This window comes from Rhinichthys klamathensis, unplaced genomic scaffold, assembly GCF_029890125.1.
Source record: "Rhinichthys klamathensis goyatoka isolate OS25496 unplaced genomic scaffold, OSU_Roscu_1.1 h1tg000048l_1, whole genome shotgun sequence".
Lineage (NCBI taxonomy): Eukaryota > Metazoa > Chordata > Actinopteri > Cypriniformes > Leuciscidae > Rhinichthys > Rhinichthys klamathensis.
The window spans coordinates 2,086,613-2,158,701 of NW_026606594.1; the positions used below are offsets into that span (position 1 = coordinate 2,086,613).

Consider the following 72,089-nt stretch of genomic DNA (forward strand, 5'->3'; position numbering starts at 1 on the left):
ATGCACCGTTTGCCCACGTTAACAAACAATTTAAAACATTTTTCTTGATGTAAGTAATCAACTCAGTAATTTTATATGATAATATGATAAAAGATTAATTTTTTTACCCTATTCACGTGAGAAAAAGAATGAATAGGCTATATTTGGGTTTATTTCGAAACGTTCCCCTAATGGGATTCTTCTGGGCTTTTTTTCCCTTACTCAGGATACTGACATATTGAGGATACAAAATCAGTTGAGTTTGCTTCTGTTGCAATTTGTTCTAGGTTGACCCCCATTTTGAAAAGACAGGAAATGTAAATGTGTGTAATGTCATTATATATTAGAAATATTGGTAACTTTACAATAAGGTTCATTACATTAGTTAATGTATCAACTAACAATGAGCAATAGTTGTTATAGTATTTATTAAATCTTTTTTAAAGGGATAGTTCATTTTGAAATTAATTTTTGATATGTTTTAGCTTACCTCAAGTGCATCCAAGATGTAGGTGTCTTTGTTTCCGCAGTAGTTTCAATTTTGATATTTTTAGGTCAAACCGTTCTTGTCTGTCAGTCATATAATGCAGGTCTATGGTCACCACCTCAAAGAGCATGCACAGAGAAGTCCAAATTAAACATGATTTAATGACTCGTAAATGTAAGTACACATTGATGGCCTAAGACACGAAACGAGCGGTTTGTGTGAGAAAACGAACAGTATTTATATCGTTTTTACCTCTTGTAAACACAGCCACGTCCAAGTGATCTGAGGGCGCGGGCGCTTCGGTCTTTTCCGGAAAGCGATATCTCGCGTGTACGTCACTCATACAATTTTTTTTGTTTGTTTTTTTGTTTTCTTTTACGACGGTTTAAACATCCCGGATAAGTGCAAATTAGTACCATTTTAATTAGCCGTCTTACCTACAATCTCTGCTCTGTGTAAACAATCAGTGACGTACACGCGCGAGAGATCAATTCTGGCGCTTTCCGGAAAAGACCGAAGCGCCCGCGACCTCAGATCACTTGGACGTGGCTGTGTTTACAAGAGGTAAAAACGATATAAATAATGTTCGTTTTCTCACACAAACCGCTCGTTTCATGTCTTAGGCCATCAATGTGTACTTACATTTACGAGTCATTAAATCATGTTTAATTTGGACTTCTCTGTGCATGCTCTTTGAGGTGGACCCCATAGACCTGCATTATATGACTGACAGACAAGAACGGTTTGACCTAAAAATATCAAAATTGAAACTACTGCGGAAACAAAGACACCTACATCTTGGATGCCATTGAGGTAAGCTAAAACATATCAAAGATTAATTTCAAAGTGAACTATCCCTTTAATAAAATACAACGGTTCATTGTTTGTTAGTTCACAGTGCATTGACTAATGTTAACATTAATATTAACTAATGAACCTTGTTTTAAAGTGTTACCGAAATACTTGTTGGCATTTTTTTTTATATTACCTGACTAGGGTCCCCCCCCCCCCCCCCCCAGTGAACATGCAAAGCAGTGTTGGGCTCCTTTCAAAAGTAAGATTCTTACTTTCTGTCAACAGTATTTCATTACACTTCGTTCTCATTTTAAGACTCATTATTAGTGCTGTCAGATTGATTAATCGCGCTTTCCATAAGTTTTTGTTTATATAATTATGTACACATATACTCTCATTTGTTAGGTGCGATTAATTGATTTTACAGCACTACTCATGTTTTAAATACAGTATCTTACATGTGAAAAAGCAGACACTGGATCCTGTGTATGATGTTTATTGAAGGCACTGCCAGTCTTCGTAAAGTAAGACTGAGTGAGGTAGAAAGAGCACCAGTTTTTTTTGGCTTGGTTGTCTTCATGTTACACAGATGCAAAGACACATTAATATGCAAAAGGTTATGATAATTTTCCTGACAAACTATCTGCAGCATCTTCAAATAAAAACAATCATGACTGGTAAGGTTCTCCAAGAATTAAAAATCGTACACATATCCTTCAACTTTTATCAATCTTCATATGTCAGTATTGTAGCAACTGGTCTTCCAATATTAAAAGCAGATATGCAGGCATCTTAAATTTGACAGCATTATAAAGCATTATCTGAGACACAGGAAAACGTTTCACGTTTACCTGTACTGTTTCAAAACGTTGCGCTGCGGATCAAGTCTTTACATGCTACTATTGAATGTTTGACAATGCTAGATATGGATGGCATCATGATTTAGTACAGAATTAAAAAATATGAATGTGCAAGAAAGGCAGTTCAGTTTGTCCTTAATGTTTAAAAGAGTCTTTGCTCCCTCTCAGGACAGCAGTCTTTGTAGGATGAATAAGGTAAGTGTTGTGATTGCGTTGGTGCAGGACTGGGGTTGTGCTGTTCCTGTTGTGCTGTTGTCACTCTGCTGAAGGAGGAAGTTGTGTGTCAGGGCAGAGAACGAGTCGGGACCATATGGCACTTTAATGCTCTGTGTGAGGGTCTTGTGTCCTGGGTGTGTCACCTGTAGACAAAGCAACAATGAGTAACCTCTGTAGTCAAAACTATGTATAAATGTCTATTTGAATAGCTTTATTGGCATGTCTGTATTCCAAATATAAATGGATTTGATGTGAGGATGGTAAAATGTAGTGATGTTGTTTTCATATTGTGTTTCCTTCTTTCAGAATGTCATTTGGAACCTCTTGCACCCTTACAGGTGAGAGGCAGTCACAACAACCTGGAGCAGAACAGTGGAAATGATAGTGGACTTCAGGAAGAACACCCCAACACTCCCCTCCCTAATCATCATGGACAGCACTGTGGCGTCATTCAAGTTCCAGGGCCTGAAGTGGGACAGTCACATTGACTCCATTGTGAAAAAAGCCCAGCAGAGGTTGTAGTTCCTTCATCAGCTGAAGTGCAACCTGCTTACCCAGTTTTACTCCGCTACATAAGACTACTCCGGTATGAAGGTAAAAAGAGTAGCAATCATTTTTCATACTTGTACGCTAAAATTTACAGACAGAAACTTGTTGTACATATTTGCATTACAACATCACTTAGGCTTTTGATACTATTTTCAAGATATATCAAATGCGTAACTCAGCGACAAGAGAGAAAGGCGGTGTAGGGCACAAAGGAGTCGGTTTATTGGTTGGCGCCTAACCAATGAAATGGTATTACTTTTGTACGTGATGAAGTCACAAAACGCTAATGTGGCTTAATGCATTAGACAGTGATATTAAAAGAAATAAATGATCAAACTTAGTAAACACCAAACTAATTAAGCATAAGCCTACTATGTACAGAATAGAATAATGGTTTTCGTCCCATTTTCTATGGGAGGAAAACAGTTGACATGTAATTAAATGTGTTGGGCTCATCTGTATTTCTTTTAAAATCACTGTCTAATGCATTTAGCCACATTAGCGTTTCAGAGCATCCCCGAGGCGTGGGTTTTGTGACATCATCGCATACAAAAGTATGCGTTAGGCGCCAACCAATAAAATTGCCTTTCTCTCTCAGCGCCACTGAGTTGCAAGTGCACAATTAAGATTGTACTGTGAATGGCATTTTACACATTTGTGACTATCTCTGCGAGTGTAAATTTCAGTGTACAAGTTCTCAATTATACAGGTCCTTCTAAAAAAATTAGCATATTGTGATAAAGTTCATTATTTTCCATAATGTAATGATAAAACTTTCATATATTTTCGATTCATTGCACAGCAACTGAAATATTTCAGGTCTTTTATTGTTTTAATACTGATGATTTTGGCATACAGCTCATGAAAACCCAAAATCAGTGTTTTTTTGCCACACTTTTTCCTTCCCACAGACTTCAGATGATTAGGTTAATAGCTCGTTTAGAGACCCTTTTCATGATATGCTATTTTTTTGAGACAGGAATTTTGGGTTTTCATGAGCTGTGTGCAATGAATCTAAAATATATGAAAGTTAAATTTTTATCATTGCATTATGGAAAATAATGAACTTTATCACAAGATGCTAATTTTTTGAGAAGGACCTGTATATCTACATATGCTCCATAGGTTTGCTAATCTTTTACCTTCATAGTTCAGGACTGCTGAGAGGATTATTGGTGCTCACCCTGGTCACAACCTATTTGAACTGTTGCCTTCTGGCCGGCGATTCAATACACTGGGCACTAGATCATCCAGGAACACAATCATTAGTGCAATGTCTTGTTAATTAACTTTATTATCCATAATACTGTAAAGTGTTCATATGTATATACTTACATTGTATTATTATGTGTCTTGTATTTATACATGTGCACTGGAAGCTTCATTTACCTAGGAAAATTCCTAGTGTGTGCAATAAAGCTCTTACTGATGTTTCTCCAAAGGCCTGCATTGCAAGCATATTCTAATAATTTTCTGTTTATATAGCCTATGCATAAGATATCATTAATGCTTCATGTGTATGGAAGTAAAATAATGCCAAATGTTTTTGAAACAAAAAAGCCTGTTGTATTGCACTTTTATGGGCTGTGAAATTTTTCATTATTAAAAATTCAATAATCCATATTCATATTTCTATTCAAACTGTTTAAAAATACAACCTATAATATTCAACAGGCAATTTTCGGTCCATTTTGCTTTGTGGTTCAAATTCCATGTTGACATCCAGGAAAAGCAGTAGATTACCGAGCATAATCTCTATCTGCTGTTAGTCGATCTCACCAGCAGGAGGTGCAAGTGCGTGTTGTTGACGAGGAAGCCATTCATTCATAAAAACTCAGCAATTTAAGTGTATATTTTATCGTCATTATTAGGATGGCTGTTTTATGTTAAATTCAGTGTCTTCACGAGTTACTTTCCCTGTGCAGCCTACATGCATCTTTCTCTACCGTGAACGAGATTATAATGTTATTCCGCGGATGTAGGCCTACAGATCCAAGGTTACATTTGAGGTAGACCTATATTTCTCTTGGTTGTTTAGTTAACTTTATATTGCAGAGATGTGCTGCATGCAGTAGGCTAGGGTTTCCCTCAATACTTCAGGATTCCCCTGCTGGACATATAAAACACTTAACGTAGCTTAATGGACTAATACAGTGATATAAAACACCAAACTCGCAGACTCAGCATTAAACTTTGCACGTTAAGTTCATATTCTGAGCGTTTCCCAGTGATTTATATACTGGCATAAAGTTGGCTTGACATTGGCACAATTCTAACTTCAATAGCATTTGAAAAGAAAGACTTCAAGTCATAAAACCAACTGTAAAGTGGTGGGTATAATGCGCACCTTTTAGATTTTTGATCTAGATTATTTAGATTATTTATTTAAATAAATTGAAGTAAGAGACAGTCCCTAAATGTGCGAATGTCAAGCCAATTTTACATTTAGTCATTTAGCAGATGCTTTTATCCAAAGCGACTACAGTTAGGATAGACGGGATAGCGACTACAGTTATAATAGGACAACAAATATTTGCAAGTGCTATGACCCTTCCCAGTTTAATCTAATGTAGTGTAATGTACATGTAGGCATACTTATAGAATAGAAGAGAAAGTGTTAGTATGAATTGATCAAGTGTTGATTTTATGCCAGTAGCACTGGGAAACGCTCAGCATGAAACTGCGTATTTAGTTCATATTCTGAGTCTGCTTGCCTGTAGCCAATATTAGTACAGCCTACATCCCCAATATGGTGTGAGTTAGTCTTTTTTATCACTGTATTAGTCCATTAAGCTACGATATCCTTGAGGATGATGAGGTATTGAGGGAAACCGATTATAATCCCGTTCATGGTAGAGAAAGCTGATAACATGTAGACTACACAGGGAAAGTAACAAGGAAAGCTATTGAATTAAACAAACATAGCTTTTGTGTCTTTATCATCTTTTCCACATAATACTAACCCAGATAATCATCACAAAAACTTAATGCATGCTCAATTGCTATGAATGAATGGCTTGCTCTGGTCTTCGCCAACGCGCTTGCACCTCCTGCTGGTGAGATCGACTAACAGCAGATGGAGATTATGCTCGGTAATCGACTGCTTTTCCTGCAGTTCCTGGACGTCAATGTTGAATTTACTGTCGAATTTGAACCACTGAATTTGTGGAAGCGAATTTGCAAAGCGAAATAAAATGGAACGAAACCCGCCTGTTCAATATTATAGGTTGTATTTTTAAACAGTTTGAATATTTTGGAAGTGAAATATGAAGGTGAATATGGATTATTGAATTTTTAATAATGAAAATGTGTTTTAAATGTTTTGATTAGAAATATTCACAGCTTAAATATTCAACCACGCTAAATTTCACAGCCCATAAAAATGCAAGCCCTAAAAATACAATGTATTCAAATGCAAGCATGGTTAATGCAGTGCATATTTTTTTCAAGTAGTGCAATTCAACAGGCTTTTTTTGTTTCAAAACCATTCGGCATTATTTTACTTCCATACATGTACACCAAACAATGAGGATTTTTTTAAATTACCATGTTAGTTCATTCAGCATGAGCTAATTTGCATAAACTGAGAACAAATACTTTTAACCGTATAATTTTAAAAATATATTAATAAATGTAACCATATAGTAAAAAAAAACCCTGCTCTTTTAAATAATTAATTGCATATATTTTTCTTGAAATTACCAAACTTAAATTACTGTTAACAGCAGACAATTATTCTGATTATATTCAGAATAATTGGTATCGGCGGAAAAATGTACCAATAATAAATTAATTTTCAAGCTCATTTCTTTTAAAAGTATGGACTCATTGTTTGATTTGGCATAACTCTGTTTGACTACAGAATTGTTTTAGTGATCAGTTTAAAACTATCATCAGTTCATCCTGATGTATGTTAACAGGTTAAATAACTGATCCTGCAACAAGGCCACAATCTTTTTTTGTTTTAACTGCTTATTGTTTTTTCAAATCTCAACCTTGTATTTAGTCTGAGTGAATTGACCTTGATCTGTGACCATTTAGCCCCAACTTTACAGTTAAGTGTAATTTATTACTTCACAATGAATTTTTGGGGGACACCAAAGCCGTGCGTTTATAAGAGGTGGATACTGTGCTCCGTCTTTATTTGCTCAATAAATCCCTGGCGAACTCAAACCCCGAGGTGCCGCATTCTGAAGGTGTTTTGTAACTGCCGGAGAGTCTCAACTTTTACAACTCAAATAGCGCTTTTAAATGTGATTGCTTATCACTCTTGCCCTGAATATGGAAGCATATGCGTAGCAATACTCTATTTGAAATGTAATATGTAAAATGTCAATGCATTTCTGTATTTAAATTAAATTCAACGTTGGTGCAAAATGAAAATACAGTTATTTAATTTACATTTGCCATTTCATACACTGGTTTTAATATGTAAATTGAACACAAATGTTAACGCTTTATAAGTTGCACAATTAAAATAAAAATGTATTACAGAAATGAATATGTCTAACATGTCCAAGCAAAAACTGTAGCAAAATGATCATTTAAATGTTATTTTTCTTAATTGCATTTACACTCACAGTTAAGACACTTGCGATTGCATTTTCATTAAATGTCCCGCAATGAATGTAGCAAAATTCAATGTGCAAATTGAAAATGCATTTCGAGCTGATCACATCCCCGCCCCCTCCCACCCTGTCAATCACTGCGTGAAAGTTGGCCCCGCCCCCTTCTCGGCAACAGGCAAACATTGGCTATGTGTGGCATGTTTTGAGGTGTTGGAATGAAGATTATTACACGTCTGCAGGTGATAGAACCAGTGCGATGTTGGAACGTCTGGGATCACGTTCTGCCTTATCAGGCGTATCACCCGTTTGGTGTCAACATTACTATGCTCCGCTGTTGTTGTCTGATGCTGGACTGTGTTAATGATGGTTTCGTTTTGTATTAAATATTCTCATTGTCTGATACACATATGCTTATCTTTATTCTTATTAGCTACTATTAGCTACTACTATACTAACCCTAACATTTAATGAAAATGCAAGTGTCTTAACCGAATCTAAATGCAATTTAGAAAAATAACATTTAAATGATCATTTTGCTACAGTTTTTGCTTGAACATATTAAACATATCTAATCATTTCTGTAATACATTTTCATTTTGCAACTTAATATATAACGTTAAAATATGTATTCAATTTACATCTTAAAACTAGTGTATGAAATGGAAAATGTAAATTATATAATTGTATTATCATTTTCATTTTGCACCAAACATTGCACAAATGTAATGGAAAATGTAAATTTAAATACAGAAAGGCATTGACATTTTACATATTGCATTGTCATTTTGCATTACATTTCAAATTGAATATTGCTACCCATATGCTTCCATATATGGAGTTTTTTTTTTTTGTGTGCTGTCTTATCTGCAAAGCTTTCAGAGAAATGAGATTGAAGTCGACCACACGGGGGCGGTGTCTCACCGTGATGGTGTAGCTGCCGGGCAGCAGCAGTCTGAAGTACTCCCCGTTACGATCGCTACTGAATGGACACAGGTTTCTTCTTCCCAACACCTCGACTACAGCGTTTTGCACAGGCTTCCCGTCTGAGTCCATCACTACTCCTTTCACTCCTGTGCAAAATAAAATAAAAACTCTTTGACTTGATTTTTGTTTGCAAAATATCACACTGGACCTGATATATAAGAAAGGTAGATTCTTCACTTGGGCCAGTAAGCGGCCACCTATCAATCAGCCACCATTTTAGTAAAATGAAAAATATTGCTTCTCCTGGTTTACAGTACACCTGCATGACCTCCATCAAGTATGGAGTCGCATGTAAACACTCTAGTTGCAGGTCTGTGTACTTCTATGAGTTTTAAAAGGGGACATCATGAAAATCTGACTTGTTCTGTGTTTAAAGAACTATAATCGGGTCCCCGGTGAATCTACCAACCCAGAAAAGGTGAAAAGTGACAACCTTGTAACTGTTTTGGTAAGTCTTTCTCTGCAAGCATGTCAAAACATAAAATAAAAAATAAGCTCCCCTTCTGACGTAAGAAGGCGATCTTATTGTAATATTACCACCCCTTAATCTGCACGTTTGTGACGGTTAGACTGTACAACTTACACCCATGGCGCCACAATTTTGTTTTGGCAAACGACAAAACCAATGGCAAAAGTATTGTCTTGTTAGCACAAATCATGCAAACTGTTCTGTCGTTGGCTGCACAGACAAACACATAACATTATTTGACCAAAAAATGTCACAGCTGTCTTATAAAGACCACAGGGTCAACTTGTGTAAAAGTTAAACAATACGGTACATGCTGCAAATATATGAAATGAATCAATGCAACGTTAACTCCACAACAACTACATACATATATCCACTAACCATTCACAAACGTCCAGGTGCAGTCTAAAAGTTGCAACCTCTTCCTGGGTCTCTCTGTAAGGCTGCAATCCGCTACTTATTTATGAAATCTGACTGAAATTCGCGTGTTTTGTTACTGACTATCACACCCTCGTGTACAGGATCGGCCATCTTCTGAACGGAGGTGGGGGGAACAGCAGCTCATTTGCATTTAAAGGGACATACACAAAAACGTTTTTGCTCATACACACAGAGGCAAATTTGACAAGCTATAATTAATGATCTGGGGGTATTTTGAGCAAAAAATGTCACAGACACATTGGCCCTCATTTATCATTCTTGCGTAGAAACGGGCGTATATGTTGGCGTTAGATTATGCTTACACTCCTCTCACCGCCTGATTTATGAAGCTGTGCGTACCTTTGAAATCCAGGTGTACGCAATACCTGCCCTTGATAAATCCCGCGGCTGAAAACGATCGTCATTAGAATAGCACGCCCCTATATATTCAAGTCTCCGCTTCCCCCACGCCCTCATTTTACGCCATGTACACACGGAAGACGGCATAGAAGAGAAACTTCTCCGACGTGGAGCCGAAATGTCCTATCACAATGCATTATTTTACGGCACGTCTTTTGAAACAATTAGCATTCAATTTCGAATCGCGTCACATGTATTGGGGTGTACAATAATGACGATGATGATGTGATGTGGAGTACCATTCATTCACATTAATAATTGCATGACAATTTGTAATATTCTTATTATTATTATGATTTTTATTATTAATGACGCTTGTTGTTATTTAGAAGAAGAACGTCGTTATTATTATTTATTTGTATTATTATTATTATTATTTAAAAGAAGAAGAATGTATTTTTTATTATTTTGTCAGTCTGAATTATTTTTTGGTCATTGAAAGCCTTTCGTTACCGAACCCAGTCCGTGCGCACCTGCCGGCCTAACCATGAAACGTCAGGGTAAAGCGCACAGGCTCGCAACTGAAGGAATACATATGGCTTCAAATCAAATGCTTTGGTAAAGTCACACAAATTAAACATTGAAGTCCATGTTGCACAAAAATAAACACTGAAGTTTATAATTACTATGTTGTTGTTGTTGGTCATAATATATCATATCTTTTAGTTTGTCAGTGCGTTTTGTGGTGTTAGGAATTGTTTTTCTGCGCATTTCTGCACTAACACAAAACGTGCGTACACCACCTCCTGAGCTGGCGTAGGATTTGAGCGTTCCGTACACCAACGTCCATATTGATAAATCTCAAAGTCACCGTGGGTTTGGGTGTACGCTGGAAATTTGGTGTACGCACTTTTGATAAATGAGGGCCATTATGAGGACACCATATTACATCTTGTGAAAAGGGGCATAATATGTCACCTTTAAAGGTGCACAGCACCATCTTACAAGCAGAAAAGGCGAATAACTTGACATTAAAAAAATGTAGTCGTGTCTACGTGGTATTACACACGTAGTTGGTTAGCCATTTCTTTCACACCGTTGTTTAAGAGGTGTGGTAGTGTATGTCGGGATGTTTTGCTTGTGGTTGGGTTACAGGGACAGTTGTGTCAATGCTGGGTGTGGACGGCGGCTTTGTCCCTGTGGGACAATCACGGTCAGGATAGTGCTGTGTGTGTGTAATTTGATTGCGACTGTAACAGAATATGTTTACTGTGTGCTGTAATAATACAGTACCCTATACCGCATGATATTTAGCTCATTATTTGATGGCTACAATTATATGGCTTGGCAAAACTTCTTTTTTTTAAATGTTTACTTAGCTTGTTTGTTTATTTAGGGGCCATTTAAGTGTGGGTGGGACGTTTCACTGGTAAAATCTCAAATGAAAGAGCTAAAGGTGTTGTCACATCTACCGTTACTTGGAGAAATACACTTATTGCAACAGGACAATCGGGAGTTTCACGTGAGGCCAAAAAAGTTCTCTGCATAGTTTTGATTGTGTTCAAATTCACAGCGTTGACCAACACAACGTCGAGTGATTAGAAAGTGACTTTTGTGTGAGCATTGATTCATGCATCACTATGCTACTGACAATGGAGCTTTTTACTGCTATTTTTTTCTTCTTTATATTGTGTTTATCATAAACAGTATTGTGTATATGAACAAACAGTTACACTATTAATTACATGACTGGCTGTAATTTGCAAGTGAGTTTAGCCAGTCTAGCTTGATAATAAACAATTGTGTTATCATAAAAACGTACTAACGATGCCTAGTAATCTATCAAATTACATATAGCAGTCAACAAGACAACTAACATTAGCAATTTCATGTCGATACAGGACAACTTAGTGGAGCTTCAGACACAGACGATAGAGTCTGCGTCGTCATTGTCTGAGGGCGACACGCACTGGCCAAATGCTACAGCCCAGAAATGTCCCGAGCACAGCGAAACAAGAAAATAAGAATTTACAGGCACACGGCAGTGCGTCTAAACACAAACACCAGCACACACTTCTAGTGGATCATGAGTTATGATTAAGAGGGATTTTTTATTTATTTGTATGACTCCATATTTTTTTGGAATACCATGCATAATGCTCCTTTAAGTGGACAAGTGTGTCTAAGCAGTACCTACCTAGGTGTACTTGCTGCATGTAAGCCAGTAGTGCAGGTCTGTTGGCCTCCCATAGGCCAGGAAGCTGTGACTCTAGAGGAAACTTGCAGCAAGAGATTTCCAGTGTGAGCTCTAAACACTGTGCCCTCACATAGTTATAGTCTTGCATTCCCCCTAAGAGAAAAACACATTCAATTAGTACAGAACCATCGATTGGTACTAACAGTATAACATTATATTAGATCTGTGCGGTACTGTAGGTCTTAATATATAGGCTGTCTGTTTTCATTCATATTAATCAAACAATTGTGGTATACTGGTAAAAAAAGTTGGATATATATATTTTTTCTATAGATATTTAGTTTTGACTTGGTGTGTTCCAAATTTGGTGGCATTACCAGGGATTTTAAGGTATGGTTGCTAGGTGATTTTGTTTTGGAACCTTCAGAAAACTTAATAGATTTTTCTCAAAACTTACTTTGCTGACTCTATTTTTTGCCCGATTCATACATCATTTTCAAGATTTCTTAATAGAGCAGTTAGCACAGGTCACAAATATTCAAATGCTGCATTGAACACTTTTACCTTTTAGAGGATACCAGTAGTATCCGTTAGTGATGCCGTTGACAAAGCCCGTCAAATCGAAACAACTGTTTGCGTTGTGCATTTCAGTGTGGTTGTAGGAGTAGGTCCTTGCCAAGTGGACAAACACGTCATCGTCGGGGGAGATGCTCTGGCCTCCTTGCAGCTCGCTTCCTGAAAGACAGCGAATAACATTCCTGTTAATCTCATGATCACGGCATGTTTGCAGTCCCAGCGATGAGCCGTGCAGATTCAGATGCTGGACTCGAGGCAATTCCAACTGAATTGCTGTTCTGGTAAAACTTTTCTTTTATAACATTATACCATTCTGCTTTGAGATTCCACTGGCCTGCTTGCCCAATGAATCTAGTTTTATGTGGCTTTTAAGAGCTAACAATATATATATTTTTTTCATTTAACTTCATGACCTTATGCTTTAAAAAAAAAAAAAAACTGGGGGTACCCACTGAAAAAGGGTTCATTAACTCTCTGGGGTCGGCGGTCTCGCCGGCGATACCAGCTCACTTTTTTCCTTATCAGTGCAAAAGAGACTCAAATTACTCTGTTAATTTTGATCTTACATATAAGTGTTGTACATCATTCGATCCTGTTAAGTTTGTATTTTTTTGTGGAACCTCATAATAAAAACAAAGTGTTGTGCTTTTCGCCTAATAAAGAAAAATAAACATGATACGCGTTCTGCGTTCTCTCTGTCAGTGAAGTCCATTCTGAAACGCGTCCGAAAAATCATCTGTAACTCTGCAAATACTCAGTCAAACAGGTATACAGGCACACAGGCATGAAGCCTGAATTATCTTCTTTTAAATGAAGTAATTTATATAAAAATTTTTTTTTTCTCATTTTATGTAATCTGTACGAAAAGAGAGAGATGATAGTCGTTCTCGTCTCAGCTCATTAAAGTTAATTTGACCACGCCCACGGAGCGCGCGCTCTATTCTCCAATAGTATCCAGCTGCAGACCCGCAGCACCACCAGTTTCAGAACCCCAGCGCCAGAACCGGAAGTAAGGGGCGGAGCTTACGTTCTAACACCAGCGCCAGGACCGGAAGTGAGGGGCGGAGCTTACGTTCTAAACCGAGTAACGCCACCTAACGTTTAGGAGCGTAATTTGCTTAGACACGAAACGGCATTATTACACACTATGTAATAATATATATTATTATAATTAATATATAATTACAATATGTTGAAATAAAATATTTTTGTATAAGCAACGTATTAAACTGCAAATTAACATTTATATGTCCTAATCATAAAAACGATATGTTACATATGAAAGACAAGATGTCGTTTTTACTGTAAAATACTGCCACATCAAATAAGCTTGTTTGCTAAGATGTTATTATAGTGTTTGTTCGATTGTAGGCTATATTCAAACTAATTAATCCGCAACTGTGAAATATGTATGATAAAATGTATACTTTAGTATATAATACAAAGAAAGATTACATTTGAAATATAGTTAAAATTTTAATTGTTGTTGTAATTGTAACCTTTTTATTAAAATAGCAAAAATATATGTAGGCTACATATAAATAAATCTTAGGTAAATCTTAAAAGCTCAATATAAGCCTCCTCTTTAAATTATTTGTATTGTGTTTTATTAGTGACACATTTGGGATACATTCCCAAACTTTCTGTAAAAACAGTATGATCATTAACTGCACAATTACTAGAAATTTTTACATTTGATATTATACAATTTGCAAGCACAATTTGAAAAATAAATAAATAATTGGAACTGTGAACCAATTTTGTATTATATAGGCATATATATATATATATATATTGTCATTGCATTCTTGTGGCTCAGTAACACACCTGAATGAAAGGGTCATTAGTATGCAGCCCCATTATGCGCTCATTATGCGGGCCTATTGTCTTCTCAGGTGTGAATCACAGCAGGTCACACCCCTGCGCATATTGCCTTTCCAAACAAAAAGTGTCATTTTTAAATTTAAACCAATCTATTGTTTTATGTGAATGATAAGGCAGGATGATTTTCAGATCATTTTGAAGAAAAAAACTCTAGGCGACAACATCCACTAGTCAAAAGTCTTGTGGACACATATTTAGTATGTGTTTTGTGGCCTTATTTCAGAAACTTTAAGTTTTAGTTTTTTCAATAATTAACCACGCATAAACAATATTCTCTCAAAAATACAAAAATGTACATACATGTTGATAACACATTATGGTAGCCCTGTTTGTGCTAAATAGAGTGTAATTACACCTTTGCCAGTAATATGTTTATAAGCAACTGAAAAAAGCACAAATGTCAGAGTATGTCAAAACATCTCAAGGACCCCAAAAACACCTTGGACCCCAGAGGGTTAATGCGTACAAGCAACTGACCTCTGTTGCTGTTGTCGTAGGGGTAGCTGGCCACCACCGCACCTCCGTGGAGATTGGCCGACAGGACGAAAGTCTCCGTCTTCAGCCAGTCCATCACTGCCATGACTTCTTTCTCACTTACCTGCTCGGTATTACTCTCAAATGCATCCGGAAAATTACGATTCAGGTCCACGCCGTTCTTATTATTCCTGGAGGGGAGGAGGAACTTGTTACTCAAGGAAACTATGGCCTATAAATGTGTTTTTCTGGAATAATTGCAAATATTTCTTTGACACATTCACAACAAATAACCTGACTCTTTTGTGGACATATTGAACAGCAGACCTGACTGTGTCAGCTGCAGCCTGCATCTGTGCTGCTGACACCAACATCTTCAAGGATGAAGAACATCAAACGACTAACTAGCAAACTAACAGGCCAGTGACAGCCCTCTGGATTAGTTTGCACTGGCAGGTCTAAATTTGTGCGGGTGGATTAGTGTGTTTTGCCGTGACACCGTCGGGTGGAGCGATCCTTCTTAATCCCGAACACGGAGCGCCTGCTCTACTACGCCATACAGAAGTGCTTCCCTCAGGGATTCCTATCTGCTTACTGTTGCAATGCTTTGAAGTGCTTTTAAACAGCCTCTCTCAGTCAACAAATGCTGCTCAGCTAAAGCTAAAGCATGCCTGGATGCCGGCACAACAGAATTATTACATACAACCATAGAGTATGGTAAAAAGAACAAATATATATATATTTTGTACAGAGGTTTAGAGGTTTAAAAATCAAGCCTTCCTGGGTGGTCAACGTCAAATGCATATGAAACCAACCTAGACGCAATAAACAGGATGTGTGTGTGCCACAATTCGCTGGCGTTTGAACACAGAGCTGTTTCTTCCTGCTTTCACAATACAATAATAATAAAAAAAAAGTTGGCCTGCACTCTCAGCCTCGATTGCCTTTTGTAGTTTAATGGCAGAGATGAGCTTGTTTATGCCAGGTTCTCTCGCAAATATTGGAGCTCTTCAACTTGTTTGAAAGCTTTTTGAAAACTGATTAAGCACCTCATAAATCCACTCAGATTCTCTAGTGTCTCTGGCTCGGTTTGGACTTGGGTTGTTTTCTTTCGCTGATTGCCGGCCTCATCCAGACACCTGATTTCTCTCTTAAGACCCTAGAATCTAAATCACGCCAGACACTTCAGCTGATCGATGTGGCAAACCACATTTTGTCGTTAAAATGGTTGATTAACTGCTTTCAGCTCTATAAACTATTTGTCTAAAAGAGCTCTTGAGGTTTCCATTAGTGGTGAGCTGTTAGTTTGATGGGGCAGAACAGATAGTTGACGGCCTTCATCTTGTCTGACGCTTTCTGCATTTGTGCTCAGATCAATGTATACCATTTATTTTATCAGGCTCAGGATATGGTTTTGTTAGGGTAACTGATCCTGGGTCAGACTAAGACACATTGCTCCATCTGTGATATCTAGAATGATAAAATCACATCACTATATATCAGAGATGGAGCAACACCCGGTGTGGTTTACTTTCCTTTAACCATTGTTTGTATGTAATGACAGCTTAGATCATGGTGTTTTTCGGATGACTTGTATCAGTACAATTTTACACACACGCCATGCCACACACTTAGATCTCTATGCATGCGCACAGCCATAAAATCTCTGCCAGCTTGCACTCTAGGTCTGTCAGTTTAATTTGGAGGAGTATCAGGGCTGTCACGGGGCGCCAGGATATGTGAGAGCCATTAATCCCTGAGTGAAAAGCATTAAATAGTGTTTATGTTGTGCTTTGTGGCTGTGGAGTGATCAGTGCAGAATGGAAATTTTTCGGGTGTGTTTCACTGATCTGTAAAGGAATAATTTACCAAAACTTCTGTCATTGTTTATTCACTCTCATGGTGTTACAAACCATCAACAGAACACAAAAGTGTTTGTTAAGCAGAATGCGCAAGCTGCTCTTTGCTATACAATGAAACTAAACGGGGACTGGTTCTGTCAAACGCCAAAAATTACAATAAGTCACCAGAAGCATTTAAAAACAATTGTGTACATTGAAAAGTGAAAATATATTTGATGAATGTAGAGAAATGTATCTAAAAAAGCAAAATAATGCTTTATATTTTCAAGATACCACTTGCATGCAGCGTGGTGAGGTCCATTCTTGAACAATACTTACAGGTTCACTTTCTAGATACACAGTATATACGCTGTGTGCAGGATTCACTAATTAGTGTAATTGTATTCGATTCCAAACATAGCCGGATTTCCCGAATCCTCCTTCCACCCCGCCCTGTATCTGCCATTGTTCAGAGCCAGAGGTTGACATGTCCGACCGCTCAAACAAACGCAAATGTTTTGAAAGAACCGCAGTGTTTACACTACTCAGGAAGTCGACCTAGGAATGGCTTACTTCTAATTAGTTCTGTACGTTAAAACGAGACAGAAATTATTGCAGGTTGCCCTTTCAAGGAAAATACCCTCTATGTTTATGGTGTGTGAGATATATATAAGATGAAGATATAGTGGCCACGTTCCACTGCAGACTCTCAAACTCGACCTAATGGAAAATTCCTGCAGTCCAGCTGTGCTTTCAAATTATAGTACTTTCACTGAAACCTCAGATGACTTCAATTTGCGCCAATGACAAACTGACCAGTCATATGCGTATTTGCCTCTTTCCGCTGAGAAAACTACGAATGCCAGGCCAAAACATCTGTGGACCTTTTGATCGAGTCAAGTCGCCCTAAATGTCTAAAACCTCAAGAGTTGTCTTTTCTTAAATTGGAAGGTCAAATTATTGCCATATTGGACATAAATCTGACAACAGAGCGGATTTCATTAGCTACCAAATATAGACCGTTTCCCAAATGAATTTATCAGAACATCCTTTTCCTGTCAATTAGTCCTTTGAGAATGACACATTTCCTCTGAATCTTAAGGGTGGCCACATGATATTGCTAATTATATCTGTAATTCCTATCTGCAAATGACTAATATAACCTTTTCCCACAAACTAATATCTGAGATTATACTAGATCCCAAGGGTGATTTGATTTAGTCGACTAGTTTTTTGTGACTTTAAGGGGATCGGAGCAAATAATCCCCAAAAATAAAATGAAAATAATTGTTCCTTATTAGGGCTTTGAATTGACAACCGGTTAAAGCTTCACAGCTTGCTCCATATGCTGTCCTTTTGAACTATTAACTGTTTTCAACATTGATAAGAAATAGTGCTAAATTAGATTTTTACAATGATTTCTGAAGGATCATGTGACAATTTTCACTGATGAAAATTCAGCTTTGCCATCACAGGAATAAATTGCATTTCCAAAAATAAATAAATTGAAAACAGTTCAGTTCTGTTAGCAGTTCTGGCGCCGTATTCACAAAGAATTTTATCTTACCACTAGGAGTACTCCTAAATCGCACTAAAATATTTTAGCTAGGAGTTTTCTCTTAAAAGTTATTCACAACGCCTTTCAGACCTACTCTTAGTAAGGAAAAATGACAACTCCTAAACTAAGAGTGAGTCTTCGTATCTATGGATGACGTCAATTCTCATGCACGAGCTTCCTCGCAATGCTCACGGTGATTGGTTGTTAGATGACAGGGCCATCATGCGGAACCATAACACAGACGCAACAAATCATGGAATTACGACATCTAAATGGCCCTGTCCCAAATGGCGCACTTCATGCGGACTTTCGGTCTCGTGGACTTAAATTGCATGTGCTCGCCGAGTCTACGAGTCCATAGGCCGTCCCATTTAGCATTTTAACGCTCTGAAGTGTGCTCAGCAGCGCCCCCTTTGTACCCTTGAAGCGGTCTTCCACGAAGCCCGCATAGATGCAGGCTCCACGCACTTTCACTACCCAGGAATCCTTGCGAAAGGCCAATCAGACAACGGATGGGAGGAGATTTCGCTCACGGACAATTGTTAACATGGCTGAGAAGAAAATATTTAAGTGTAATTATCATTACGGTTTTTATGACAAGTTTATACAAACATTATGATCATTGACCAGTGGTTGATGTCTCAAACATAGGCTAATAATAGCGAGCTGAATAATACGATCGCATTATGATTCATTAAATAAATAGAACAGAATGTCAGGGCTTTACTGAGTCATATGTAAACACAACAACAATAGGCATCATATTTCCCCGAACCTGTAGCTCCTGTCCATAACAACAATCAGACCGTCTTCCTGTTTCCGGCGTGACGATCGAGTCTGTCCCAAAAATACCTCTCAATGCGCCCTCGCGGACTCGCGCTAAGGGCCCTATAGGTCTGCACTACATGACGTCACCGAAGTGTGGACTCTAAGGAAGTCCACAAGTCCGGAGTGTGCCATTTGGGACAGGGCCAATATGTCCTACACAAAATAATAATAGTAATGTCATCGAAATGCATATATAATGACATGTTTGTTCAGGCCCCAGTGATGTGTAGGCTAATTCTAAAAAGGCAGAGAGAGAGAAAAGTCGTGAATTAAATTAAATCAAGGTAGCCTAATACCCTAATGAAAACCGCCACTTGCCTAATAATGAAAAAACAACACTTGCATTAACACTTGCTTGGTTAATTGACATCCTATTAGCCTAAATGAACTACTTAAAGCAAGGAAATGTTGCTTCTATTGAAGTAATGTAGTAGTTGAATGACGGTGGATTATGAACTCGCCAAAACAGAAAAGAAAGCCCAACTGGACGCAGGATCAGTTACTGCTGCTGGCCCAGTTGGTGCTGAAAAAAAAAAAACATAATAAAAGGGAAATTCGGACCTGGGATATCAAGCAAAACTAAGCGTGAGAATGGGAGAGGATTTGTTTGCAGATCAATGCAGCATTCCCGCTTGTGTCGCGGACCCGGACGACTGCGAGAGGCGGTGGTATGCGCTACAATCATTTGTGAATAGGTCTTAGTGAGTTAGGAGTCCTCTCGACTTCTTTTAAGCTGTCCCAGACTTAGGTGCTACTTTTAGGGCTAAAATGCTTCGTGAATTACTCTTAGTGAAAAAAATGAGTCGTCCTAAAATTAGGAGTGACACGCCCATTATTTTTTAGGAGTTGCTCCTAAATTCGCCAGTTAGGAGCTACTTTTAGCCTTAAAATTCTTTGTGAATACGGCCCCTGGAACACACTTGTTGCACATTTTTGTATCAGACTGTAAAAGTGTCTTTTATTGTGCCCCTTGTAGCAACACTGAGAATTCAACATGTTTTGTTGCATTGTTTCAAGAACTACATTATACACAAACATGTACTTGCATATAGTACCTTTCAGGCCTTAAACTCAGGCCATTTTTACAGCAATCGGCTTGTGTATTTTTGTGTCAAACTTACAAGTGTTGATTCATTGTTTCCTGTGAAATGTATAAACGCTTTTCCGTGGTATGTATATTATTTTTCTTTGCAGACTTGGCACATACAAAAATCTAAGGTATGGGTCTACAAGAAATACATGAAGTGGTGGTATAGCAGGGTAAGAAAATGATTTAAATGTATAAACTTTACTACAAAGCAACAACTTTTCCTGAGTATTTCATGGCATTACTACCGACAAAGTTACTGAATAAGTTCTGGTTCTTGCTCAGTTAGTAAAAGGATTAATGTAAGTATTAAGTCAAATTTAGTCAAGTCACCTTAACTTATACAGCCCTTTTATAACTTATCTGGTCAAATGAAAAACCATAATGTGATTATGCTTCTAGGCTGCATCATAAATCAGATTGTGGATTGGCATCATTCAGAATATTTCTTCTAGCTCCTGCTCACACCGGCAAAGTAGCCTAATTCAATCAGAACTGGAATCAGAGTGATGCATTTGCTTGTGATTCCCATCACTTTTCCTTACAATGTGAACTGTCACAGGTTAAGCATGATCCGTTGGATTGAAATAAGAGACCGTGGCAGTGGCTGACAGGGTTGTGTGTTTGTTTCACTTGGTTGAGAGTGGTGCCAAACCCCACAGGAAGCTCATAGCGAGAGCCATGGCAATACGGGCGAACCACACCGTGTAAAAATACAATCATCGTCCTCAATGTGCACAGCTGCATGGCTGAGGTTGTAGTGTGCTCTCTCGCTTTGACTCTTGCTCAATCTCTTTCTCTCCGAGTTTACCCACCATATCATCAAATCCAGATCAGATCTGTTTCCAATTGCATCCCCATCTGAGCAGGAGCGCTTATGTGATCTCAGACTGCAGGAGCAGGATGGTTTGTATTCAAGGATGTGGCTTCTATGGTATTAGATGAGGTCTGGTGTGTCTCCAAAGTTTTGGAGCTGGACATATGGTTGACACTGGTCTCACGTAGCCTTTCAAAAAACTAGGGAGTGGCTTCACTGTCTACAGCCTTTTGCAGGCAGCTATTTGTATAATGTTGAGCTCATGTTTTTCACTTCACTAATAGTCTGTGTGGCTTACATCATAATGCAAACTCACTGAGAATGAATAACGCAGATATATGTGTGTGCACTGTGACCGTACCACAGGCCCAAGGGGTCTGCTGAAAGTCTGAGAATAAAAAGATTTTACAAAATGTATTTTTTTAGGGTTGCTCGCATATTAAATATTAAAAAATGTAACACATTCACCAATATTTGTATAATGATTCTGCGATCTGAACACCTGTCAGAAATCATGAGGAATTAACTGATAACTATAAGGCAATATTGTTTGTAAAGCTGCTTTGGAACGATCTTTATGTTTATTTATGCATTATAAAAGTAAATGTGAATTGAAACACTTTTAATAATGAGAAAAACTACTGAACATCTTTATACATTATTTTTCAAGACCGAAAGATAGGCTTGGTGGCTGTGATGTTCCCTTTTACCAAAACCTTCAACACCCATAATGCACTTCTGATAGTGCAACCTAACGACCTGATTGTCTGTGGGCAGGAATACAAAAATGTGGAAGTTTGATCTGTAGTTTTAACAAAATCCCCAGAGCTGTCAAAAGTCCGCCGTATAACTTTTGAAAAGTCATACATATACCCTTCCCCTTGACATGAATGGCATCCAACTATTCATCTCTATTTGAGCTTGGCTAATTCAATTTACTTTATTGCTTATCATATAGAGCGATTCTAGATTGAGGTCACCCAGTGGGAGCTTTCACAGATACGATCCATCTACATCATCTAGTTCCTCTGTACAAAAACGGACAACGTGAGGTGCTGACTTGTCTTTGATTGGTATCGTTGAAAACAGCAGACTTTTACAGCATTGTGGACACGGTCTGATCAAAAGCTGCATTGTTACATCCACAGGATGAATGAAACTTAGCCATCCAGATAGGGGTTTTCATATCTTCTGATTACAGATTACAGATTTCCACTCGGGTAGATTTTTTTTGTCAGCATGTTGTGGCAACAAACCAAAGAAGTTATTTTCCATTGCTTCAGGCTTTTGACACCCCTTTACTCCGGCAAAACTATGTCCCGCTGTTTGGGAGCCTGTGGACCAAATAGTTTGAGTCTGCTATAATGGATGTTTATCTTTGTGTGTGTGTGTGTATGTGTGAGTAAGATCCCTCGTGCCAGATAAGATGTGTGTTTTGAGTCTTTGTATCCTGCTTATCAGCAAAGTTTGGGATGATTTGTGGGAAAAGTAGGCTCTATCTCTAAACGTCTCATCTGAGCCATGGTTTCTCTGGGCAGATAGTTACAGACTCTGACAACTTGGAAATAAACTGTTCTGAATTCCTTGCAGCAAAATAAATTCAGCTTTTGAAAGGCATAAATTGTTCAATTGGATGTTAAAGGGTCACTTCATGGGAAAAAAGATTTCCCCTGCTTTTTCCGACATACTAAAGAGCGTAAACCTCTCTACCACATTATTTATTTAAACCATGTATACTTTATATATGGTATGGACCGATTCCACTGGAAGTGTTGAAGCTGAATGTCACCATGGACCAATCAGCTGTGAGCTCGAGGCTACATTCACCAATATCATTGGTTTGCCCACTTCGATTTAAATGTAGGGATCCAGACTGCCACTAAATGGTCACATTTTGCAACTTTTTCCTGCCGTTGCCACTGAATTATGTTAGAGGTCGCACATATCCCACTACTAATTTGCCTAAATGGTAAGCGCTGCCAATTCTGTTGCGTATTAAAAACATCCAATGGCAAACTTGCCAAAAGCTGAACGAAACAGCACTATTCATTTGAACTGCACTCGGTCCAAAAGACAGCGCAGAGCAAATACGTTTAGTCACTGACTGGTGTCAATAATAGCGAGATTCAGTGAGAAGTATTCAAGTTCTCAAAAACAAACCACAAATGTCCTGGTGATTTAAACTAGTTTAAAGCCACATGAAACCACACTGACATTTTCACACTCGCGCAGAAGACAGGAGAAACATTGTGCGACAACGATCTAGGCTTTTTCTAGGACAAATCACCAACATTAACCATGGATTTACAGTAGTAACACTAATTATAAGCATGGTATTGTGGCACAAATGTGGGATATTCATATCAAATTGTATTATTTATCTCTCTCTCACTTACCGGCCCACCGAGTTCATGCAGTCCCGGGCAGATGACTCAAAGCCGTCCGGGTTCATGGATGGCAGGATGTGCACACGGCTGCTGTTCAACATACGTGTCACCAGCGGATCACTCAGGTAACGGCTGGTCAGATAATTAATCAACTGAAGCAGTAACACACGCCCTACAACCTGCACACAGTGAAACACAAATACATGGTCAAAAGGAAAAAAAAGTTTCAACTTTGATAACACTTCTATTTTTGATAAATCTGCTTCGCTGTGCATACATTTATGAATTATATGGGCTCATATCATTTAAGTGTCCTTTTGGAGTCTCTAAGTGTCCTTTTTTGGAAAGACACCTACATTTATCTTTTAAAAAAAGCTTGAAGAGAATACAATTTTGTGAGAATCACCCTTACTTTGCTGGATATACAGTAGCAAATTATGACAAAATGAACGTATTGAACAAGATAAATGATGTATGCTTAATTTCATGATAAGCGTATGATTAATCACACAAAAAACATTCTATTGACAGCCCTAATACACACACACACACTAAATATATATATATGTATATATAAACAGAACATAGATGGCTTTTATCTTGTTGCTTTATAACGTCATGCCCCAGTTAGGGCACGGGAGTCGAAATGATGCATTGTAACCGTCTAATTCAATACACCACAACAAACTTATATTTGTTCATTCAAATGTAATATCTTCAACTATAAATCCACACAAATTGCATTAGTATTTGTCATGCTTAACAAAACCATGGCAGAATCTTCCACAGGAAATGATCCTAGTAGGTGATCACTGAATAGATAGTTCATGCCACATCATTGTTGTCTCTTCTGGACGTCACAGGACGGCAGGGGTGCTTTGATGTGGTTTGAGGAGAGTTTTGCACTGCTATTCTCATCTTACAGGAGCAGCTATACCAGAAACTACTCACAGAACCTGATTGCCCGAGGTGCGTATATAAAACAACATGCAAGCATTGAGACTACAGATAGATAGTATCGGTATGGTGTGTAATGTATGTCTCTGTACTCTTTCTGAGAAATGATGGCCTCTGTTTGTCCCAAGGACAACACATTTTTTAGAAAACTATATTCGAATGAGACTCTGAAGTTAAAGTGCATCGTCATACACATTGTGACACAGTGAGACCTGTGATTATGAAGCACAAGTTCAGACCAGCAGAGTTGTGGGTTAAACTGTCTGTCCTGGAGTGTTGTAGTCTGTGTCTAACAGTGGGTCACGGTGTGTATGATTACTTTTATCTGTGAAACAGACCACAGCACACATCAGTTCATCGGTGTGAATGTGATAACACACCTCCTTTCCAAAAGAGTAGCAACAATCTCACTCATAAAAACAGACACCCATAAACAAAACTTGCCAATGGGCATATCAGCACAAAGCATACATCCTTATAATATATATGAATACATTATAGGTTAAAATATTAAACAGGGCTTAATATCCCAGAAAAGCACAATGAAAAATGTAGGGGCGTATTGAGAATTTATCAAACAACATAGGCCTAGTTTAAATATAAAGTTTACTTCCTAATATGTCATTTAAATTATTGGCATTTGATAGGAAAAGGCTTAGCCTACTTCTGTCCCTAATGGGACTTTAATAAATTTGTTATATCACAATTATTTTCATCTTTTTAATGGTTTCATTTGAGGACTTAGTGGCATACTAAGTTTTGTCCTGTTCCTTCATCAGACAAGAGCATTTCAAGTCCACACAAGAACCACTGGCTCCATAAGACCTCTAAGCAAATTCTGTAAAAACAGAGAGCTGAAACCATACACTGATGATGATATATTGAGTCCTGTAGTTCTCCCTGTCCCCATCAGCACTTACTCGCCAACTCATCTCAGACAAAAACATCTGCTCCAGTGGCAATTATACTGTTCAGAAGAAAACAGTAAAGTCTGGTTTCACGGTTCATTGACACACTAGATAGTTGTCACAATAAATAGTTGCTGGACATTGTACATGTCATGCCATGTTTGCATTACAGCAAATTGCTTTACTTAGTGGTTATATGTTGACATGTCATTACATTTCTCTGTTAAAACGTTCAGTGATGTGGTTGAAACTTTACTGATGTGGTTTGGTTTTTCTTTACCATGCAATTTACATAGTGTCCATCTATTGTGGGTGAAAACAGTGAACAATAACAAGATTCAAGAACTGTGTACCATTTCCTTTTCAAAAGACCAACACAAACCGCACACCCTCAGTCCCTTCAGCGCCCCAGACATGATCACAGGGCCCAACGCCAGGCCTGAAAAACATCATGTTCTTCATACGGCACACTGATGCTCACACTAAAACACCTCTAGATCAACTCCCACAACATTTCAGCATGTGTGTGAGGGCACAGACAGATCCCTCACACCTGTGGGGTGACGCATTTGAGGCTAAGCTTACACTTGTTGGTGAAATAAAACACCCTTGAGAGAAGAAAAGGAAGAAGGGTCCAGTTTAATAATTTAGGGAGGAATTGTCACACCCACACATGATTCTGCTGACATACTAAACAGCTGTGAGTATATTTGGTTGTAGATTCCTGAAAACTATCCCTCTATGTTGTGAAATGTTTTGTTAATATGAAAATATGGCTAAAAACTTTGATTTTGATCATTTCTTTTGTTGAAAGACAATAAATGATAGATAAATGAAGAAGAAAGCCAGAACATTAAATGTCACGGATGGATGGATATTAACTGAGTAATCCAAGATTGACTAATCCAATAGCAGAGATTTGGAGCCAGATTACAGGTTAAATTATTAACCAGATTAAATTATTTTAGAAAGACTGCAGCATCATTATTTTATTTTTACACAGAAATTGATAGATCTATTAGTTAAATCTACTGACTTTAGCAATCTATGTTACATCATATGCCAATGTCAACATGTCATAAATAAATAAATAAAAATACTTCTTGTGCTTTTTTCCCTGAAGTTTGCATGCCTGTTACTCAGTATATATATATATATATATATTAATATCCTTTTAGATTGGGTATATTCATTTTTAAGGCCCTTTATGTTTTATTTCCAGAGATATGGGGATTTCAATGTGGCTCAGTGAGTAAACTGTTAAATTCTACACTTTTTCCAAAAAACCAAACGTGGGTCACTTTCCATTTGCAGGAGGAATGTCTGAAGAACAAATTATGCTGAATAATTTTGTGTGCCTGTAACTCAAGTATTAAAGATTTCTCAATATGATTTTACATTATGGTTCTTTGAGTGGATTACTGACATTTTGGCTTTCATCACTATTTATGTTGGTCTTTCTTCATAAAAAAATATGATTTTTATATTTTTTGTTTGAGCCGAGGAAGTTTCTGAAATTTGGTTGATTTGACATGGAATGACCCTTTAGACTTTTAAACTAATTTAAGACCGTGCTTATGAGGATACTCGCCAAAAATAGGGCTTTGACATAATTGTGTGTGTTTTTGTCACTCAAGCTTAATAAATCACAAAAGAGAACTGTTGCGTGCTGTCTGAGAAAAGGCTTTCTGTTTCGGGTGTGTGTGTTCACAGAGACTCTCCACAGACAGAACGCCAGTACTAAATATTCTATTTTGTATCATATTATGCTTGAATGGTTTTAAAAGCAGTTGAATAAATGATTGGCTGTATAGGTTGACTGATATATCGATTTTGCAGATTTATCTGCTCCGATAACCTTTGCGGGAGTGGCTGAGAAGGGTCTGCTGTCATTACACAGTAAAAGAGGCAAAATTAAAAACTTTCACTGAAGCCTCGAGGTGTTTGTTCTGACACATGACACTACAAGATGCAGATTTAAAACTTTGACTATGTATACAGAACATTTCAAAACTTATTAAAATTATTATTGTTGACTAAATGGTGCATTAGAAGAGAACAGCAATATGTTTGCGGACAAGGCTGAGAGAGGACATTAACAGTGGTACCTCAAGTGATTAGAACAATATGGCACAATTAATCAGATGAAAAATCAAAGTAATCTCGTGTTTAAAAGAAGACTCAAAACAGAAAAGTAGCCTAATTAATAAAATGAACAAAAATGTACTTTTTTTCCTCTGTACAGCAGTGCGCATTTCCACTGGTAGAAACCAACTGAACCGATTTGTTCCTTAGCCTACATGTCAGACAGATGGTCTTTTCATGTCCAAGTAGGCAATTCTTTACCATACTTAAACCAGACTTTATGCTGAACACTGCTGGTCAAAAATCTGGCTTTGTAAAACTTTGTAAGAAAACATTAACTTCACTGTTGCCTATAAAAGCTTTTTTTTTTTTTTTATTGAGTGAAATAACTAATTCAGAGGAGAATATTTATGGATCTATTTCTGATTAACGAGGCACGTGGGCTGCTCGTTAACAAGAGATTTAAATAAACAGACACACATTATACCCACAGCTTCATGTCAAGACCACTTAAACACCGACTCGTCACAACCTTATTTTTTTTTTACAATAAAAAAAGATCATGCTACTGTTTGAACAACATTTTTGAGGGTCTAATCAAGAGAGAGAGAGAGATGAGAGAGAGAGAGAGAGAGAGAGAGAGAGAGAGAGAGAGAGAGAGATGAGAGAGAGAGAGAGAGAGAGAGAGAGAGAGAGAGAGAGAGAGAGAGAGAGAGACAGAAAGAGAGAGAGAGAGAGAGAGAGAGAGAGAGAGAGAGAGAGAGAGAGAGAGAGAGAGAGAGAGAGAGAGAGAGAGAGAGAAGGGAAAAAAGAGAGCCACTGTTGAAAACCTCCGGTAGGACTAAGATCAGTCTGTTTATTCACAATCGTGCTTTCATGCAGCGCAGCTTGTGCAGGCGGTGAGTCCGCTCTGGCCGGAGCAGCGTGCAGCAGAATAATTTAAGACTGAAGTAAAACCAGAGCTGGAAAAAGACAAGTCAGTCACACTGCACTAAGGCCGAAGGTCATTTGTCACAGTCACTAGACTTTAGCTTTCCATGAATTTCTCTCACTGTTGGTTACTTAATGAGATCACTGTTTGGATGCAAAAATAATGCTGATTTTACATGCCTGTAGAATAGATGATACTTTGAAGATGATAGGTATTCTTGGTATACCAAGGAATAGGCCTACTTGGGATTACATTCTGGCATGTCTGTTTATGTTACAGACATGAATGCTCCTCAAATGGTGCAGCTTTTTGAAAAGAGTGTGCAATTGTTTTTCAAAATTAATTATGGTTTTCATTTGAATGATAACACAGGTGAAAAATCCAATACACTTTATAAAGGGACCCAAGTCATACAGACCAGAATATCATCGAAACTTGGGTTGTATCTGAAATCGCCTCCAATACCTTCACTCACTATTCTCTAAATGAAGTCCTATTAGCACTGGATTAGTATTATCTGGGGACCTCGTGTGATTTAAAATTACCCAGCGACATCATGTGGCGCATTCGCACGGGATAAGCGAAGCCTGTGATTTTACTCAAATTTACTGACTTATCTCCCGGATGTCAATAGCAATAGGCTATAGCTTGGAAATGTCTTGTCATTATAGGTCTAGCTGTATGATATAATATTAAACAGAATAATGTTCTTTACCGCATGCTTCTTTACACGTTTTCAGCTTTCTCTTTCTGCAAATTGTATAGTTGTATGGTGTAGGTATAGCGATATGACCCAGCACCCAAAAATACTATAAAAACAGTCCAATGCAGCCTCCATTCTTCGCAAAAGGCTAAAGGCTAGATAAAAAGGCGCACAGGAAACAAAAACCATAAAAAAATAAGGCTATACATCCTACGACCCCGCCAAATCACAGAGATGCCGATTCACACAGGACCAATATTATCACAGGACCTCGGTGTTCGGCGAAATATGTGACATATTTTCACCTTTCCTACAGTGGAACACTGACTCTGGTTGGATACACCTAAATCTGCAGTAAGGATGCTTTCCTGTTATATATTACACTTCAATGCACTTAAAAAAAAAAACTGAAAGAACGCAGGGTAAGGTGTTAACATGACCGGAATAATCAGGGCAGATATCGATCTGTGTAACACAAATGCTGCGTGGAGTCAACCAATCAAAATGCGGCATGAACCAATCAGCATGTTCGGCGCCCAAGTCCCATTTCTTAAGCCATTTCAACCAAGAACGTCGCCAATGTGCAACCACCTAGCAGTCAATCATGAAACATGAGCTGAACAAATTCATCCAAATCGTTTGTAAAACCATTTGCCTTTAATGCACTGAGTAAAAGCGTCTCCTGAATGCATAAAGAAACGTTTCCCAATAAAAACACAGATAAACTTACAACCTTGCTTGATATTGCTAAAGCTATGCTCTTAAATTGAGCTTCATGAACAAACAAGCTATTGTTGCAATAGATTCAACACAGATTAATTCTGTTTGTTTTATAAATGATGCCTGAATTAATGCAATTATTTATGTTTATTCTGAGTAATGCATTAATGTAATGGATAATTCCCCTCTCTTCTCTTCTTTCATCCCTCCGTAATCCATACTAGCACTGTCTGTGTTTACAGTCTGAACGCTCTCTTTAGCTAGATGTTTAAAAGAGATTTTTTGCCATTCTGGTTTATAACAAAAGGATCATGTTCTGTCTTATGGGGTCATTAAGAGACTCGGACCATTATAGGAGCACTTTAGTGGTGTATCAAAGTTCTCGCACACCTCTTTTCATGAGATGACTCATGGATGCTGATGGGTAATGCTTAGGTGACTAATTTGAGTAATGTTTACATGTTTACAGTTTTATGAAATGCACCTCCCTTCCTTGCATTTGCATGATCTGAAAACGTCAGACAGGATGCGGTCTCATTAGGTGACACCATGGTGCCAGACAAGTTAGGCTTTGACTGGCTAAATTTAAAAGGTCATTTGACAAATGTACAGTAGCGCTACTGATATACGTGAAAACTTTTGAAAAAAAAATATTATAAAAAAAAAAAAACTTAAAGAAAACTTGACTACAAAATGACACAGAATACTGCAGTACGCAACATGATGATGTTCGAAGATGATTACAGATGTTCACAGAGTTTTTTAATGTGTTGTTATTGCATTCTAGGTGGTTGCTTATTGACTAAAGTCAAATCAAAAGTCAAAAGATCCCAAAGGAACTTGGACTTTGGCTGGATTTAACCGATTAGAAAGATTCGCTACCTCACTAATTAGGATTTATTGAGGCAAAAGTCATAAGCAGCGTTTCCACCGGAATTACCCTGGACAATTTGTCCTAGGAACTTTTTTTCCCCCCAGACCTGTTGCTTTTTGCTTTTCCACCGCGGTCTAAAGTACCGTGAAGATTAAGCAAATTAGTCCGATGACTTAGGACTGCACGCACCGCAAGAGATTGGTAAAAATGGTGGTTGAAATGAAATGCTGCGTGGAGTCAACCAATCAAAATGCAGCATGAACTCAACCAATCAGCATGTTCGGCACCCAAGTACCTCCCCCGAAAGTTCCTGAACTTTGAAAAAGTACTACCCCGCAAGCAGGGACTTTCTGAGGGGGACATTTTTACCCAGAACTTCATTTAGACCCTGATCCCTGTGGTCGAAACACACGAGTCGAGTCCCACCCCCAAACTTACTAGTTCCTGGGGAAAGTTCCTGTGGTGGAAACGTGGCTATAGTTAATATTTAGTTAAGAGTGAGAATTGTACCCTAATCTAAAAAAGTGTGACCCTTTTTTCCCAAAAAATCTCTCTCCTAAAGCTTTTCCAGCCCATTCCTCCAATAGTAATTCCAAGCACAGTTTTTCTTCAGCAAATTTGGTTTAGTCTTCTCACAAAGACAGGAAGTACTGAATTCACAATAGTTCTGAGTGGGTGTGGAGGCAGAGCACATTGGTGAAAAGATCCCCCCTATACAGCCCACCTTGTTTTTTATTTTTTTATTTTTTTCCCAGTGAGGGTCACAGTCCACTGCTCCTCACTGGCGTCCCGGCCGGTTCCTCGGACTGTAATGCTTTTGTGCACAGACCGCTTTTCCCACACACCCCTTACCAAATACGCCCCTTCAGACCAGCACTGGCCCCTTCTCGCCCAAATAAGAAAAGAAGAAGAAGAAAAAAAAACTAAACAAACGAAGAGCTGGATCTATTTAAAGAAGCCTCCAATTCCTAATTTAGCCCGATCTAAAGAAAACAGACATGCCAGACTGGGTTCTTTAGAAGCAGATCAGTACTACTAAACTGCTTACAATGCAAGACCTGTTGAAAATAAAACCATGTTCTGTAATAAATAACAAAGGAACACAGCTGCATTACCTCGTTTCCGTGCATGTTTCCCACATATTTGAATTCTGGGATGCCTGTTCTGTGTTCTCTCGGATGTTGACCCAGTATTAAGACCCACAGTTCTCTTCCTAGAACGACAAAATTTAAATGTTAATCGACTGCAAACAATTCAATTAGTGAATCAGTGCATTTGCAACTGAATTAAGTAGTGTGGATCTTGTGCCGGTCACATGATTAATGTCTCACTGTTTTCTGGGTTAACCAGATACTCAAATAATGTTTTTGCACAGTTTGGGCAGGCACCTGGCAACCCAATCCCGTGTAATCTCACGTCTAGCTCTTATTCACTCTATTTGCCTGTCTCGGTCTCTGTCTCTCAGAGGACTACTGAATATGGAGATCTCACATTCACTGAGCAAGTTAAAGCATGCTAGCTTCAGAACAAACTAAAATAAATAAATAAATCTTCAAGATGAGCTTGAAAAGAGAAACAGTCATCCAAACCAAGATTACTGTAATATTACAGTTTACTAAAACTTTTGTACTTTAATATATTTTAATATGAAATGTATTCCTGTGATGGCAAAGCTGAACTTACATCCTGCAATTGAGATGTAAGATGCCCGTAGCTAATTCAATTCAATTTAATTCACATTTACTTGTAAGCAGAAACAATGAGCTCATTGAAGTAATTATTACAAGTTGTGAACAATTTTTATCGTATATAGGAAATTTAGCATTGGTGCATGTTAAGCTAAACATTTACAATTTGACAACTGTTTTAGCCTACGATAGGTTGCACTTTATTTTACAGTACATGACCTTACGTGTACTTAGTGTTATTAGTTATAACCCAGTTATTGCAATTACTATAATAAGTATGTAAACATGACTGTAAAATAAAGTGCTACCGAAATGTTAAACGACTAGCAGTAGCCTAATTTTCAGGGATGCAAACAACTCAACCAGAGCCATTTATAACATACTAGGCATATTAAGAATGAATGTGTGCATATTGTGAATTAATTTAATGAATTTGTTTACACTTTCCTGACAGCCTTTCAGTTAATTCACTTGTAATGCATAGATAGACCCACACCACAACAGGTAAAACGTGTGGCTTTGACAAGTGTGTTGATAGGTTGTGGTTAGGACAGTCACTTAGCCTAGTATTTTTTTTTATTTTTTTATAAAAAAATAAAATCCAAATATTTTCTCTTTTTGACAAGAAACCGCGGCAACCTTTGCATATTGATACAGTACGTCTATTGCTGGTCTGTGCTCAAAATCGGAATGAATAGTTCACCCGAGTGAAAATTCTGTTATTTATTGTCATTTTGTCATTCCAAAAAACAAATGCAACTCTTCACGACCAGTCGACCATGTGTTTACTTTTCTTCCCTGACACAGATGAAAGTGAAAATACATGATTTTAAAGGGATAGTTCACTTTGAAATTAATTTTTTAGGTGTCTTTGTTTCCGCAGTAGTTTCAATTTTGATATTTTTAGGTCAAACCGTTCTTGTCTGTCAGTCATATAATGCAGGTCTATGGTCACCACCTCAAAGAGCATACACAGAGAAGTCCAAATTAAACATGATTTAATAACTCGTAAATGTAAGTACACATTGATGGCCTAAGACACGAAACGAGCGGTTTGTGTGAGAAAAGGAAAAGTATTATATCGTTTTTACCTCTTGTAAACACAGCCACGTCCAAGTGATCTGAGGTCGCGGGCGCTTCGGTCTTTTCCGGAAAGCACCAGAAGTGATCTCTCGCGCGTGTACGTCACTCTTTAATGTTTACACAGAGCAGAGATTGTAGGTAAGACGGCTAATTAAAAGGGTACTAATTTGCGCTTATCCGGGATGTTTAAACCGTCGTAAAAGAAAACAATAAAAAATTTGTAAAAAAATAAAACAATTGTATGAGTGACGTACACGCGCGAGAGATCACTTCCGGCAAAGACCGAAGCGCCCGCGCCATCAGATCACTTGGACGTGGCTGTGTTTACAAGAGGTAAAAACTATATAAATACTGTTCGTTTTCTCACACAAACCGCTCGTTTCATGTCTTAGGCCATCAATGTGTACTTACATTTACGAGTCATTAAATCATGTTTAATTTGGACTTCTCTGTGCATGCTCTTTGAGGTGGTGACCATAGACCTGCATTATATGACTGACAGACAAGAACGGTTTGACCTAAAAATATCAAAATTGAAAATACTGTGGACACAAAGACACCTACATCTTGGATGCCCTTGAGGTAAGCTATATCAAACATATCAAAAATTAATTTCAAAGTGAACTATCCCTTTAAAGCTATTGCTATCCAATTCACACATCCTCTACCATTTTTTTGTGTCTGGAACTTACACACCGGTCAGTAGGTCTACCTGTGAGAACATTTTTAATTGTGCACCTTTACAAAGATCATGGGGGCCATCCGGGACATCCCCAGGCACCAAAGGTAGAGGTACTATTGTGGCCTCCCAACTAATCTGTGGTGTGTGTGGTCCATGTAAAGCTCTCTGAGGAGTGTACCTTGAGATACTTGAAGCCTTTCACTCTCACTAGGGGGCCTCTCTCCAAGTCCACAATAGTTTCTTTAGTTACTTTTAGAAAGAGTTAAGTGTCAGGTTCTCTACCTCCAACAGATTAGCAACTTTTACACTAAATTCTTGTAATATTACTGGATTAACTTTTCTGGTAAAGGCATCTGTTATTCACCACCAAAATGCCGTTGAATGCGCAATTTATACAGTTGTTCATGATGTTGTCACACAGTCCATGAAATTTACTTGTAAGTCTAAGGGCCCATTCACACAGAACACATTTGACTTTTCTATTGTTTTTCTATGTAAACTCGAGCTAGACGGACGTGTATAACTGTTGCGTTCGCGTCTTGAGTCTTTTGCAGTGCCTCGCGAATGACACAGCATTCTAAAAACTTTAAAATCAGTTTAACTTTTAAAAAACGCATCTCGAGATCGTGCGTTTTTTCCCCATTCCACTGCCCGCGTCTTGCGTTTTTCAAAGCAAAAACGCTTTTTGTGTGAACGAGCCCTAATTGCGTCAAACTCTGTGACTGGGTCAAACTCATTGAAGTACACCAGAGCATCACAACCTTGTACATGCTTCAACGTGCATGCCTAATAGTATGGCTTTGTTCACACATACCATCGATAGAGAACTTTAACAGCTTGGTTTGGCATTGTCAGCACTGATTTGATGACATTTTGACAGTGAGTCCTGTTCACAGTTTCACACACAAGAAATTATTATTCACATTTACAGCCAAGTCTCGATGTCATCGGAAAAGTCAATGGACTTCTGGTCCAATACGCTTCAATATACTGTAATAATATCAGCCCAGCTATTAAAGCACCTGGACTTTTATTCCCAAAGCAACAAAAGAGTAGGAGTTATTTCTGATGCGTTTCTTTTTTTTTTTTGGTGAGATTTAAATTGGACTCATATTCGGCATGCAATGAAATTTCACCCCAAGTAATTTTCTAATTGCAAGCTATAGATCGTACTGTGAACAATTCATTTATACATGGGTTTTATAAAAAAAAAAAAAAGAAAAGATCACATAATGTTTAATGAAAATGTCATAGCTGGACCTTCCAGTGAAAATGACAGATGATGTATGCAGGACTTCATTTAATCAATCATGTAATCTGCTTTAACCTCGCCTCTGTAAACTCACGTTTATCTGCCTCCACTTTTAAAGTGCAACGTCCACATCAACAACCGATGCATAGAACCAAGTTAAAGGTGTACAGCATGACTATATTAGATGATAAAAGAAGAAAACGTCTCCACAATCTGCCTTTACAGAGAGATCATTAGTGTTGTGCTACAGTGCAAAGTCTATCAGTTGCAAGTGCTGTTTTTTATTATTATGGTTTTTAATATTCTACTGTGGCGCTACACTCACATGCAGTTGTTCCATCATCATCAAAGTTTATTATTTGCATGCGTTTTAAAACCTTGCCAGTTCAAACTTCTGATATACAGTTTTCTGAGTGCACATGCCTGAAGGACATTTGTTCCCCATTTAAAAATGACTGTTTAGTAACAAATTAACCAGTCTTAAAAACCAAGGTAAAGAATCATTGTAAGATATTTTTCTTTTTAGATAATCTGTTACACTCGGATGTAGTTACATTAAGAAAACATCTGTCGCTACTTCCATTTCATTGCAACTTTCAACAGTGGTTACAAAGTCAACCTCCCCATTACACAAATCACAAGAGCCGCTACATGCCACTTCCTTCATTAACAAAGCTGTTTTTGCATTTCCTACCAGAACTGAAATCCAATTACTGCTGTTTATCAAACAAGACAAAATTATGTACAGAATTATGAATGCTTAAAGGATTTCTGTAGTGTAATCTTGATTAAGCCAACGATGTTGCCAAATGACAACTGGCATTTGTCTGGGTTGATAATCACCCTACAAGCGCTTTAGCTAATTAGGCCCAACTAATCAAGCATATGAAACATAATATTACATCAGAGACAATCATAGTCAGCCTCCACCCCCGTTCTTACCCTGGTGGGCAACTGTAACACTGATTAGGCCGAGACAGGGCAGTCAATAAACAAGGGCGGTCTTCCAGGCTAAGCAGCTGGTGTCCTAGATTACCTCTAGTCAGCTCGGGTCTCTTATTTCCTGGCCTTAAATAGGCGACACAGTGGGATTAGGACAAGGGGTTAGCTTGACAGGGCAAGAGCGCACAATGGCTACACAATCTCCTTGAGGCCTGAAGTGATTGGAGAAATGGGCTTTACAATCAGCCAGTAACAAAGGTTTCCAAGAGATGAAGGAGATGGGAACAACTTCATTAGGGGTTGCTTTCTTGAAGTGTGACTCCATCAGCTAAATTAAATGGTATGGTACCGCAGTGTCCTTGGATTAGCTTTGGGCAATACCTACATTAGCAGAAAGAGATCTTTAACGGGGGAAGCAGAGGTTTACTTGAGGTTTTAATCAACTAAAGTGGGCCCAGGAGTCAGCCTTGGGGCACTCTTCTTGTCTGGAGATGAAGTAAACGAGATTTGGTCTGAAGCATACAGAGGACCACCCTTGTAGAAACAGGGGTTGAGAGAATGTGTACAGCATGATATTAGCATCTAAATCAGATGGAGAAAACAGAAAGAGAGAGAGAGGAGAAGAGAGAGGAGAAGAGAGAGGGAGGGAGAGAGAGAGTTGGCAGCGGATGTGTTCTACTCAATGATGTTTTTGTGCTGAGCCAAAAGAGCAACCTGATCCACGAACCAAATCAACTTAAAATGTCACGGACTAGCAGCACCTCCACCAAAGATAAGTCAATGTCTCCATCACTCTGTAATCCTAAACACCGTAACCGTGTAACTAAACAAACTTACTTTATTAAAAGGAAAAACAGGGTACAAATGGCAGGGAGTGGTTAGGCCTATATCACTCAGTTTCCCAACTTTTATGTCTTAAGGCATGCAATGAAATTTCACCCCATTTTTTTTTTTTAATCGTATAGGTTTTTATAAGAAATCTTTAGCCGCACTGATTTCCCTTTCAAATAATATATGGGACGAGCAAACTGTCCTTTCAAACATCCCCAGACAAACCTGTATTACACAGACAGGATATATTTAGAAAATATTTAAAAATCAACCCCAAACCTGTATTACACAGGATATATTTAAAACTCTCATTTATAATAATAAAATAGCCATGTTATTCCTTTTAAAAAGGAAACAGCAGAGAAATATAGTCTGTAATTTAATAAGAGCATTTAGATTGATATTGGCTTGACTGAATGGGAGATTAAGAAGGAAAGTACGAAAGATTAATCGTAATTGTGTCATTTTGAATAAATAAATAAATAATAATAATGAAAATACATATATATAATAACATGGATGCATTTAATCAAAAGTGATAGTAATGACTTTTACATTTTAACAAAAAGATCAATGACAAGAACAAATGCTGTTCTTTTGAAATTCGTATTTGTAAAAAAAAATCCAGAAAAAATAACAATTAAGCAGCACACTCGTTTTCTACAATGATAATAATACGAAATGTTTGAGCAACATATTAGAATAATATTAGTAATGGTTGCTGAATTCACTTTTTTTTATCAAATAAATACATCTTTGGTAAGCATGATTTTTCAAAAACATTAACTTGCAGACACCAAACGTTTGAATGGTAATGGTAAAGTTGTATGCTTTAAACAGGGCGAAATCATCTGGTTAGGAATCACAGTTATACAGTAACAGGAGGACCAGGATGAGCAACACTAAAATAAGAAAAAGCCTAAACCTTTAGCATGGAATCTTAAGGATGCCGGACAAACATTTCATTTCATTGTAAAAACTACTGTCTTGTCTGTCACTCAAATGCAAATCAAAGGTCAGCTTTATTTGTTATACCAATCTCTCAGCACAGGAGCTGCATTGTGCTCCTGTGTCGGCAAGTGTTTACCGGCTCTGTTTAACGCTGTCAGATTGACCGTCTGTGGAAAAACAGCAAATCTTTAGCTGCACTGATTTCCCTTTCAAATAACAAATGGGATGAGCAAACTATCCTTTCAAACATCCCCAGACAAAACAGCCTGCTTCAAAACCTTCTTTCAGTATGACCGTATAGGCGTAGAGAAAGACCTTTGAAGCATGGCACTGAAGCTACCCAGGATCCTTTTGTTGGGGTAATAGAGTAAAACTGGCTGGTCTTTCCAAGCACCTGAGTAGAACCATGGGAAACTAGTGTTCAAGCGAGTTGTTATTTTGCCGCTGATATGAACCGCTTTGCTACACTTCAACTGTTTTGGTATGTGGCGCTTAGAAACTACAAGACGTGAAGTTCGGTCAGAGGCCAAGATTCTTATCAAATGTTGTGTATAAATCATTTAATTAAAGGGGTCATATAATGCCATTTTTGTACAAGCTAATATGATTCTTTAGGGTCTAAATTAAAAGTTTGTAATATACTTTAATTAAAAATTCTCATTAGTATTGTAAGAAAACACTTATTTTACCTGGTCAAAAACAGCTCTGTTTTCAGCACGCCGTTTCAGTGCAAATGACTTTAAATGATCATGAGCTTTGCTGACTCCGCCTCTCTGTTCTGTGTACACCAGAGCTCTCTGGCGTACACCATTTGTAACTCAATAACCATAACGCGTTGTTCAGTATAAACGTGGGATTATGAATTATATTGAGAACGTCATACATAGAAAACATGCCGTAATGTACCCTGAGTGTAAACCTTAGACGCATTCATTGTGAACCGTGCAGCTAGCGATTTGCAAAGATTAATATATTAATATAAAGTTTAATAAAACGTTACACTCACTTCCGTTCTTCTGGAGATTCAGCAGGAACACGAATATCTGGTAGCAGCTACCGATCCATTTTTCATGAGCAGCAGCTTAGCAAATCCAGCTTTATACTGATCCTCGTCTATAAAGCAGTCTGGTGAGAAATGATTCGCGCAAACATGAACGCATTGACGTTGCTCGTGGGGAATATTCCCTTCGAAAACAAACACAGCCACTGCGTCTTCAGCGGTTCGGATTTAGGAACATTAAAATGACTGCTGTGTTCGTTATTACACCCAAGAACAGAACACCACAATCGCTTAGACGCCATTCTGCTCATAGACAGTGCTCCAGCATTTCAACAATGACCGCGCCGGTCCGCGCAGACTATGATTGACAGCTCTCTCATGGAGCTGATCTCGCCCGCGAGGGCGGGTCTGTGTTGAGACGCTCCTGTCAATCAACAATCGTGGGAGGGGCTTCCGAGCGTGTGACGTCACACGGTCGAACGGCTCGATTTGAGGCAGGGGAAAACATATAAGGAGATTAAAACAAAACCACTGGATGGATTTTTATCATTATATGATGGTTGTGTACAGACACTGCCAACACACATTTCAGTACAATCAACTTGTAAAAGTGCATGCACCATTATATGACCCCTTTAACAAAACAGTTTATCTGATGTGGAAGAGAGATTAAACCAATTTGAACATTATTAAAATACAAGTAGACTATATCAATCTAAAACCAAAGATGATTCACTCTTTCAAGGGTTGAAAGCATGGTGGCTTCAATATGCATGAATGCATGATTCCAATTAAAACTAGGAGGGCTTCACTCATAGTAAGTAAAGATGTGTTTTCATAACTATGATCAACATGTAGTGGGTCTGAAATGGCTGATGGGATTGTATCCAACACCTTTACACAGGACGTTTCAAGGGGAACCGGTACTTTTAGGTACTGTATTTGAGCAATGCAGCACATTCAGAGAGATACTGATACTCAATGAATATTGCTATAAAAGTTTCCAATATCCCTTACTAAGTGACCCCAAATAATATTTGGACATTTAAGCAACATTTGTAATATCTGAATGTCATTGCATTAGATAATTAATATAATCCCCCCATAAGCAAACAAAAACTGCTGGAGCATTTCTCAGAACTAATTTTCAGTGGATTATGCAATTGATTATGCAATTCTCATTAATTAATGCAATGATGTTCAAACAGATAAAGTACCAAATATTTTTGAGGCCACTGTCTATGTTAATTTAAAAGGCACCTGCTTATGAATACGTCATATGAGCATTTTGAAAATTAAAATTAATTTTTCTTTTAAGGAATATCAAATGAGTAAGAGTGCAGTTGATTCGGCCATAGACATGAGGGCGCATGTAATATTCAAACTACGATTGCGAGTAATATTGCTTTTTTACAATCTTTAAAAAATAGTTACAAAGTGTGCAATGAGAAGTACCTCGGAGAAACATACTACGCAACAGGAATCGTGAATCGCGCGAAACTCAACTAACTAAAACCTGTCGCCACCTACTGGCGTGAGGTTGTAACCTACAGCCGCCGAATATATTTAGAGTTATAATATATAACTCTAAAGGGGCGTCACACTACGCCTTTCGTTTCATAATTCCATTGACTTCTATTCATAAGCATGCGAATTTTCGCATTTCGACGCGTTCCAAATTTTGGAAAACTCGGACTTGCGAATTATGTTACGAAGTGTGACCAATGACCTCTTCTTGCTGAATATGCAGGCTTGCATTTCATTTAATAGTTATGTTTAATTTATGTTTTTTTAAGAAGGCGATACAGCGTCCGATGTCATATCTTATTCTGTGCAGTATCAGAGTATCTTTATTTTTATGGTTTGCATATAGGCTACATGCAGAATGGTCTCATTCATTTTTGGAGTTGCCCTCATTCGGCTTGTTTTTGGTAATATTTCGGTTCATTTATTAAGGATCACATCTTGCCCAACTATCAACTATGTTTTGAAAAAGTTTGATTTGGTTATTTCACTTATGCCATGTTTTGTCTTATAAGGAATATTATTTAATTAATCTGCATTATCTATTATCAAAATGTATTTACACAAATGTAAATATGGGGGGAAATTAATGTTTTTATTTTTGAAGGCAGTTCGACAATACCTTAATAAATATAAATTAATAAAATATCTGCTAAAAAGGTTATCCTAAAACTGTGGTTGGAACACACTACCCCAGCTATGTCTCTTTGGATGTCCTATTTGCTGGACATTGCTCTTTTGGAATGTACCACAGCTAAAGTGCACGGTGCCACCAGAAGGACAATACAATTTTGGTTTGACCTTATTAAGATTTTATTAAAAAGTTTGAGACCTTGAGACTTTGAGATCCTTCTATATTGTTTTGGTCACAGTTTTTATTTTATTTTATTGTCATATTGTTAATTTATTTGTATTTAGTCTTATGATTGTGGGCGGATATTGGGATTTGTTGTAAATAGTTATACACATAAAATGTTTAATAAATAAAGAATCACAAAAAATAAAATAATGAAAGATGTAAAACATCTAAACAAATATTTTCAAATGTTTTTTTTTTTTTTTTTTTTATGTTTTTTTTTTTTTTTATCTTATTATTACTATTTTAATAATTGTACCTCCTGGTTATTTTTGTAAATCTAAATCTTAAAAAAAAAATGGCATGCCAAAAGTTTAACGTGACCACAGCAAAATAAACAGACTGGCATTCCCTGTCTTGATCCCGCAAAAACACAGACAATGCAAACAGTGAAAAATCCCAGTGCTGAGGGACTGTATATCATAAGGCCAATCAAATTAGATGACTGTTTTATGCATACATAGATTCATACATATATGGCTCACTGTACTGCTGCTGTTTGCAGACTCATAAAAATATGTGTTGCACAATAAGCTCTCTAATGAACGGCCAGGCAATAAGTTTGAACCTGTTGCATGCATCTGTTAAAATGTACATTCCCTCAAACTGTACAACACCGTGTGCTCTTCTGCAGGAACACATACACAGAGAGGAATTGAACTCACAGAAGACAAACATAGAAACATATTGTCATGATTGTGTTTAACGCTGCACCACAGCTGTTTTACCTTCGACAGACTGCCCGATGCTGTGTAGATGTGTGATCTCAGGATACGTCCTGTTGACGTCTTTCAAGTACTGCTCCATTTCCACGCTGTTATGATAGCGGAAATCCAGACCGTGAATGGATGACATCCAGGACCATAAGGATAGGCAGAGCGTGAAGACGAACATCATTTGAGCCAGCACGATAGAAAAGTGCGAGAACCTCTTCCAGAAAGAAAAAAATAGAGACAACAATGATGTGCCCTTATTATCCCATTGTCTGTCAAACATGGATACCACATATTTTTAAAAGTCTTTAGGTTTAGAAAGACATTCAATAAATATAACATTCATTCAATATAATCTATCGACCATGTAAATGCAGTAAATTCAGTTCTATAGCATTAATATCATACCATAGTACCACCACAGTACTTTTTGTAAAGGCATTTATTCATTGCATGAGGCATAGATAGATAGATAGATAGATAGATAGATAGATAGATAGATAGATAGATAGATAGATAGATAGATAGATAGATAGATAGATAGATAGATAGATAGATAGATAGATAGATAGATAGATAGATAGATAGATAGATAGATAGATAGATAGATAGATAGATAGACAGACAGACAGACAGACAGACAGACAGACAGACAGACAGACAGACAGACAGACAGACAGACAGACAGACAGACAGACAGACAGATAGATAGATAGATAGATAGATAGATAGATAGATAGATGACAGTCAGATAGATAGATATATAATTGACAGACAGACAGACATATCTATTGACAGTCAGATAGATAGATATAAATATAAATTAACAGACAGACAGACATCAATTGACAGACAGATCGACAGATAGATAGATATACTGAGACAGACAGACAGATAGATAGATAGATAGATAGATAGATAGATAGATAGATAGATAGATAGATAGATAGATAGATAGATAGATAGATAGATGGATAGATGGATAGAGCAGTAATGTAATAATATCATGCTTTAAACTCTGTTAAGTCACAGTGTGTTTGTTTTTAAGTATTTAAATATATTGATGTTTGCCTTTTCCAGTAGGAAACTGTATGCGTGAATAAACTAAAATACAAAATATTGCTGCGGGTAAAACAAGCACCCATTGAGCCCATAGCCTACCTGTTTAGGTAGCCATACGTCTCCTAGAATTTAAATACTGTGGTGGAACCATGATACATTGATGGTATCTGTTGTGTGATAGAAATTTCCTGTTTTAACCATATACTGTACAGTGTGTGTAGCATGAATGAACTATCAACAAATAACTAAAACCGTACTTAACAAATTAAAAAGTAGCCTACCGCACCAAAAGAAAATGTTTTTTTTAAAGAGAAACAAACTGCATTACTTCGTAAAGGTATTCACTAAAAAAAGTGTACACGTTGTAGTTAATATTAATGAGCAGCTTTACCTCTTGTGTGTTGGTTGTTCTCCGGCAGTTTAAGACCTTCTCCTGTGTGTGTAGTTACTCCGCTGTCATTTTAACATCTCACATCATGTTAATGAAGTTCATATGTACCCCTCCTGTTTGTGTCATTGATGAAATGAAGGTGTCTCGTTTCATACCGCTGTGAGTTCCAACTGACTCAAGCCAGACTCGCGTGTTTGGTGGTGTTAGTGCGTGGAGGCGGAGCGCCTCTACACACACGAGGACGCGCGTGCAAACACACACTGAATCAGTGACACTTGAAAATTAAACTAACTTAATGGTGTTCAGTGACCTACTGTGTCTATTTAAATTGTACATTGGACACGTTCAGTTCAGCAGTCGGTACAGCGACAGGTACCCTATTAACTGAAGATCACTTTGCATATTTCATAAGGATGCGTAACATTTCGACCAATCAAGATCCTTGACATACCTCAATTTGCATATTTTACGTAATGGCTGTCATGAATCATGATATATTTTAAAATTGTCCACGATTAGCTTAAACAATACTATTAAGTTTTACTTTTTCAAAGTAGTTTCAAATATATTTTTAACTAATTGAATTAAGAGATGTCGGACTTATACATTATGGGAAATGGTTAAAGGTGCCCATAGTTCTTTAAAGATATGGACATCATACATCAAAGGGTTAACAAACAGTCCCAAAGAGGAAAAAAACAACAACCAGTCATTCGACCATTGTTATGACCAACAGGTTTACATATCATGCAAATATAAGAGAGCAACACAAAGAAGAAATAAAATGAAATGGATTGCAACCATATCATTCCCTCTCATGTAAGTGGAACTTATTCATTGCACTAAGAGGATCTGTTGAATTTTGCTGTCAAATTCAAGGTGTAGCAGAGTCCCTCAGGGCGTTTTAAATAGCTTACCGGCTGCAAGCACATGCACATTCTTTACTGCTGAGTTTACCCTCACCTACTGTAAAATGTGGCATATTAGTGAGTAGATAGCAGGAAATACATGTGTACTAATTGTCCAAAAGATCACATTAATCCATCACAAAGTAGTTGCAAATAAACTGAGACACATTTGCGTTTCCTAAATTATTCTTTATATTAATCTAAAAAGGTACTTTAGCTTGTCCCACTTCAGGTTTCTAGGATAACAAGTGTGAGCTCTCTGGAAGAAAAAGGTCACTTCTCTACAAACTTAAACTAGACCTATCCGTTTTAAAGAAAACCAAGTATTTGCTGTTTTTTTTTCCTTCCAATAACAGAAGGTGGCCTGCATTTTCTATACACACAACTTGATTACACATGTAAACATACACATAAGTGATGTTTTCATACATGAGTCATGTCTAAGCTAGGGTTACTGTCCTCTAAAAACACTCCAGAAATGGGTAATAGCTTACCATTAAGGTGCTGTCACACCATTGTTCAGGTAAGATCACATTAACGAAATTACCCTTGCAGGCAAAACAAGTTCCTTGTCTATTCTTAGTTGTGTAGTGATGTTTGAAGCACAGCTCAAACATAAGTCACTTTCAAACCAATCATCTTGCTGTTGCTCAAAGCGCCAAATTTGGATAACCACAAATGTCCTAATTTTCAAATTTCTAAGGGAAAGTTTCGCGTGGATTCCTTTTGAAATGACTGGATTTTGCCGACGGAAATTCGACGAACGACAGTAAACGTGACTGCACCTCAGGGCCATTTCAATTGGAATCCATGTGATTTGGAAGTTTGCGTGAGGGCTAAAGATTTCCCCACGCAGATTTTTTCAACGGCTTCAAGTTGGTCACGTGAAATTTGGCGCGTTGACCAACAGAAAGCTGCTTGGTTTGAAAGTGAACCCAGTGTGAGCTGTACCGAATATGGTCACCATGATTTTGTAAGACATGTTCCTGGGTAAACATATTTTGTTGACCATGGAACAACATTTCTGTCTGAAAATTTGGTCCTAACAATATCCTTACCCCTAAACCTAACCCTACCCGTAAGTTATCCATCAAATCACAGGGACATGACAGGTGAATAAGACTGATGTAGAAGCACCTAAGCCTGGTTGTAAGCCAAAACTTGATATAAACTGACACAACTTGTCTCTCAAATCTGACTCGTTGATTGGAATGTTGTTTCAGGATCAACAAAGATGCTGATCCGGGAACTCTTATAACTATAGATGTTGTCATGATACCAGGTTGTTGCTAGGGTGCTCTTGGTGGTTGTTAGGGCAATACAAAGGCCTTTGCATGGGTGTTGGGAGCATAAATCAGAAGCTAGTTTCAAGATATGGTTTGCTCCTTGAAAGTTGGGTTTTAACATCTGAAAACATAAATAGGAAATATGTTTGTCGCAGTTGGATGTGGTTTTGATTCATGTCCATGTTTTCTTGTCTTTTATTTTTGTAGTTTTCGTCATGTTCCTGTCGGTCATGTGACTTTCTTGCCTTCATCTGATAACATCTTGTGCTTCCCTATCCACCATTTTCCTGGTTAGCGAATTTACCCATGATTCATAGCGGGTTGAGTTCAAGTCGGTCGGCCTTTTCCGGTTCGAAGCTTGTGTATGTTTGATAGCTTGTAGCTTGCTATCTTGTTTGCTGTAAAAGCCGGTGTTTCTCCATGGATGAAGCACAAATGGACAAAAACGGAGGTGGATACACACCATGGATGTTTTAACAAGTCATGACGACAGTACTGTAACAGTCCCTCATCCATCCCTTCTGACGGAGTGGCTAGATGACATGAAGCAACCAACAACGGTACAAGTTGAACCTGAGCTCATGTTAACAACATTTAACTTATCCTAATCAATGTAATGTTGCCTTCTCTGTCAATATCATGGTACGCTAGCAACTTAGCAAGTAGAGGTTTGCCGCTGAACAGGAAACACAATACCGGAAAGCGGAAGTAGGTCAGCACCCATTGGTTGCTGGAGAAACAGGCGGATAGTCTGAATCAGCCGGCTGCTCTCGCGTTACTTTGATGGCATTCATCACAGTCATGTGGCGTCGCCGCTGTTTCAAGTCGGACACGATTTCTAACCGGCATGCACTGCTTCAAGTCAGCTGCCAAGCGGTCTGTGCAGCACTGAAGTTGAACAAGCCTTTATGGTCAGGTTCTGATTGGTTCCCTTGTTTCATGAGTCATGTTCTCATTGGTTCATTGCTTTCGGGTGTCTTATGTCATTAGTCCTTAGTGTATACAGCCCTCATGTTATTGTCTCTTGTTTAGCTTTGTTTCCTGTAATGCTGTTTGTCAAGTTGTTTTGTTTTTGTAAGAAACCGCACAAGGGTTCAATTCAACTCTCCTTCAGTGGACTAATCAACTCGATATACCGGTAGTATCTCTTGCACATCATTAGTCCTCCTGACAGCTGCAATCTAGTTTTATTTTGTGCTTCGTGTATGAAACAGAGTGTGTTCATGCATGTGGAAATCTATCTGAAGGTGTTCACTGGTACTGTATGTGTCTCTACACATCCACATCTGAGGTTTCTATGCGTGTATACTGTACAATAAAACACAATTCTGTTACTTACAAAAATGATAGTTTGGGGCTATTGATGTAAAAGTCATTGAAGAAAATTCTTCAAAATGTCACATTTTAGTTTCAAAACTAGCGTGGTGGTCTAGTTGAGAAACCAGTTAGACCAGTTTAAACCACTTTAGACCAACAAACCACCTTAGGGTGACTAAAGCGGTTTCTTTCAGTTGGGTCTTTCTCTTTATTTGGCCTGTGGTCGACTCATTTTTAGGTCAGTTTTTATAAACAATGAGTCGCATCAACAAATTTGACAGCATAAATCAACAGATCCTCGAGTCAACGCTGACAGAACGCCCATAAATTATGTCACTTTAAACACGACAACAAATAGTTTCCAGTGACCTGAAGGTTCCTCTAGTCATCTGTTTGTTCCAGGAAAAAGGTTGACACGCAGTCAACATACCTATTACCTATTACACAGACAGAGTTTAATTTCAACACCAGGCAACTCCTATGTTTTGGTTCTTCTGTGAAGTTTGGCTTTTTAAGAGGTGGCTGTAGATGGTTTTCATACTAAATGAGATGCACAGCTGGAGAATGAACAACTGAAAATAAACATTTTCCACATCTATGTTTGGCTGAGACAAAGAAGTCATGGGAACTGAAAACAATGAACTTCTAGGCTGTCTTTATCATGAGATAACAAACATCAATCACTCTTATTATTAAAGTATATTAAAGTCCCATTTATCTGTAAGTGTGTTTAGGAACTGAACCCATGAAGCGTTAGCGCCATACTCTACATGTTGAGCTTCTGAAAGGTGACAAGTTTTAAATGAATGACCAAAATGTCACCAGGGCCTGAATTTAATGTATTTTCTGACATTTATTCAATGACATAACTAAACTAGGAGTCATTAGTCTCATACGATAAAGATTAAACATTTATACTAAGTGTCATTTTTCGGTCCCACACCACCCTTACCTACAGCTTAAGTTTGAAAATGATCTCTTGTCTCAAATTGCACAATGTGTTCAAGCAGATGGAGACATCTGGTGGTTGCAAAAAATTCATACATCCAAATATTTAGCAGTCTCTAGAATTGAATGAGATCTCATACATTCACTAAACAATTTGAGACGCCAGAACAAACAAAACAGTGGCCACATTTTTTAAATCACCCCATGTTGTTTTATTAGAGAAGGGGAAATCTGATAATCAAGTTGCATTTAGTAGTTTAACAAAGACATAATGTTCAGTCCAACAATCTGAACTGGAATGCTGTGTCAAAATGAAATGCACTAAACCAGTTTATATACTGAAAAGACAAGCATGGGAGAAGGAAACAATTGGGGCTAGAGCAGATAATAAATTAGTTTGCTTGTCCATGAATAAGACATAAAAAATATATATATATATATATATATTTTTTTTTTGCTGTGGTATGATAGCAGATGGCATCAGAAAGGGATACAAAGAGTGAGTGTTGCGTGGAGTGTTCTGAAAGCTGTTTGGGCTGGACATTAGGGTATATTACAGTATGACATAATCCATCTGCTTATTCAGTAGCAAATATACTGGTGTGTAATATTAAAATGAATGTCAAATGAGTTGGTAGTGTTGCCATGCCGTATAATCATGTCAAGTAGGCTGATAAAAAAAAAAGAAAAAAAAAAAGATTCACTCAAAAACGGGTTAGTGGGTTAGCAGCCTAATCTAGTTTCCTAAATAAGATTAGGAAATGGCACGGACTGGAAAAAATATCAATAGATCTGTAGAGATTCAATGAGTTGATTGTGTTATAATGTGTAAAACCTGTGCTTTTGTAAAATTTGAAATTGATAATCTTGCTGCTATAAAAAAAGGTCCATTATTAGAAGAATTCCACTGAGTAACAGCACAGGTACAACCAACTTAACACAGCAGCTGCATGCTACAACAAACTAGCAGCCATATTATTGAATACTAACAGAGTTTTCAGTAACTAACTGTATAACTTGCACTGGGCATCACAGACATTTATCGGATGAATTTGGGTAAATTGGGCCACTTTGACTGCCAAAAGCGTCCCAATGTACTTTATTCCACCCTATGTTACAGAGTCATCTGTTAGTGAATTTGAACAAACTCGAGTATCAATCGGTTTGATCTGTTATTTTATGTTTTAACCTTGATGAACTGACATTATAAGATCTACTTGCTGGTCAGTGACTAACAGACTTTCCGAATGCACATACCCCCTAAACTTCCCTTTCAATTTAAAATTAAATATCTGCATTTTTATATAAAACAAGCCTTTTACTTTCATTTGAACACTGTGTAGTGATACATCGAAATGTTCTGTCCAACAGCACTTATGTTCACTGTTTTAGTTGTTCATAATTATCCATACTGTATCTAACCTACACAAATCGTTGTTCTTAAAAATATATATTCACAATCAAGGAATAAATTGTCCTCTAAAGGATGTGTTTATGTCTGAAATGCATTAAAAAAATAGACGATAATAGATCAGTAACTGAGTTTGTCTTTAACCCTCCATTTAAATATCTCAGTGTACTAATTAAACAAACAACAAAAACCTCTCTTTGCACATTTACGCTCTGTTATATCACTCACATCGGCAGTTAAAGATTATTTTACGGGCAAAAACAAAAGCAAAATTCTTCAGTCAGTCTTTGATCAGTACAAATGCCTGAAACTGGCAACTCTTGTTTAGTAAGACTTGCCAGACAAAACGAACAAACAAACAAAACAGAATGCAAAAGCATTAAGCCAACAGAAAACTGCTTGCTAGCCTTAACTCATACAGTGTATCCCTCTATTTCGGTCTCTGTCGGTCCCTCTCAGAGCAGCATAGACTCCTGCATTGCGAAGGCCTCCTGTGCCTGCCTGTAGTGTGCTCCTCCGAACAGCGGGGGGAGCTGTTGCCTGCTGGAGTGCTCTTGGTAGTGTCCTCTGAAATGGAGCACAGCGTCCGAGATATTTGCAGGTGCAAAGTTAAACTCCTGAACTGGGTGAATGGGAGACAGCTGAGCCTTCTGGAAGCTGGGAGATCGAGGTAGTCCCACAGGAGATCGCGGAGGCCCTGCCTCCATGTCCCCATACCAGCCCTCTCTCTGTCTGTGTCCCTCGTAACGCAGTTCTGTGGGCGGGTAAGCAGGAGACCCCAGTCGGGTGGGCTGTCTCATGTAATACCCGCCCTCGCCAACACTGTCTATCTGGGAAGAAAGCTCAGCCGGAGCAACCCTGAGCGGGGGAATGTTTGGCGGAGACCGTCGGTAGGTTAAGTAGCTGTTGTTCATCAGAGTTTTCTCAGGCGAAGGGTTAGATGAGCCACGTCCCGTAGTCGCGTATAGTCTCTCCTCTGGCCGAGAATCCGAAATGTAGGTAGTGTAGACAGGCGTCATGCCAGGTGGATAGTGCAGAGGTGCACGAGGTTCGGGTTTGGATTGCATCATGCTCTGTTTGGGCATTCTAAAGGGAGAGACACCAGTTACACCACTAGGAGAACGGGTGGGACTGCCTTGTCTCAAAGAAGGTCCAGTGTATGGTCGGGATGGGGGGCGAGATGGTGGTTTCTCCAGCTCTATAATTTCCATAACCTCTCCGTCTGGTCCCGGGACATTGTCGTATTGCGAGGCATTGGAAGCGCGGTTGGAGCCTGAAACAAATGTCCGAGAATGGGGTCGGCGCTGTGCCCCGGAGGCTTCCTCTGGAGTTAGGGAGCTGGGCGAGGGTGGAACACCCGTATTTAGACTCGACTGGCTTTCCCGAATTGCTGCAGCCTTGACCGCTTCCAGTCTGCCCTCGGAAGGCTTGACCCAGCGAGGTCCGATTTCCCTGCGCATGCTGGATCTAGTATTGGAGTTGTGATTTGTCTGGTTCTGGGTCGACGCCTTCCCACCAACTCTTGCACTGCTGTTTGGCAAGTGGGTTGGGACTCTTTCCTTTTGAGTGTCCACACCCCGTGCATCCCTCTCGCTCTTGTCTGGATGAGGCACCTTGTCCAGTGAGATGGGTGGTCGACTCTCTTGGTACCTTTCTGGTGTTCCATCAGTGATGGGACCAGACTCTGCTCGTTTACTGGTGCTTGCGGCAGGGTTCGGACCACGAGGGGGGAGACCCACACCTGTCTGTCCGACCGGCTGCCCGTTAGCCACATGATTGGTTGCTCCTGTCGCCAATCCTGGAGGCTCAGGGGGAAGTTGACCTAATGGTTTCTTAGGAAACTCATCCTCCTTACCTGCACGGGTGACAGCAGAGCAGCCAATCAGAGCCAATATCAACACAGAAATGCCAGGTATTAAAGACTCCATGAAAACTTTATAAGCAGTCTCTCTCTTCATAAGAAACAGATCAAAATATCGATGACGACTCTTGCTCTCAGGGGCGTGTACAAATTTATGAACAATAAAAATACTGTAGAACGAGAATGTCCCCTGGAAAGCAAACTGCATTTCATGGAGTTTTTAAACCATGACAATATAAACACACACTGAAATGCAACAGTCATGCAGCTGAATGTCTTTTAGCAGAACCAAACTGCCAAATAAAACAAGAGTTACAGTTGACACTTCATTCAAAGAAAAACAAACCACAAACATCCACGGCTGGTGTCAAATCAAAGCTCAGATTGGGAACACTGAGGATTTAAGAAGCTAAAAAAATACAAATAAAAATATTAACACAACACTTACTGTTCAAGCCTGACTGTGAACATACAAATCATGTGGAGAAAGGATGTGTTAGGTACGTTTTGGAATACACAGAATGTGCACGATATTCAAGTTCGCAGTGAAGGAAACTGAAGAAAACGTCAAGGGAATGATGAACGTTTACACACAGATACTGATGGTTGGGGCGGTTCTTGGTTTGCGTTGAGAAAGGGCTGTGAGGAACGTAAACGGCAAATCCAAACAAACCACCTTCAAAGGTGCTAGTTTATCATACTTTGGTTCCAAAATTAAGATTTGCCAAGCATCAAATGCAGGTTACAGACCAAATGGCATGTACTATTGTTTAAATCAAGAATGGTTATGTATGATTGCTCATTAAAAGGGACCTATTATGCCCCTTTTTACAAGATGTAATATAAGTCTCAGGTGTGCCCAGAATGTGCCTGTGAAGTTTCAGGTCAAAATACCCCACAGATCATTTATTATACCATGTTGTAAATGCCCATTATTGAGTGGAAGGAAAAACATGCTGTTTTCGAGCATTTATCTTTAAATGCAAATGAGCTTCTGCTCCCCACCCCACTTTCCAGAAGAGGGCGGAGCCCGTACAGCTCGTGCCTCGGATACTCTGACAAAAACTAAAACATCTGTTCGGCTTTGATTATCATCTCCATCTCTATCACTCAAGTGACATTGCAGTCCTTCATCATCACGAAAGTGTATTATCTGCATGCGTTTTAAAGCCATATTTAATAATAATCAAAAACACACAAAGTTCACATAAACACAGTAGGTTTTGTCTGTGAACGTAAACAGCAAGTAAAGACATCGCATGTGTATATTAGATCTGTGTAAAAAGTATATTGTATTATACAGTACCCACTGCTATATATGCTGTTAATAATATGAATCAAACAATGACAAAAACAGATCTTGACTAAATAACTTTAGTAGCTTTAATAAGAATATATTTCTTACTTGGATGCTGCTGTTAAATGCTCAGGGCGGGTCTATGCTAATACGGCAGCAGTCGTAGCAAAGCCTGTGCAAAGTGATGTCACAGAGAAACTGCAAACGGCTTATTTACACTGCTTATGATTTATGGGGATTACATAAAAGAAGTGGGTGGATTTTTACCATTATAGGGTGGTTGTGTACACACACTGCAGTGCCGACACACATTTATGTTCAAACACCATGTAAAAGTGAATTTTGCATAATAGGTCCCATTTAAATCGAACATGAGCCCAGCAAAAAAATACTAATGTTCCCACTAAGTTATGAAAACATTATTTATGAACGTTGGGAATGCTCCCTGTTAGCTAGGAGACTCAGAATTGATTCTAATAGTTTGGTGTTAGCACATTGCTAAGGTAACGAGGAAATACTCAATTACTCAAAAATACAAAGGTTACAAATATTTGTATTGCTAGTTTTTGCAGTGAACTAATCTAAGTGTGTTTATTATAAGCATTTCCTGTCAACTGAATTTTAGAACTCAGCTTGTTGCAATACATACCCCCAAAAAATATTTTGCTGAAGAACCCAGGTTTTGTGTGAGACAGAGAAACAAACGAGGGGAGAGAGACGTGTGTATATAGGGGTAGACGAACGAATGGTTGGTTGATTGACAGATAAAGTAGTCAGTGCGTTTTTGCCCACCGGTTGGTTTTGTAGGAGGGTTGGCGCCCTCCTTTCCCAGACCCACTAGTGTAAGCAGAAGCTATGTTTGAAGCGAAAGGGAGAGAACGCAGATTAGACAAACAATACATAGCAGCAGTGAATGAGTGTGTGTGTGTATGTGCAAGAGATAAAGGAAAAGATAAAGTAGATAGAGTCAGAGAGAGATTACCAGGAGACAGTGTGTGCAGCAGGATGCTTCCCTCTATGGGTGGTGACACACAGCCATACATTTTATGATTTGCCATGATTTTAGTATGTGTTTGTGCGTGTGTTTTTAAAGTACCTGGAGGTGGCAGCTCCAGTTTAGATCGTCTGAGCTCAGACATGGAGTTTTGAAGCTGCTCTATCACAAAGTCGTCCTCAAAACAGAAATCTTTTGACAGAGTCACCTGCAGAAACTTCACCAGATCCTCCATAGACAACTTCAAGAGTGTCTCTAACATGCAAACACACACACACAGCAGAGAAAACACAAGTGGTTACAACTAGAATGTGACATGCTCAAAGTCTTTGAATCCTAAGAACCACACAATAATTATAATAACTATACAGTCTATTATTATTAAGTCCTTTCAGGGTTTATTTTGCACGCTTTCCCTTGCACATATCAATAATTTTATTTAATATATTAATATTTCAAACATTTTTAGCTTTAATGACGTTTTTTAAGGAGATTTTTCAGGTTTAGCTAGCATCTAAACCTTAGATATACCAGTACCTTAGAAGCAATTTTGTCCACAAAGCCAAGTAAAGACACACACATACACAACACACACACAGTCATTACTTTTGTGTAGTTTGAGGATGGTGTAGGACATTGCAGTCAGAACTCGCTCTCCTTCCAAAATATAAATGTCCCATATTCTCAGCGTGAGCGTGAACGGCGTCTATTCAAAACACATATAAATGCACTCAAATCAGTGAGATTTCACAAATAATATTGCAACAGAAAAAGATAATATGCTCTGATTTACTGAAATAATGTTTTAAGTGTCCATACCCGATCCAAGAAACACTGAAAGAACCATTTCATAGTGTACAGGCTGGTGAACACCTCTTGGTTATCCTGTAGAGGGCAGCAAAGTTACAGTTATTAATAAGTGAATGGCAACAAAAGGCAGATACAAACATTTTGTGCATGCCCACACAAGCAATACTACTGTGTAACCCACTGCACAGCATATACTTATTTAAATTGTATGGGTGAATGTTTAAAAAAGTAGTAAGTTACACATTTGAGTTTCTTTCTATTTTTTCCTCCTAGAATCCTGCTCTGTAAAAATAAATAAATAATACTATTAAAAATAATATAATTTTTCTCACTCTAGACCTGGGAGGTCAAGTCTTTGCAGTGCACATACGCTCTCACACAATGTGTGTGATCTTTGGTTGTATACGACACCATTTGTATTCCTAAAATGTAGGTCATCCAGGTACATGCATCCCATGCATATAGATGATTCATATATTGTGCACAGTGTATATATATATACTGCAAAAATAGTGTAGTTGTATAGTGTCATATGGCCATATAATCACACATACACATTAAAGAGTGAAGCTTATCCTTTTCTTTTATCCTCTTTCTAATCCACCCACATCAAAGGCTGACTCTCACACACAAATAATTGATTAATTCATCACTCCATCCATCTCTTTATTAATTAATATTGCCTTTTATTAACTACTCTGCCCTTTAATGAATCCCTTCTGGCATTTCTTTGTGGATTCTCTGTGACATGAGCACTCAGGGTTGGCCAGCTGTTCTGTTCGGGTTTACTTCAGAAAAGACACCAATACACTGACAAACAGAGAACACGATATAGGCCAAAAATAAGACTGCATATGAAGCTTTTCAGCCATTGTGAAAAGTTAATTTAGGACACTAATCATTAATCAGTATAAAATGAATACACAAAAGTGGTACAAAAAATGTCACTGGGGTGGGGCCAATTAAAAAGGTACACTTTTGTACCAAAAGAGTGCATATTAGCACCTCAACGGTACATATTAAAAACTTTTTACAGGGTACTGCCCCAGTGACATATCTTGTGCCATTTCTTCTAAGTGTATCTACACTAAAAATAGAGCTTGGCATGCAAAAAAAGTGTGAGTGAAGTGGCCCAAGGTTCAAATGTCACTTTTTGAATGTAGAACATGATGTTTTGGTGTTTTTTTGGTTGTTTGTTTTTTCTTACTAGATGCTGTTTGAGTTTAGGCATCATCTTCTGCAGGATACGATCATGATGCTCCTGAAAGCGCATGAGTTTAGGGAACCCTGGTACGAAGAAACCTAGAGGATCACAACAACATTTTTCAATTTGGTAAAGAAAATTGTATGTGAAGTGCATATTTACAATATACAGTATTGAATAAGTAAACACAACATTAGTGTTGTAGCTCAATGGTTCTCAAATAATTTTTGCTTCAGGACCCAGATTTTACATTGGACATCAAGTGGTCCCAAAACTTTATGAATTTATGAACTTATATACTATGAATAGGATAAGCCTAAATGTATTACTATTATTAATAATAATTATTTATTTCATTAATTTACTTGAGATATTTATTAAATTTTTATTAAATTTATTAATTATTTTAATTGCAATTCATAAATAAAAATTTAAGTTAATAATAATAATACATTATTTATTTGTTTATTTTAGATATTTATTTAATTGCATAATTGCTGGCTGTTTGAATGATCTTATATTTAAGTGGACAAAGTTCTTTGGAAAAAAAACAACAAATAAAAATAAAAATATTGTATATTATTATTAATAATTTATTTTAGAAATGTATTTAATTTTATAATTACAGGGTGTTTGGATTATTTTGAATTTAAGTGGACGCATAGTTCTTTGAAAAAATACATAAATAAATAATAACTATATTATTATTCGCAGTATTAGTAGTCATTTAATTTGGATATTTATTTAATTTTATAATTGCTGGCTGTTTGGATTATCTTGAATTTAAATGGATGCACTTTCTCTTCCATTTCTTTTCTCTTCCATTACACAAATGATATTATTTTGCAATCTAACATATGCACTATTGTTATGATGATGATTTTTATTATTATTATCATTACTTCTCAACACCAGTTCAGTACCACAGATCTAGAGTGGGTAAAAGAGTGTGGATGTACCGTGCATGGTATGTCTCTGTCCAGACAGCAGCTTAACCAGTGCCCAGAAAGCATCTTCCTCATTCATATAGATGAGTAACAGAGCAGTGATCTGACTCATGCCCTGACAATAGCCCACCTCCTACACACACACACACACACACACGCACCATAAGAGTGAGAATCCATTGTGTGCAGCTTCTTTCCACACATAAACTAAAACCATCCTCAAAAATGATTGCTGACTCTGAGACAGCGATTTAATTCAATATTGGGAAGCAAACTGAAATCAGCGTGGCTATTTAAAAAAGGGGTATTTGTGACTCACCGTGTTATAAACGGAGTACGCAGTGAGCACATGAAACAGATCCTGCTGTCTGAAACACAGCACACACAAAACAATAATGTACACATCCTCCATTCTCCTTTTCATTTTAAATGCCATAGATCATTAAGTTTTAGCACATTTTTTGCATGTTCGATTATTTCCCTCTCTCATTGTCTCATTCCCATTTCTGTCTTGTGGATGTCTAAGGCCACACTGTGAGAATGATCTGACCCTTTCAAATCTCCACAGGTAAATGTCACATCAATCAATATGAGCGCTTTAGCCCTGTCACAATTCAATACACCAATAACTCGAAGAGAAACGGTGGGGTGTGGGCGTCTCTCTCTCTCTCTCTCGCTCCATTGCGTTCGCAACTTTTCCATTTCACATGCTGGTTAAATGTAGCAGTTTTATGGCCATGAGAAATGGAAGCACCTCCGAGGAGAAATAAAAAATGTATTTTACACAGACAGATTAAAGCCCTACATAAAAAAAAAGAGTCTCCATCAGCAAAGCAATTTAGTATGAAAGCCTGGTAAAACACCACAATGTATGCAATATTTGCAATAAAATGTTTGGCTACTTGAATGAATTGTTCAGATAAAAGAAATTAAATTATATTATATTACATTAAATTAAATACTTGATTATATGAAAACAAAACAAATACAAAACTAAAAGCAAAACACAAAATATTTGGCTACTTGAATAACTTGTTCAGAATAAAAAAACAAAACAAAAAAACATTTAGGCTATGTTCAGACTGTCAGTTAAAATCCAATCTTTGTGCATATCCGATTAGAATCTGATTATAACTGCAGAAAAACAAAACATAATGCGATTTTTACAAATCCGTTTTGAGCTACATTCATATGTTGTGTGAAATCCTATTCAAATCGCATTTCTGGAAATCGGTTTCAGTCTGATCGAATTTCGTGTGGTTTATGTCACTTTCCCACGTCACGTAAAACGTAAACATGTCAGACGTTGTTATAGGAAACATGCTGTCGCTGCAGTAAAAAGGTTGTGTTGCTGCAAAGTACCGGTTGAGTAGAAAATTACAATATAATGAAGACGAAGACGGCGACAGCACGGAATAAAACCACTCATACCAGGCTCCTTCCTTTCTGAGCGGCTACACAATGTCATGTTGTAAGAAAACATCTGTATTGCAAACCTCTCCATGTTGCTATTGTTGTGTTTTGTATGTGCTAAGGGACCTAGATTGCCTAGTGGTCATCTTATACAGTGTACCGTACCTTTAAGGTCAGCTGGCATTACATGAATTGAGGGCCCATCGTAGCATGAAACATTAAAACTTCCTGTGTATCTGTGTGTGTATTTCTGTTGATGTGTGTTTGGATGCTCACTTGACATCATAACGGTGCATGAACATGATGTGATCTCTATATGTACGATTCACATCCAGATCAATCTGACGGACATCTGGAGACAACCCCCTCGCTCTGATCTTCAGTTTCTGGAGAAATAAAGAGACAGGGCATTGAGTTCATAATAAATATTAACTAGCAGTGAATTATAGTCAACATTCTGCAGATACCACAGCATGAGACCACAAACACTTCCAGTTTAAAGGAGAATACAGCCTGCAAATCATGTTTTCTGTCTGCGTGGATGCTGCAGGGCTTTAGTAAAGCTGCTATTGTCCGTTTGGGGTGATGTTTCCCTCTGCGGTGTGTGTGTGTCAAACCACATAAGTGTTACATTGCAAACCTCAGGGGCTGGCAATTTTAGAAAGTCATATTTAAGCAAAGATATTGACTCTCTCTTACACACACACACACACATTTCTGAGGAATAAACTAGCTCTAAAGAAAATCATGGCTATGGTGTATGGAGAGACTGTTTTTACCTCATAGAAGTCCTTCTTCTCCTCCTTGATTTTGGGGACGTCGAGCAGCAGACACCAAACTTGACCTCTGAGCTGCAGTGGAATTCCCTTATAGATCCTTCTCGCCAGCTACACACACACACACGAACAAAACAAGATTCGATTTTTTTCCCAGCATTATTTTGATTAGTCGGAAAAAATTCTTCCCTCCTTTAAAGAAATAAAATAATAAAATGACACCAAGCTACTTAATAAAGTTTAATGCTTTTGCAATCTGGAATATAGACAACTCTATCAGAGACAGATGACTTTGTTTCTTTGTCATGGTTAGGAGAAGACCCAGATGGCATTTTCAGACTTTCCACATTTTCTGTGCTGATTTTGGAAGAATTTTAGGCAGGAATGGATTTAATTATGGTCAAATATGTTAAATTGAACTGGGAGTTTGAATTCATGCTAAAAATATGAAAGACATTGAAAACAACAAACAAACAAAGGTATATTTTATATACAACTAAACGATGTGGACACAGATACTGCTGTCCTGGTTATTAGGACACCCCCAATAACTATAATCCCACCGTCTAAACACATTCAATACCAGTGTAATAGAGCACATCTGTCTCTAACAGGTAATTGTGCAGTCAGTAAAGATTAAACTCCCATCAGAGGGCAGATTAAAAGCTCAAAAGCAAAACGCTGAAACCACAAAAGCTAATGGCCGGCGTGAATCGTCTCTCAGCTGCCATTAAACTCACCCACTGGAACAGAGAGAGAGAGAGAGAGAGAGAGAGAGAGAGAGATGTACGACGGTGGTGGGGTTGAGAGGTGAAAGAGAGGAATGAACACTCTCCAGTTTCCTGCACTCATCTGTCCACATTACTGCTGCTAAGTGATTTCCTGAACGTCTCTTCCGCCCTCAGGGCCCATCCGTGTGTGTGTGTGTGTGTGTGTGTGTGTGTGTGTGTGTGTGGACTGATGGCTGCTGAGTAGTTCACTTACAATAATGGTAACGACATTATTAATAATCTTTGGGAGGCTCTTGAGGAGCTGATAATTGACAGACATCAGTGGGCACATATCCCACAGCCACAAACCCAACGAGTGTGTGTGTGTGTGTGTGTTTCTGCCTCTAATCTCGGCGAAATGAGGCGATTAAGACTGTTTGTTTGTTTGAATAAAAACGAGACATTACAAATCGGCAGGTGTCTGTGTGTGTTTGCTTATGTGTTTAAGTGTGTTTGTTAGCGGGGGATTGGCTTTGTAATTGCGGATGAAGTCAATGACTCCATCTGTTCTACAAAAAACACTATAACCAAGATGTCTCCGGAGTGAGTGCAGTACAATGAAGTCAGAACCAAAACAACCATGCAGATCGATACTATATAGTCTATTGATTAGAAACTAATAATTAAATTATACAAATGAAAATTTGAAATGATTTTTTTTTTTTTAAATAAACAAATCAAAACAATTGCAAATGCAAATCATTTGTTAAATTACTGAAATATTTTGGCAAGGCAAGATTTGAAAGCAAAAGATCCCTTCAGACGCTCTCCAAACACACACCTCCTTCAAAACACATAAATACACACACAAGAGTCTGCAAAACGTCACGAGAGATAGTGGTAAATTACTTTGTGTCTCAAAGCACATAATATTACTGAACGTAAACAACTTGCAGAGCTCCTATCTGAACCACCTGACTGCTGCAGATTCATTTCGGCGTTGATAATGTTGCTAGGGAAACTCATAAATCTGAGTCTGAGGATGTGAACCGCTCCGAGTAGAACGTCACGGGATGTCATCTCGTAATTACGGTTGACATGGCGTGAAGTGAACGCAGCATAAGCTCATTGTTTTGGTTTAGGAGGAACTGTAAAGGCGGCTGCTGTTTGTTTGTGGCGCTCAGTGACTGTCTGACTACAACTCTACATTGGATCATGGGACACGCTGATGATGTGTGATGTCTGCGGGCGAACAGGGTGCATGGAGGTATGTTGACAGGCAGGTAGGACATCGTATCATTGCATTCGGGCCGAATGCAAGGATTGGACGAACATTTCTTGGACATAAACATGTTTTAATATTTAGACCACTTCTATTATTGATTGCTATCAGGATGTGAAGAGAGTTTCAAAACTTTATAAAACTTTGCCAACCTTAGCATTAATGTAAAATCTCACTGGGTACAAGGTCAAATGGGTTCGGCTGACATAATGTTTGAGCATTCCTGCTATATAGGATTATAAAACTAGACGATGTACCTACAGTATAGTAAACATAATGGGCAGTTTAATAAAACAGCTAAACATAACATACTTGGAAACGATGAAACAATACTTATGTGGATGAATTGTTCGTCATATAAACAATTTAAGAAAATCAGTTGTAGATTTTAAATCTTAAAGATGCAAGAATCATGGCACAGGACAGATACCGAAAAACAAACTAAAAAATGAATGATAGCATGAGTTAGACGGCTGAAGATCAAACAGGACATGAACCGGGTGGGATTTGTCTGGAATAATACACTTGACACTTGGTGATTAAAGAGTGAATGTCACCCCGATCTATCCTGCAAGTTCTCAGTCAGTCAGCAGAGGAAGAACAGGATGGGTACTGACCTTGCACCTCAGATCATGGGAAATAAAATCTGCCAATCACTTCAGACTAATATTTATATATATTAATTCTGGCCAACATGCAAATCTAGATCACCAGATAATTTCCATTGTTGACAGAGCTAGACTTTAGCAATGGTGAAATGTGTCCCTGTCATTCCTACTATTATAACATACATACTGTAAACCAGGTTTCTATAGAACCGCGCAACAGTTTTATACATAATGTTAGTATTGCTGAAGTATATGAAATACTTCAACTACTTAATCTTTTTTTAAAATATTATACAAACAAATTTTATTATATATCATATTAAATTTAAATATTGCAATAACAAAAAAAAAAAAAAAATGTATTTAACAAATTGGAAAAAAACTATTATTTAAATATAAAAAAATTATAATAATACAAAAAATTGTTAAATTGATGAAATAAGTGCATTAACAGGCTATGTGTCAAATACTGATAATATTATAGCATACAGTACATACAATAAAAAAAGTTGATATATATAACAAATAAAATGCATAGCAATCATCTCACACACATATTTGTAATGTGTTACTAACACAGAGAGTATGTTGAAATCTTATACACACTAATGTTATAGTTATGTGTTATTTTTGTGTAAAAACTTGTATGTAATAAAACACAACAAACTCACATGTAGTTTATATACAATTTATTAAACAGAAAAAAGTCGACATTCAAAAATGTATTTAATTTAAACATTAACAATGTTGTATGAGTGAAATTTTTCTGAAGAGTTAACAATTAATAAAGATTGTACTTCAAATTAAAAAAGTGGTGTTTGAAAGCATCTTTAACATTAATCATTTGTATTTACGTATGTGTTCGAGTGCAGAGCATACAAGAGATGAGCTGTCAATAACTGCCACAAGTTCTCCAGGGGCGTCTTCCATTCAAAGCTGCAAGAGTGCAAATAACACACATTTGTTTTTTATACACATAACGAATATAGCAATCCAACATTAGCAAGAAAGCAAAAAAAACTTAAGATACAGATAATGTTAACTTCTTAGGGCATTTTACACAATACGTTGCTTTTCAATGAGAGAGAGATGGCTACAATGTGTCATTGACTATTTAGAAGCGAATCCACACACAATAAAACGAATAAAAGAAAGCATAAACTTTTTATAACTTTAAGTTACAAATTAACACAAAAGTAAACATCTAATGCCAAATACAGACACTTTTCTTACCTCCACGAATCGAAGATATCCTCCGATGATGATGAGCGCGGGGATACTTGCTTGTGAGAAGAATAACGGCTCACAAAGTGACGCAAGCAGCAATGTGATTGGATGAAAATGAACATGTTGTGTTGGACACACTGTTGCATCTTTTTCTTTTTAACACAAAATGACAAATGTATGCTAAATAAGAATTAGCATCCTTTTTGAGAGGGAGTGAAATGGAGTAGCTTTGCAGTGGGAAAAATACAGGAATGCATTGTTTCATGCTAATGCTTGCTTGGTGTAGACACAGTGTGACAATCTAATCAAACTAATCGGCCTAATAATAAGTAATGATTAGCTTCTACACAGAGTAATAAACTGCACAACGGTCACGCTCCACCTCAGGCAGTATGGAGATTGCTCATTTCACACCAGACACTGTTAGTGGACAGAAATGCAATTGAACACACCAAGCTGCCTGAAGATGTCCAAACAATATAGACAGACACAGACAGATTGTATGCAGCTGAAACAGGACAGTGGTTTTCTTAGGGGACCGGTCCAATGTCAGCCAATACACAGGACAGAGACAGCCAAAGGGAACTTCAGCCATTCACACGCACAAGATGAAAGACCGAGAAACTGACTTTCTCAAAGTCCTCCAGAGAATGTTATACACGCACCTTGTCGCTGGTCTTGTATTTCTCCCAGCTTTTCAACATTTTCAGCCATTTTGTCGTTCTCTCCAATTCAAGATGTTTATGCTAAACAGACAAAATGCAAACATGTATTACAATAAATAAAAAAAGACAAACAATACATTAATGTTTAATGTTTAACACTGAGAGGACTTGAATGAAAATGGATTTCAGTGAGATCTAGAAAGCAGTATTAAAATTTAGGAGGCCACCCATTAAAAACACATTTCAAAAGACATTTCAGATATTTTCTCTACAAGAACATAACGGACTCTGAGGACGCAATGTTTCCGTGTTTCTCCAATTTAGAGCTCATTTTCACTTTATAAGCTGACACTTTAAGTGCTTTTTGCATGATAAATGTGTGATAAAAAAATCAAGAAATTTTAAATCTGAATCACTTGTCTGTCATTTTTATATTTACTTTTAACCAAGTGGTGAAAGACATTTAGTGGATGTATGAAGTCCATTCCCCTCAAATTCACACAGTTGCCCTATAGCTTTCTTTAAAATGAATGTCTATTTTGTTTTCTTATCCAATGACGTTCCTTCCTATGTGTTATATGTTATGTATTCTGCAGCTCTACACTGGAAATACAGCGATTTTTGGGTTACTATAGTGAGTATTTATTTTTATCAGGAGTTATGGATATGAAAAATTACAACAAACTTGATTCATGTGGAATCTACGGTAATTTACATGAGAAGGGGAATCATACTTGCATCCAAATGGCAATTATTCTACATAAAAAGGAATTCATTCAAACTTACTGCATGTTTACACTTAAAGTCACTCCATTACTTAAGTTAAGTTTTTGTAATAAAGCCTAAACATTGCACACAATTGTGTTGATAAATAGGTTTAAAGTGTCTTCCTCATCCTACTGATCTTGGTTCTATTTTTTCACAGATGCAGAATGAATACATAAGGTTTAAGTTTAACCATGTTGTTGCCTTGGATACAAACAGAGCACTGGACTCACCTTTTCCTCAACTACGTCATACATTGGAAGCTCATCCTCACTGTGAAAGACAGAACACACTTTATTATAAAAAAAGGAAATACACACAGTTGGACAAAACTCATTTTAGTCAGACTACACTGGACTCTCAAATAGCTACTAATGTCTGTCCACTATTCACATAACATGATGGCCATGCAGGGACAGAAAACGCATCCATAAATCATACACTGGTTTATGCTGCTGACGTCAAATCTTGGTTTCTCACATGTATTACTGAAAAAGGAATTACTTTGTTCCACAGGAAGTGAACATAACTGGATAAATAAACATCATTATTGGTAATGATACCCTCATGACCCCCACCCCTGAAACTGTTCAAAGTGCAAGATCTTAGTCAGCTAAGCAAACAGGAAATGGCTGCCATTTTGGATCTGATCTGGGATATTCATGAGGAAACCCAGGGAAGTCGTGACATGACATTCTGGCTCTGTTCCAAACCTTAGAGAGCTTCATTTCTGTCTACATAGGCAGCAACTTTCTAAGGCAGCACTGCGGACGAAATAAATTACTTGAAGAGTTCTAATCTGTTGTTGTGAAAACCCAATCAGAATCAGTGTAATTATTGACGTGTTCATATGGTAATTTTTTTAAACAAACATTGAGATCTTTAGAAAAACAAAACAAAGCAAAAACAAAACAAAGCCCAAACAAAACTTAAAGCAAACAAAAACAAAAAAGAGCAGAACAAAAGCATACGATCAAAGCAAACAAAGCAAAGGAACAAAAAACAACAACAAACAAACCCTTAAAATACAGAACAAACAGAAAACAAAACAAAAAACAAAAACAAAATCATAAGAAACACTGGCATGTGTTCCTGAGCCAGGTCTATCTATCTCTCAGTTTCCTTGTACTCTTCCAGAGTTTTTTTTTTTTCTTCACCCCTGCAATTAGAGAGTCCTGATCTGCCAGACACATGTGGCACCCTATAAATATCGCATAGGGCACTGCTGTTTAAGGGGCCTGGGTAAACCTCAAACCTCCCTGCCAGGCCGAGAAGAGAGGAGAAACGAGAAGACAGGACACGCCAATGAAAAAGACAAACAACAAAATAGGGCTTCAGGGAGCGCTCTGACTCTGCTGGCTTTCTCTAGTACCTGCATCTCCTCACTCATGTGTAAGATCTCACAGAACAGAATAATGCACATTTCTTACTGCAGGAATCCGAAGCGGTCCACCGCTTTATACAGATCAAAATTGGCCTCCTCCCACGGCTCCACCTCCGCACTTTCTTTACCCTGAAAGCACAAATAACACAAAGCAGTGAGTACACATCAGTTGAGACATAGTTTTAGCGTGTATGTGTGTGTGGAGTTGCTCAAGGCTTGAGTTCTTAAAGTGTTTGGCTCCACTGATCTGTGAATTTGCTCTTCGTACATATTTTAGGCAGGTATATAATGAGGGGTGGGCAGAATGTGGACAGGTTCAGTACACCACAAATAAACTATACAAAGAACAGAAATAAAGAGAGAGGCACCTGGGGCAGAAACAGATCATCCTTGAGTAAGAACAGTGTGTTTACAAAAGGAGAGACACACATGGACCACGGAGAGACACATGTTCTGACCACACATACACATTACACACAATTTGTTTTTCTAAACTTAAACTTTTTCGTAAAGTAAACTTGTGCAGTTAATTCAGGGCTGCTTAACATAGAGACTTCATTTAAATATAAGCCGATAATTATTTTGATAATATGACTGATAACTATGGAAGCTTGTTTCCGCCACAGAATAAAAAAAAAAAAGGTAATTGCGACTTTTAATCTCACAATTCTGACTTTTTTTCTCACAATTGCGAGTTTACATCTCGCAAGTCTGACTTTTTATCTCAGAATTGTGTAATATATAGTCGTAATTGTGTGTTATAAAGTCAGAATTGTGAGATATAAATTCGCAATTCTGAAGAAAAAAGTCAGTCTTTTTTCCCTAAGACTTGGACTTTATAACTCACAATTGCAAGTTTATATCTCACAATTTTGAGAATAATGTCAGAATTGCGAGGTATAATCTCGCAATTGCGTGTTATAAATTCAGAATTGCGAGATGTAAACTCGCAATTGTGAGATAAAAAGTCGCAATTATCTTTTAAAATGTTTCATTCTGTGGCGGAAACAAGCTTCCATGTATAACCGATAAATGGCCAATATAAAAATTGTAATTAAACAATGAAATAAATACATAGTTTCAATCATTTGTGTGCACTATGCATGTCTAGTTTGACAAATGGCAATTTTGTATTCACATTTTAAATGTGTCACTTAAACATATGAAAAGAAAAGTGAAGCACGCTACCCATTGACAAAATAATTTCATCCCAAAAGCCATTGAACTGTCACACCAATGACTAACTATGCAATAAACAACATGTGCACTTTGTCACTTTGGCAAGAAAATGTATGCAAATTTAAATGTAAAGCAAATGTGAAGGTCTTGATAGATCTGGGAGGGCTGGAGAACGAGAAAAGAACGGGAGGAATCAATCGGCAGGAGCGAGAACAAGAGTGGGAGCGATAAAAAAGAAAGAGTATGAAGGAAATCGAAAATCAGAGACAGAGAAGCCATATCAAGGGCACACGCACACACTCGTTTATCTCTGTCTCACCCTCTCCTGTGTGTCACAGGCATAAATCTACAGTGGGATATGCTAATCTGATGGCATGTCACAGTGACACGCATGGCTGTGGGAAATATTTCGGCCTGCGACACATGCCAAGGGCGCACCCCTCCTCCACTGTTTTCTCTCATGTCTTTTTGCATCTATTCATCCCTCTAGACCTGACAGAATGACCTCACAAGAACAAAATGGCATGCACTAACATGTTTACATTTGTATTTTATGATATTGGACTAACATTTGACATTTAAACAATGAGTGACTATTAAATGACATCACTACCTGGCTTAGTGGCATTCACACTTCCCTTCTGTTACTGTAAAATGTGACAACACCCAAAACTAGAGCCTGAACAATGAGTTCTGTAATATACATAATATGGAGTCTGTTGCAGATGCGCTGTTTGGATGGCTGTGCTTTGGAGGGGATGGATTTAGGACACATCTTCTCAGTGAGCGATTTGTTGTGTTGACAGTCCAACTGTTACTGTTGGACACAACAAAACCTCTTAAGGAATTTGGGCTCTTAATTCATCCCCTTCAACACACCGCTGAAAGGATGAATCAGTGAGTTAAATCAGTGCGGGAACAAAACATTTTTGTTCCCGCACTGGCCGTTTTTGACTTAAAATTCAGTCTGTTTCTCCCTGTTGTATGGCTTCTGAAAAACATAATACATGAATCATTCATGCACTACTTTTATGGTGTTTTGGTCATTCTCGACCCAGTCCTCTTTTACTTTCATTATCAAAACAAAACAAAAAACAAAACAAAACAAAACAAAACAAAACAAAACAAAACAAAACAAAAACAAAACAAAACAAAACAAAACAAAACAAAACAAAACAAAACAAAACAAAAAACAGGTTTGGAACAACAAAGAGGTTTTTGTGAACTAGTATCCGTTTTCAATAGTGCGTTGGGAGCAAGTTGTGCAAAAATGCAAGAATTCAGGGAGTAGAAATGTTAAAACTTAAAAAAATAAAAAATAAAATAACTAACTAAAAACTGTAATGGAGTTTAGGTGTTGTGCTCTCTTGAGTTGAGAGGAGAATCCCCGCGTAAGGGAGCTTATCACAATCCAATTAACAGACACGTTACAGAATTACAGCTCCCTAATGAGTGCTCAGATTACACTCAATTTAAACTATCAATTAACAAACCGACCATGCTTGAGAGATTTCATGAGAAAAACCATGAGACCTTACACAAGCTTTCAGTGAAAACACACATTAATCATAGAAAGGGGACAGGTGAAGTCATAATGTTCCTAATATTTATTACCACATAATATTCGTAATATTTATTACCACATAATCATTATGCATCAATGTAGTGTGAGGTCTCATTTCACTTTTAAGGCCACTTCCTTCCATGTAAGCCAACATACTTCACCTATGTCTTTTAACGAGTGTATCTTCTGGAAAGCATGGATGAAGATAGAATGCCAGATGTGAACTTGGGATAAAAGTTAGCCTCCCAACATAAGTGATATACATAGCAGCTGGGAAACAGGTGTTTCACATCATGCCAGCTACATATTTCAGCAATTCTAGAGCACTCTTTTGACCAATCAGGATCAATCTTTCTAACATCAGACAGACAACGTTTCAGCAAAGTTTCGCAGATAAGATTACAGAGAATCTTCCCAAAGAAAACCCGCACGTCGAACATGATGTGCGCAGGTTGTGAATTATCTGATTGGATCAGAGTACGTGTTTGTTGTGTTACTGTTTTTCTTGGAAGTGTATTGGAGGGTATTTGGCTGGTGAGTGAATGACGGCTGTTTTCTCTCACCTTGTCATATTTGGCGAGTATCTCAGCTCGCTCCTGTTCCAACTTCACTGCAGCATCCTGCTCTGAATTAGACGCTGGAAAGAGAAAAAAAGAAAAAAGAAAAAAAAATGCAAGCCAATTAGCTGCAGTTTTCACCGTCCAGTACGTGAATCATCTCACTAATAAGCCTGGCTTACAGAAATGAAAAGAAGTTGGACCTTCTTTGCACTTTAACAACACACACACACACACACACACACACACACACACACACACACACACACACACACACACACACACACACACACACACACACACACACACACGCACACATTCTCTCTTTTCTATCTGCTAGAGCATAGCAACAAGTGGCTGTTCACATAGGTCTGAGCCAGTATGTGGCTCTCAAGGGCAAACTGCGTCATTCACATCTAAAGCAAACAACGTGGGTCTGCTTTTATAGGAAGGTTCCGTGTTCAATACAGTACATCTGTATTATGAGGAGAAAACAATATTGAAAGTTTATAAAAAATAAAATCAGAGGCTGTTTAAACAGTCGATTCAATGCTGTCTGTCATCTTGATAGATAAAAAATATTCTACTGCAACACAATAAACTGTTTCGAAAGCATAGCCACAAGATGTAAATATTATATATGTTAATAATATGATTTTATTATAATAAGCCGGTCTGTGCAAACATCCAATCTTTCAACTCCTGTAATGACCATGTATACCTGGAAACATTTTCTGTAATTATCTGCAAAGTACTGTTGAATAATCATAAGTTGTCCCATAACTAAAAGGATGACAAAAGCCTTGAAAAGTGAAGAAATTAAATTTGTGTCATAATTACTGACTCACCCTCATGTCTTTCCAAACCTGAATGACTTATTCTACTGCGGAACACAAAAGAAGATACTTTGAGAAATCTCAGTGTTTTTTTTTTACTCCATAAAAATGGAAGTCAATGGCCACCAAAGATTCTTGGTTACCAACATTCGTCAAAATATATTATATAATATTATTATATAACATATATCATAAATATATTGTGATTCACAGAAGAAGCCCTACAGGTTTGAAACAACATGAGGGTGAGGAAATGATGACAGAATTTTCATTTATGAGTGAACTATCCCTTGAGTAACCCACATTGGTGTGAAGAAAATATAAGTTTTTTTCCCTCCAAAAACACAAGCATCACATACTCTCCAAAACGTATTGTCCCAAATAATTCCAATAATACTGAATTGCACATGCACTAAAAGCATTAAACTAAAAGCAATTGTGTTTATTTTTACAAACTGAGATGATTTTCTGTGGCATTTGACAGCATGCTACAGACGCTGCACAGCTCGAGAAACAGAGTGAGATAAGAGAAAAGTGTGTGTTTGAGGGCAATAAAGCACCCTACTGGATCCCAGCCTGGACTTTGATGTTGTCTATGAAGTGTGTAGACACACGATCAGATGGAAACATTCTCCCGTGAAGAGCTCTGCTGTGGAGCTGTTGATGTAGGATTGGGTTTTCAGTGTATTTAATGTGTCTTGGTGCCAGTGCACAAACACATCTATTTTTCACATGCAGCCGGCCAATGAAATTACCACCAGCGCACGTAGTGGCCAATCATTTCCTCTCCTGGAAATAGGTTAACGCTGACACTTCCTGTTTGGCTTGGTTCCCTTTCTGAGTGTATTTTGCAGGCAACACTTACTTACACAGGCTTCCACCAGCTTTCAGCCCTTGGGTCAAAGCCAGCCAGATTCTCAGTTCTGAATGAATAGGCTTTTAAAGCCAATGGAATTTTTATGGAAGGATGGTGCTTGTTTGTGTGTGTGAGTGTGTGTATTTAACAGATGCAAGTAGAGTGAAAATAGAAGCACGTGGAGCAGATGAGATGTGATGAGACAGTGAATGAGACTAGACAAGAAGAGTTAAGATTAGAATAGGTGAAGAGACTAGATGAAGAGGTGAGAATACACAAGGCAAGAGGAGAAGAGACGAGACAAGAAGACATTATACGAATAGAAAAGAAGAGACAAGTTGAAATGAGAATAGAGTAGTATGTGAAAGAAAAAAAATACAAGAAACAAAATGAGAGGAGATTATGTGAGAGAGAAGAAAAAAATATAAAAGAAGAACCTACTTAAGAGGAGATAGAATGTGATATGAGACGAGACGAGATGAGACGAGAGAAGAAGTGAGTATGTGAGATGATAGAAAAGATAAGAGATTATGATTATGAGAGAGAAAAGGCATGCAATAGAAATGTGTGACGAGACAAGAGCAGTAAAGACGAGAAGAGACAAGAGCCAAGAAATGAGAGAAATGAGCCAAGATGCGAAAGGAAGAGTATGTGAGAAATGAAGAGAGTATGCAAGAAACGATTATGTGCGAAGAGAGAATGTGGGAGAAAATATGAGCAAAGTAGAAAGCATGTAAGAGGAGACATAATATGAGATAAGACAAAATGAGAAGAGAAAGCTGTATGTGAAAAAAAGAAACACAACAAGATACAAGATCATGAGAGGGGAAAGACGTATGAAAGATGAGACAAGAAGAGAACAGAATAGATGATAAAAGAAGATGCAAGACAAGAAAAGATGAGATGAGACAGAAAAGTAGAGAGCATGTAAGAGAAGGTAGTATGTGAGACAAGACAAGAACAGGAGAGATGAGAAGAGACAAGATGAGCCGAGAAGAGAAATAAAGAGTAAGTGAGAGAGGAGATGAGAGAAGAGAAAATAATAGGTGACAAAAGAAGACAGTATAAGAGACAAGATGAGAAAAGTGAGAGAAGAGACGAATCAAGAGGAGATGAGATTATGTGAGAAGAGAGAATGAGTGATGACACAAAGCAAAACGAGATGGACAAAGAAAAAGTGTTTGAGAAAAGAAACAAGACAAGAGACTAAATCGTGAGGAAAAATATGAATTTGAAAGACAAAGCAAGAAGAGAACTGAATAGAAGAAATGAGAAGAGAAGAGAAAAAATTAGATTATGAGAAACAGAGGAGAGCACGCAAGAGAAGGTATTATGTGAGACGAGACAAAAACAGTCGAGTAGAGATGAGAAGAGACCAGATGAGACTATGTGAGAAATGAGCCGGAATGAGAAAAGAAGAGTATATGAGAGACAAGATGAGACAAGATATGTTAGAGAAGATATTGAGAAGAGAAGAAAAGAGATTATGAGAAACAAAGGAGAGCACGCAAGAGAAGGTATTATGTGAGATGAGACTAAAACAGTCGAGTAGAGATGAGAAGAGACCAGATGAGATTTTGTGAGAAATGAGCCGAGATGAGAAAGGAAGAGTATATGAGAGACGAGATGAGACAAGATTATGTACGAAAAGAAGATAAGGAAAGAAGTGAGTATATAAGAGAAGAGACAAGATAGTAGGCTATGTGTGAGAAACAATGAGACTAAGACTATGAGAGATAAGCATGTTGAGGCAAAATGAGACAAGACAAGACTATGTGAGATATGAGCTGAGATG

General features: G+C 37.8%; 2 protein-coding genes across 3 annotated transcripts in view; both read right to left on the reverse strand.

Moving 5' to 3' along the window:
• Positions 1–2,099: 2,099 nt before the first annotated feature.
• On the reverse strand, positions 2,100–43,681 carry cpm (carboxypeptidase M). 2 transcript variants are annotated; one of them, XM_056247515.1, is made up of 9 exons: positions 43,490–43,676; positions 42,052–42,253; positions 31,630–31,727; positions 23,346–23,515; positions 14,822–15,009; positions 12,449–12,619; positions 11,885–12,037; positions 8,376–8,524; positions 2,100–2,480 (listed from the first exon to the last, which is right to left on the reverse strand). In XM_056247515.1, the coding sequence occupies exons 2-9, from the start codon at positions 42,218–42,220 to the stop codon at positions 2,286–2,288; spliced, it is 1,293 nt and encodes a 430-aa protein (XP_056103490.1). In that variant the 5' UTR covers positions 42,221–42,253; positions 43,490–43,676; the 3' UTR covers positions 2,100–2,285. The 2 variants fall into 2 exon arrangements, with proteins under 2 accessions (XP_056103490.1, XP_056103491.1); XM_056247516.1 differs by lacking the exon at positions 2,100–2,480 and adding an exon at positions 5,651–5,763 and having other exon boundaries at positions 43,490–43,681.
• Positions 43,682–49,306: 5,625 nt separating this feature from the next.
• Positions 49,307–72,089, reverse strand: part of usp6nl (USP6 N-terminal like) — a 32,649-nt gene continuing 9,866 nt past the window's right edge. The window contains exons 2-14 of the mRNA XM_056247517.1: positions 68,609–68,682; positions 65,349–65,431; positions 64,152–64,191; positions 63,154–63,234; positions 58,665–58,772; positions 58,162–58,271; positions 56,792–56,840; positions 56,485–56,605; positions 55,529–55,623; positions 54,331–54,396; positions 54,118–54,217; positions 53,614–53,766; positions 49,307–51,214 (exon numbers count right to left, since the gene is read on the reverse strand). Of these exons, the coding sequence (XP_056103492.1) occupies positions 49,815–51,214; positions 53,614–53,766; positions 54,118–54,217; positions 54,331–54,396; positions 55,529–55,623; positions 56,485–56,605; positions 56,792–56,840; positions 58,162–58,271; positions 58,665–58,772; positions 63,154–63,234; positions 64,152–64,191; positions 65,349–65,431; positions 68,609–68,682 (2,480 nt within the window). The 3' untranslated portion in view covers positions 49,307–49,814. The remainder of the gene's footprint in view (positions 51,215–53,613; positions 53,767–54,117; positions 54,218–54,330; positions 54,397–55,528; positions 55,624–56,484; positions 56,606–56,791; positions 56,841–58,161; positions 58,272–58,664; positions 58,773–63,153; positions 63,235–64,151; positions 64,192–65,348; positions 65,432–68,608; positions 68,683–72,089) is intronic.

Excerpts from the sequence above, each read along its gene's own strand:
- cpm (XM_056247515.1), bottom strand. The coding sequence starts at position 42,220 with ATGATGTTCGTCTTCACGCTCTGCCTATCCTTATGGTCCTGGATGTCA. Across the intron at positions 23,516-31,629 it reads GAAACATGCACGGAAACGAG|GTTGTAGGGCGTGTGTTACT; the intron begins GTAATGCAGCTG and ends CACTGTGTGCAG. Across the intron at positions 8,525-11,884 it reads CATGCAGCAAGTACACCTAG|GAGTGAAAGGAGTAGTGATG; the intron begins GTAGGTACTGCT and ends TATTTTGCACAG.